Below are 57,561 nucleotides of genomic sequence, written 5' to 3' on the forward strand. Positions count from 1 at the left end.
ACACTGAGATACCATCTCACTCCTGAAAGAATGGCCAGGATCAAGAAAACCAACAACAAATGCTGGAGAGGCTGTGGGGGGAAAAGGAACTCTCCTGCACTGCTGGTGGGAGTGTAGACTGGTACAGCCTTTGTGGAGATCTGTCTGGAGATTTCTCAAAAAGTTGGGACTGGAAATCCCATTTATTCCAGCTATTCCACTTCTAGGCATATTCCCAGAAGAACTGAAAGCATCATACCACAGTAATATATGTGCACCTATGTTTATAGCAGCACAATTTGTAATCGCCAGATCTTGGAAACAACCCAAGTGTCCATCAACTGAGGAATGGATAAAAAAGTTGTGGTATTTCTATACAATGGAGTATTATTCAGCTATAAAGAAGGATCACATTGAGATATTTATCAATAAATGGGCGCAGCTTGAGACCATACTCATAAGTGAAATAAATCAATCTCACATGTGTGGATACCGAATAGTTTCCCTAATGTAAGTAATGATTCAAATATATAAAAATATGTGCTAATCATGATTCCCCATTAGGTGGCCTTGAAGCCTTATAAAGTTTTCACTCATTAATGAAAGGCTTTATTCTGTGCTTCTTGATATGGAAATATTTGAAGCTAGAGTATATGAAGTTTTATCCAAATATTTCAAGGAAAAAGACAGACACTATGGTAACTACTATTAAGTCAGGTTATATGGTGGTGAAGTACTAGGTTGCTGAAACAGTCATGCTTTGACCTCTATTGTTATATTGTTATGTCCTGTTTTATCTCAATCTCCCCCTTATTCTTTTAAAAAATTATTTAGTCATTTCTTATGTTTGTCTTAATTAAAGAAAAAATTTAAAAAATTAGGATATATAAATAGTAACTCTTTTTGATTTCCTATTAACTTGTTTTGAAGTCCTGTAATACTCCCACGATCTTGTTTTGACTGATTAGACTCTGTTCCATTCTATATGATAGTATCAAGTTTGAAGACATAGGCAACTAATTTGAAGGCAATAAGATTCACTAAGTTACCCATTCTGGTTTGACTATTGTCTTCTTTGGAAGTCCTGTAATGTTTATAATGCCTAAGTTTTATTGGTCTTGTTCTCTACTGTTTTGTCCAACTTTATAATATCTAATGAGATAGACAATTCTTTTTAAGGAAACAAGAGACAACGTTGATAACCATTGTTGATAACCTTGTACTCTGTTCTACATCATGTGCTATGTCTATCCTTGGTTTTGACTGACAGCTTTGTTTTGCCATATTTGACTGTATTCTCTCCCCCCCCCCCAAAAAAAGTAATAAGCACTAAGGAGTAATAAAATCCAAAATGTGTAAATTTTGTTGTAAAAAAGAGAGGGGAAAAAAAAGAAGAAAAAAAAGAAAAAGAGCTCTAACGGATATAACAGCAAGTGTGTTTAGGGGTGTTAAATAGCTGACTGTATCAATGTTTTTGGATCATTGAACACAGCTGTTTGCAGTCTCCCTGTTTGAATGTCCACCTTGTATTCTTTGATACTGTGATTTGAGCAACTATTTTCAAGATGATAATATGTAATCTACTAACAAGTGATTTCTTACTGTTATGTTTTTGTTTTGTTTTGTTTTGTTGTAGTTCTGTATTACATGTACCCTTACACCGCTTTGTTTTGTTTTGTGTTTTTCTCTTTTTCCTCTTAAATAAAAAAAAAAGAAGAACCTGGAGTGAAATATTCCAAGCCCTGAAGGAAAATAACCTCCATCCCAGATTGATATACCCTGAAAAACTGTCTCTAGAAATTAATGGAGAAACAAGATGCTTCCAAGACAAAGAGGAACTTGGGAAATTTGCAACCAGCAATCCAACTCTACAGAGAATCGTGCAGGGCATTCCAGAGAGAGAGAGAAAAGTACTAGGATTCCAGGAACAGCAGCAGAGAGGCCTCAATGAATGGAGCAGAAAACAGAATGAAGAAGACAAGCAGACAACTGATGGCAAAAAAAAAAAAAGAGCATAACAGAAATGAGGCAGAGAAGCTTGGTTATAATCTCTAATGTAGATGGCCTCGATACACTAAATTTAAAAAAAAAAAAAAAAAAGAACCGCATGTAGAATAGATCAGGAGGCAGGGTCCACTGAGATGCTATTTTTAGGAAATATAATTAACATGAAAAAGAGTACATGGACTGAAAATCAAATATGAGAAATCAGTGCTCTATGTGACCAGAGAACCAGAGAATAATAGGGGCAACTAGACCAGTATTTGTGGATAGGTTGGAAAGACAGGCTTTAATAGGTAAAGGAATACAATTAGAGATCAAGTCCAGGAGAGAGAAGGTTCGGAACCACTTAGGTAAATAGCAGGGTTGCCCCCCACCCTGATTTAAAACCAAGGGTCTTGGTGAGACCCAAAAATGCAGTGTACCCTGCGGAAGTAAAAGGGGAAGGAGAGTCTTAAAAAAAGATGGCAAAAGATATTGTTAATAGTGTATCAGGATTTAAAACCCACATTATTCGCACCACCCTGTCGGGGTCGCTCCCGGCCGGCAGGAAAGACACACGACAAAGTCTGGCGGTGTGCAACCTTGCCTTTATTTGTCTCCGCGTGGGCCCCGCCAGGCCTCCTCTCTGCCACCAGTCCTTTCTCGCCGGTGGACTTTCTCTATCTCTCTCGTGCTTCCTCTCGTGGCAGGAGAGGCATTCACTTTTATAGGGTAACAGTGGCCAATCAGTTTAAAGCGCGCGATGCGGGCTGACTGGCTAACATCAGTTGTTGCTAGGCAGACTATCTTACAGAGCGGGTTGTTTAAGTCGCCAGGGCAATCAGGGGGCAGGAAGCAGGCACCAACTTGGCTCACTCGATGGGAGGGGCAATCTAGCTCAGGCTCCGCTCCCACCCACAGGCCCTACGTCCGCCAAGTAAGGCGACCGGTGTCGGCCGCGGCTCCCAACACCACCCTGCTTAGATAGATTTTTTTCTGTCCCAGTTTGTCTACTTGCATTAGATTTGAGGGCACAGAGAGCTATCCCAAAAACATCAGGATATAGCACAGTAATCATCTTTAACTTCCTATTAACTTAATCTGGAGCCCTGTATGACTTATACTATTTTATCATGACTGATCTTAGTTAAATCTGATATGTTTGATTGCTGTTTGGTATCGACAGATTTTATTCAAAGCTGATACGATTGATAGTATCAAGTCTGAGAGTATAGACAACACCGAAGATGACAAGACTCACTATGATACACATTCTTGTTTGATTACTGCCTGTTTTTGAAGTTTATACTATATACAGAGTTGTGTTTTTATTAATACTGTTATGTATTGATATATTCAATTATACTATGATGATACAGCCAATTCTATTGAAGATAACAAGAGATAACACAGGAACTATGGTAAAACTCCTTGTACAATGGCCTTATATGTCTTTTTCATTTCATGTGTTTATAGGAATATTTTTTGTTTTGTTTGTTTCTCCCTCTAATATAGAAAGGATATAAGTACATGTTAAGACTCATAAATGTATAGAACCTATAAATAGTTTATGAGAACTAATATTATGACACATGATGAAATGAACAGATATTTTGAAAAAAAAGGGACACTAAAGTACCCAGTGCTGATCCTGGAGTGTCATAATGTGAAACCAAGCAATAGTATTTTTCTTTGTTCAGACTGATATTAGCCTGCTTGGATTTGTTCAATCTCAACATAACTGAAGATATGGATAACTGCGTGTATGTTTAAGTGTGTAGGATTGATAACCATACTTCTAAGTTTTTGTTGGATAGTTGAACAGAACTAGTTACGATCTCACTGTTTGAATTCCCACTTTATATGCTCCACTTTTGTGTTTTGAATAACTATTTGTAAGAGAACAATCTTGTAATTATCAATTAGTGATTTCTTACTGTTTATATTTTTTGTTTTAAAGTATGTATTATTTCTACCCATTTTCTGTTTTGTTTGGTCTTTCTTTAAATAAAATTTTTAAAAAGAGACAAAAGTCACTGCATCCTTGTAAAGGGAACAATCCAAGAGTAAGAGATAACAATCATAAATGCACATGCAACAAGCACCAGTGCACCCAACCATAGAAAACAAATATTAACAGACATGAAAAATCAAATAGGCACTAATACAATTGTATTAGATGATCTAATAGACAAATCAACTAGACAAAATATTAACAATGAAATAGTAGAACTTAACCAAACTTTTGAAGAAAAAAGTTCCTTTAGAGACACATGCAAAAGTATTGGGGGTAAAATGATGCAAAGCTGTAATATATTTAAAAATACTTCAAGAAAACTATTTTGAAGCAAATACAGGAAAACACCATGAAATACTAAATCTAGGTGACAGATCCTTTCTATTCTATTTGTCTATATATTTAAATTTTTTTGCAAATGATTTTTCTTTAATTATGTAAACACAATATCTGATGGTCTTAAATTTGAAAAAACTACAAGGAGAAATTGATAGATCCATTCCATGGTTTAAGTCCCCCAAAGCGTTAAGTGCTGGGATCTGGCCCATGTGGGGTGCTGAGGTGGGGGCACATTTCTGAGGTGGACCGTGATTAGGTCATTGCGAACACTCCTGGAAAGGCTTAACGGACTTCTTGAGAGACCATGGTTAATCCTCACAAGAGTGACTTCTTATAAAAAAAAGTATGGCCCCTGAATCTCTCTGATTTTCCAGAGGATAACTTCCTTCTCCACACAGCCAGTTCCATTCTATTTATCCAGCATGATGTGACACAGCCTGTGAGTTCTGGCCAGAACACCAGCGTCATGCCCTTTGGGTCCTCTAGGCAACAGGATCATGAGCCCAATAAATCTCCTTCTAAGCCTCTTTACTATTTGCTACAGTGGTATACAACAGACCAGCACATTCCCCATCATAGTGAAAGATTTTATCACATTTCTCTCAATTATTAATCGGTTGGATATATAAAATATTAGTAGAGAAGAAGAGTCAAGTTCCCCCCACCCTCCACATGCCTCGTATGTGACCAACTGATCTGGAGAAACACAGATTGAGATGATAGCTACTGAAGTAAAACAAATGTTTTCTGTGTTTAGTGTTTATTGACTTTGCAAGCTTATAAGCCAATAGTCTGATCATCTATTTAGAGGCTAACAATATTCAATATAGCATCTGTGGGGGATCTCCTTCTGAAGGTGATAGCTATTGTTAATTCCCTATTATCTTGTTTTAAAGTCCTGTATCATTTTCATTGTTTGATTTGGTTTGGTTTGGTTTGGTTTGATCCTTTTTTGTCTTGCTTGATTTTATTATATCTGATGGCATGGACAGCTATTTCAAAGATAATTAAATATATTATAGTAGCCATTTTGGATTTACTAGTATTTAATTTTGAACTCCTGTGTTGCATTTAGTGTTTTGTTTTTATTGGTTCTATTCTGTTCTATTTTGTTTGATTTTATTATGTCTGACAGTATAGGTAGCTATTTTGAAGGCAACAAGAGTTATTATGATAGCCACTGTTGATTTCCTGTTATCTTGTTTTGAAATCCTGTATCACTTACAGTCTTGTTTTGTTTTGTTTTGTTTTTTGTTTTTTATTATTTTGAAGGTAGTAAAATACAACAGAACAAAGCCAATTGAGACAATGCAGTGAAATTGGTATAAAATGTCACAGCAGGTTACCAGAATAACAGTATTACATACCATAGTGTATCTCATTATCTTCACAATAGTTGTCCTTTCAATCAGGTATAGCAAAATCAAACCAAATACAGAACATTATAGGACTTATCAAAACAGAATATTGAATAGAGCAAAACAATTAATCAGAACAAAGCAAAACAGTGATAACAATATTTGCCTTCAAAGAGATGGTAGAAGGAAATCCCCCATATTTGCTATATTGCATACGGTCATCCTCCCAAGAGGTGCTCAGACCTCTGGCTCCCATTTGCTAACGGGGGTGGGAGGGTGGGATGTTTGATTCTCAGCCTGTGCACCCATAGGCTCATGGCTGCCGACCAGGGAGGCGAGTGGGTTGCTTTGTTTCCCAGCACCCTAAGTTCCAACATGGCATGGATCTTAGGAAAAGTTGGCTGGCTCTCTCCCTGGGTCAGCCACCACTTTCCCGAGCCACAGCTACTTACCAGGGAGGCAGGCTACAGTCTTGTTTTAATTGACAAAAAAAAATATTAGTAGAGAGGATAAACAACACTTATAGAGAAGATCAAATACATGCTTGATTAATAGGCACATATACCAATAAACACTAAGTACCTAGCAAATAAATATACTTAAGCATTTTCATACTAGTCCATAGTAGACAAATTTTTAAATTAGCAAGGGCACCAGACCTAGTTTTGTTCTCCTGTCAGATTCCTTGAAGCCTTGCATTCATCCACCGTCCACCCACGTCTGGGTTTTAGTCACTTGCCTGGCTTCTTGCTTTGCATGGACTCACCTCTGGTACCTTCCATTCCTGTACTTGTAAAACTCTGCTCATTCCCGTTACCTCCTCTCCAATGCAACCACTGATCTCAACCTTTACAGAGGCCAGGGCCAAACTGTGGCTTGGCGATCTCCATCTCAGGCATCAGTGTGCAAATCAAAAGCACTCTGGCACCTAGAACCAGCTGACTACAACAGAGAGCTCTAGCCTTCCCGGGGCTCCCTGGAAAGCCTTAAACTGGAAATTGTTGTCTATGGGGTAAATGTTGAATAATGAAAGGTAGGAGTCAGGTAGGAGCCAGTTGATAAATTCCTCATCCTTCTTCCCCAGGATGGATCTGTTCAAAGAAGCAGTGATACTCAGGGACAGACCTTGTGATTCAGCCATGAACCCTGATGTGAGGCAGCTGAGATCAGATAAGTAACATGCTATAGTCAGGAATTGTACAGAGAACAATTAGAATCAGGATACGGAGTTATAATGTTATTTTTATAATGGTCACTGGGTGTTAACACAAGAAAATATAGGAAATCTATCCGCAACACCAAAGACATAGATTATTTAGTCAAGAGCCTAAATCCCATGGCAATGTCCCACATGAGTCCAGATAAAACCCAGAGCTCATGACAATGCCTCCCACGAGTCCAACTGGAGGTCCAGAGCCCACAAGGACTCATACCAGGCTCTTTTACGGATCTGTGCTGGGAAGGCCCCTTGGGTCAGCGGTGGAAGCCAGAAAGTCTATGCCAGCAGGGTGAAGGAGCTGTGCTGGTAGGTTGAGGGTTCTATGCTGGAGCCGAGAAGTCACACTCACAGCAAAGACCAGGGCTGTCCTGAAAGGCACCACGGCCATCCTCAGCGACACGGAGTCCCACAATGTCTTCTCGTGCTTCGTTGCCAATTTTCCCCTTCCTATAACCCTAAAAACCACCATTCTGTTTTCTGTTCCTATACTTTTATTTTTCCATCATGGTATACAAAGGGGGCCACGCAAGGCTTTATTTTTAGAGCGATTTTAGACTCACAGCAACATTGAGCACAAGGAATAGCAATTTCTCAGGCACCTCCCCAACACGAGCACAGCCAACTCCATTATCTACGTCCCCACCAGAGCAGTGCACCAGTCATAGATGATGAAGTAGGCACCTCTCTGAGTCTGAATTTTGTGAATTTAGCATAACACACCTTAACCTATGTTGGTATGTGGCAATTTTTAGTACTAGGGAGTACTCCATTGAGAGGGGTATGACAGTGTGCTCGTCCACAGCTGTAATCTGGGTACCATCTGTCCCCTTCAGATGTTGGAAACTTATTCCCCAGTGCCTGGGTATTGAGCTGTGGTGGAACCTTTAAGAGGCCATGCCTCGTGGGAGTTAATTAGGCCAGGAGGCTACTGCCCTCCTGAACGGACCAACGTCATCTCACACGAGTCCAGGTTGGTGCCTGGAGAGTGGGTTCTCCCCAGCAGGCCTGGCACCATCCCTGACTCATGTTCCTGTCTCTTCTGCACGCACTTTGGCAGAGATGCTTCCCACAGAAGGCCCTCGCCTGATGGCAGAGCCCAGCGGATGCCAGTGAGATGCTCTGGGACTCCAGAACGCTGAGCTAAATAAACACATCTCTGTCCAAAGTACCCAGCTTCAGATACTTTTATAACAACATGACACAGTCTATTGCATTCACATACCAGTCAAAGGATATTTAGGTTGTTTCTTGGTCATAGCAATGACACAATAAAACCTCTATAAATGTGTCTGTACAGGTTTTTGGATGAACATAAATGTTCATGGATATTTTCTCTGACAAGGATGGAGAAATAGGGAACAATTTACTTTCTCATCTGAAACAATGACAGCATGACTAGATAGTTGGGTTAAACATAGGGGGCCAAACAGCACAAATCAATGATCACAGAGAAGAGAATAAGCAAAGGGCGCCCTCTATAACTGCCACAGCCCGGGGAGAGGGTCTCAGGTACAGCTTTTCAGCTCCCTGAACAAGGGGATGAGGTTAGGGACACCAAAGGAGATAAGGCTCACCGGGAAAAGTGTAGAGCGCTTCCCAGAGATGGAAACCTTCAGAGATCTGCAAGGGTCCCCTTGAATCGTTGGCTACTGATCAAGGCTGATCAAGATGAGAACCACTAGAAAGGATTACAGGGAGTGATCCTTGGATCCCACACAGGGCAAGGAATAAATGTATTTGCCAACAAATAAAATCACAAAACTTCCTAACTCAAAGGAGATGGGTGAGCAAGGGTATTCAAAGGCTATTGCCTGAGTAATGGAGCCCGATCAGTCCAACATTAAAGGCTGTGCTGCGTGAGCCCCAGGACTGCTCGACTTAATCCTTGCTTGTAGTCCTTCTGCTGGCCTCATACATCTGCACTATCAGCTCAAGGTTTGTGGGGCCCTCTGTAGATCTTTGGTCCTTCCCCCAGTGCAGTGCCTCTCCTCAGCTCAGGAAGAGTGTTGGACTTAGCCTGGGGCACCTTCCTTGCAGGGCAGTCTGGAAATTGCCCCAAGATGGGGATCTGAAGAAATAGAAAAGCTCACTTCATTTGTTTCTCTCTGTTAAGAATCACAATTCTCCACCCCTCTGTTATCAAATGTCTAAAAATGGTTGCATTTTTTTTTTTTGTTTCAAAATTTTAGTTATTTAAAGTGAAAAGGTAAATGGCCCCTGTGATGCCATTTTGGCCAGAAGTAGAAATGTGTGACCTATGGTAATTCTGCTTCAGAGGGGTCACTCTGGATACTGGACTAAGGGTGGCCAAGGGCAAGAATAAGAAGATCAGCAAGGGCTATTGCAGTGATCCAAAATTAAAACCAAGGGTGGCCTGAACCAGGGCTGCAGGGCTGATGGGCTGAGTCCACAGTGAATAAAGCTGATGGAATTTGATGATGTAAAGATTTCAGATGCGAGAGAAAATGGAAGTCACAGTGGATTCTAATTTTTTTTTTTTTACTTGAAGGAATGGGTGAGGAACAGATTTGTAAGAATGAGGAGTCACAAGTCACTACTCTCCTCCTAGCCTGTCATACTCAGCTGACAAGCCCTGCCCATCAGGAGTGGCAGGGTGCGAGCTCAGAGATGGCCTCAGCGGGGCTTGGCGTCGTGAGAGCTTTTCCTTAGGCAGGGCCTTTCCAAGTACTGTAGAACAGTGACCTGGCTCAGAAACTTCATGTATTCATATATTTATATGATGAGCCCTTTGTAGTTTTTAAATCATTTCACATCTGGTGCCTTCTTTAATCTTCACAAGAGCAGCATGCATTGGGGATAACCCCCAGGGCACTACCATCACCCTCATGCCACCACCAGCACCCCTGCCATCATTTTTCAGGCTAGGAATCCAAGGTTCAGAGAAGAGAACTACTTTGCTCAAAGAGACGTCATTAGTAGCTGACAATGAAGTGAGAAGTTGAACTCAGATCCATGGATTCTGAGTCCATGTGTGCTGAGAGGCAGAGGGAGGGGACTCTGCATCTTACCTGCTAGCATTTTCAGTGATTTTAAGTGACAAACCACGAGAGAAGATCCTCCTGCTCCTGCTGCTCCTGCTGCATGCATATTTTTGCTGTTTCAAGGGTTATGGGTGCAACCAGAACCCCAGGGAAGGTGCTGCCCACATGCCTGGGGAAGTGGGAGATTTAGGGGCTCTGAACTGGAAGGGTCTTCAGTTTTCTCAGACTTCAACCTTAAATCTGCTGTGTAAATGAACCAGAGACAGCAGGGCAAAGCCTCTCCGTCTTGTGGCCAACGCCCTTTACAAATTTACCCACATTGATGGCCCCTTGGTTTCCTGCAGAGGTGTACCTGCAGGCCAGTTATTCCAACTGACCTCTGGATCCCATCCACTTGGGTCCACCCAAGTGACTCTTCTCTATCAGCAACCCCTGTCTTCCCCTCCACTGTCTTCCCCGTCCACATTTAACCTGCACCTTTTTTTTCGTTCTTTTAAAGAAAACCATTCTCTCCGTCATAACGTGGCCAGTGCCTTTCACAGCTAAGTTACTTGAAATTGTCCCTTTTGTGTGATGCCACTTTCCCCTCCCCCACTGACCTTTCTGAGTGCTGGGGTGAAGCTTCTGCCATCTCCTCCAGCTGGCCATTCCATTCTAAGTGCTGGGCTCACTGGGGTCACCAAGAACCTTGCTAATGACTGATCCTTCACTTAACAATGGCCACACTGTTCCTAACATTCCTGGCTACCTTAGCCTCGAAGATTTCTCTCTGCTTTTGCTTGAGCCCTTCTTCATTGGCCCTGTTGTGGCCTCCTCTTCCTCTAACCTAGAGCTGAATGTCAGAGCCCAGGGACCTGCCTTCCCCGGACCTGGATAAGCCCACCTGCCCATGGCTTCCTTCTAGCATCCGGACTTCTTATCGGCAACTGCCTGCCATTTGGGAGCAGCTGTGCCAGGACATTGCCTGTTGTGTTCAGCAGCCACATTTGCACAGATGCCCCCAGCCTCTTGGCAAGCCGATAGAGCAAAGTGCAAGGGCTGCTCCCCACTGGGAGTCAATTTTACCCACTCTGCGTGGGTGACTGAAGGAACCAGTTAGAGCCAGGATCCAGAGAGGGAAAAGGCAGCCCACAGGGCCTTTCAAAAGAAATCTTTCCTGTTCATTTGGAAGCAAATATTTCGGCCCTTTCGGGTCCAAAAAGACCGTATCTCTGTCATGGAAGCAGCAAAGGGAAGATGGCAGGCTTGCGAAGGGGAGAGAGGGACAACCGGCATCTTCCTGGGCACTGCTGCAGACACAGGGAGGGTAAGTCCCAGGTTTTGCAGAAAAGCCCTCCTGAAAGGTCCCCTAAGCACACACTTACACTTTTACACTCATTTTCAAGTTTACAGACCTACAAGATCCATCAGAGCTGTGTACTCACCACCAGCTCAGACGAAACCACTTAATTTATGTGTATTTTAGTCCTGTTTAGTTAGTATGGAGCTGGCAAGGGGCTTAACAGGGTGACCCCGTTTCCAGGTTTGCCCAGCATAGACCTAATTCAGTCTTAATGTTGTTATCAGATACTGGGTCATCGATCAGTTAGAACTATCAGCTGTAGAAAGGCGGTGGGCATGAAACAGAGCAAGGAGGGGGCCTCACCAGGCCTTCGATGACCCTTCTGGAGGAAAGAACAAGTTCAAGGCTTGGCATCGCAGGAGTGTCACAGACTCAGGCTCGGCCCAGGAAACCCTTGTGACCATCAGATATGTAGGAGGTAGGAAGGTGGCTGGCAGGGGTCCCAAACAACAAGCAATACCTAAAAACAGGGGGACTGGTCACTTTCTTGTCCCTGGGACAAAATATCTGACACCCACAATCTAAAGAAGGAGAGGTTTATTTCATCACACATTTTCTAGTGGATCCAGTCCCTGACTGACAAACACCATGATGGGACGAATGGCAGAAAAAGCATCATGGAGAAGCAGAGAGAGAAGGAAGGAGCCAGGGATGAGAACACACGGCCCTGGTGACCACCCCTTCCAACCAGACCCTCCTAACGTTAGACCTAAACCATAATGGCAGGAAGCATGCAGAATCCAAGCAATGGACCCATTCAGCGCCTGAGCTCAGGGCACAGGGACACAGTGAGGGCTGGAAAAATCAGTGCTAACTGGGACAGATGCTGGGATGCAGAGCCTTAGGGCCCTCTGGCTGCCTGCCTGAGTCCCTGATACACAAGGAAGAAGAGTCTTTTAACATTTGAGAACTTGGTGTCTGGACCCATTTGAAACACAGTCTGAGGTGAATCCATTGAAGAGAGGCCTACAGCATGGGGAGAAATTATGGTACTATTAAGCCCAAGGATGTAAACAACATACATGCACTGGTACAATCATCCCGCTCGTCGTGGTGTCGCAGTCCATGGTCTCAGTCACCCAAAATCAAAATATTAATATTTTCCTTGAGTCTGAAAATACTACTATTTGAGAAAGAGCGAGAAAGCAGTCTTGCATACACCTGCAATTCCAGCACTCAGGAGGCTGAAGCAGGAGATCACAGCGAATTCAAGGTCAGGTTGCGCTACATGGTGAATTCAAGCCAGCCTGAATTACCCAAGTCCCTCCAGCCCGGAATCCCCAGCAGCTGGAAACCCCTTTTGGAGTCAGGCAATCATTCGAAGCAGATTTTTTTCCTGGATATAAATGCTAATCTTGGAAGGAAGGAGGCGGGGAGAGCTTGGGGGAGGGGAAGGGATAGCATTTGGGGTACTGGAATCAGTACCAAGGGTCATGAATACATGGAAGACCCTGGCATTGATTCTAGTACTACAGAGCTACCTTTCCAACGTCGCCAGAGAAGGTACCAAACCTAAAACAATCTGAATGCCTGTAAGTACGCCAGAAACTTGTAGGCATTTTCCATGGGTATCTGGCCTAGGCAAGTAACGTGTTAGTCTGAGGGTCACAGAGCTAAATTTGTCACGATTGTCACTGGCAGGAACTCCCCACCAGCCATACAGCTACCAGCCAACTCCCACGTATCCAAAAGAAGAAACTCCAAACCCCATATTATTAAACATAATTTTTATTTCATCCAGAGCAAGCTAAGTACAATTCTACAATGCAAAACATGTTGTAGAGGCAAAAGAGTTTGATCACATCCACTGTCCGTCTGTACCTCCCAGAGGCACCCACAGACCTGAGGCCTCCTAAGGCCCATCACTGTATCATTCAATCTATAAAGTTATATAGGAAAATCGACTATGTGTATTGTCATCCAAGCCAGAGAAAGAAACCATATATAAGATAGTCAAAAGCATTGCATATCAGTGGGCGGTGAGAAGGCAGGGACTCCAACCTGGGACACATTAAGGTGCAGCAAGCTATGGGACTTTCCCCAGAAGTGCCCCCTCCTGGCACTTCCTTCCCCCAGCCCTCCCGTGGCAGCTGTCTGTCACTGTGAGATGGAGTCACAGAAAGATGAATCCTGCAGCATGGCCAGTCTTCCCCTCTGTCTCTTACCCTCTCTCAGCTCAAACCAGGGAAGACGGTTCCTGAAATGGACACTCTCCCCAATCACAAATCGTCCTTCCTTACACAGCCCCCTCATTCCACAGCCACACCTCTCCACCTGGCACGCACGTGCCTGTGCACAGACCACGTGCACTCCACGCAACACCACCTCACCTCCTCACACCTCGCACACTCCTGGATCCACAAGAACTGGCCATGTATGGAAAGTCTCCACCCCCTCGGTCCCTCTCCCAGGCTTCTCCAGCATTACAGGTTCATCCTGGCTGCCTTCCACTCAGTTCCTACACAAGGAAAAAACTCAGCCTCAAATGTAGATGTCCTATTTTGAGGTCAAAGATAAGGAGCTATGAACTTTGCCCTTAGTCTCACTGGTGTCATTGTCAGGGAAGCTGCATGTGCCCTGAGCTTCCTGAGATGAGATTAACTCTAGAAATGGCCTTAGCACAGCAACTCTGGAAACTCCCTCGCCAGGTCAGAGACCACCACCAGAGACTGGCATGCTCGAAGCATCTGCTTGGGGAAAATGGCTTTGTCAATTATACAGCCTGTTGCAAACCCATGCCAACAGTTTTGCATGGGCATGAGGCTGGCATCGGGACAAGACATTCTTTGTTGTGAGAACCAAGTTTAGTATTCTTGATTCTCACCCACTAAATGCTAAAGACATTGTAACAACCAAAAATACCCCCTCTACAGTCCCAGCCACCTCCTTTGAAAACCACCAAAAGAGCCATAAACAAGAAGCTTTAAGCATGAATTGGAGTCAAGGTTTTCAACGCTGTAAAGACTCAGGAATCCCAAAGGGGCAGGTGCGTGTGTGCATGCGTGTGTGCGTGCATGCATGTGTGTTTTTGTAAGAATGAGATACAGAGATGAGGCGGAGATCAACTTGGAACAACGTCTCCAATTAGAAATCCTGCTTCCCAGATGCTTTTCCAAGCCAAAATTAAAAACAAAACTTGCCAGGCCTCACAACAGTCCGGTGAGGTAGGTAAGTATTATCACACCCTTTGGAGAGATGGTAAAAGCCGAGCCCAGAAAAGCTGCCCACCTCTAAGTTATCAGTAAACTGGGAAAGAGAGGAGGGTGGCAGCCTTCCTCTCTTGTACATGTCTTGGGGACCTCTCAATAGAGCAAGAGGAGCCCTGCACACTCTGTCTCTCCAACTGTTGACACTGAGAAGGGGAAAGAAAGCAGTTTCGCATGAAGGCAGCTAAAAGTTTTCTGAATGGCTGCAGAATGGCTGAATGGCTCTGTTTTTCTGCTCCCAAAGCCAGGGAGATCTGAACCCCAGCCCAGAATGGGTTTGGGGTTGAGGGACAGGAAGGGAGGAGGCGGAGCGGAGTAGGGATGTGCAAGCCCACCAGCCTATGCAAGGAACATGTCCACAGCCAGGGGAACACGCATGCTGCCGTTCCTCAGACTTCCCCAAATTCTATCCTCAGAGAAGACGGTGCTGCCGCTGGGCAGGGAGGACAAGTGTCTCCGAGTCTTAGTCCCTGGCCAAGGGGCCGTCATGGCCTCCGAGACGACCTAGTGCAGTTAGGTCAGGGAAGACAGGCTGGAAAGAAGGAAGGGAAGGCAGGGCCGGGACTCGGGGAGCTAAGGCACAGTCTAGCCCCACACTCAAGGGGTGTGCAAACCGGTTCTGCAGCAAGCAGAGGAAAAGTGTGAGTCCCTTGTCCCTGCTCCTCCCAAAACCCAGAACAAGACAAGGGGAGCCTGCTGAGCAGAAAGCTGCTAGAAAACCCGAGGGCTCTCTCATCCAAGGAAGAGGGTCCCTGAGGCAAAGGCAAACCCAGGGCTGGGGGCTGCACAACCCCGGGCACAGGGGCAAAGGCGTGGCAGAGGGGCCCCAGAAGAGCAAGCCATGGGAGGGCGCGGGAGGAGGGAGAGAAGAGGCTGCAGTCTCTCCAGCAAGGGGACAGCCCCTGGTGTTCCAAGGGAAGAGAACACAAGGGAGTCAGGCTCGGAAGTGCCCTCTATGGCAATGGTCCTGCAGTGCCAAGAAGCTGGAGGCCTGGGGTGGGCACCCAATGACTGAAAGGCCCAGGATATGGGCTTACCCACCTCTACAGCCCCATTCCCCAAGACAAAATCCTAGGAAAGGCATAGGTAGCACCCCAGGACTCCAGAGAGCTTTGAGGGGCGTCTCAGCAACCTGGAGGGCACAAGGGTTGGCGAGGTGGGCCCGGACCAAGGCATCCAGGCCTACCTGGGAAGGAGGGGTTAGAAACTCGGAGCGGGGAGTGCAGGAAAGGGAGATGCACAAGGCAGAGGCACCCCAGCGTGGCAGAGAGGGAAACGCCCCACTTGAAGGACTGTGGGAGACCAGGTATCCTGTAAGGCCCAGCTCCCCTCTCACTGTGCCTCCAGCAGCTTCTGCCCCCCGGTCTTCTCCAGAATCCTGCAGGACACTTTCCACCACCAAGAGTTTCTTTCTCCACATAAGGCTCTCCCTTTGCCCCTCTACAGGGTCCCGCTTGTTGGGCAGTCCCCACTGATCCCCCATGTCCCTCTTACAGAGAAAACAGAAAGAAAACCAAGGGTGGGTGCCCTCAGGGTGGGGAGCCCGAGAAAACCCCATTCTCTAGGTGTTGGGGAACCAGCCCCTCAATATCATCTCAAACCCTCCTTTTCTTTTCTGATGCCCACAGGCCCCATCCCTGGTCAGCCCCCATCCCTGTGAAGCCCTGGCTGGGGAGGGGGTTGGGGCGGGCCGGACAGGACCCCAGTTTCTCCCTGCACAGAAAGACTACAGTTTGAGCCAAGCAGCAGATGACTCAGGCACAGGGGTTCTACAGACAGGGCTCAAGCATCAGTGTCGTCGTCAGAAAGCGAGGCTCCCCGTGCCGCCTGGCCCCAAGCAGGGCTCACACTTTCGTGGGCGGCTTCTCTTCTGCCTTGGAGCCCGGCAAGCCATTCTCCGTGTTGTCGTTTCCTGAGGAACTCACGAGACACTCTTTCCTGGAGTGGGAGACGGAAAGACATGGGTAAGGAAAGCAAGGGACGAATTGGGGAGGGAAATGTCACCCCAAGTTCAGCCCTGACCCCACTTCCTGGCCTTCTAAGAGCAAAGGTAGCAAAAGATCAAGTCATCTAATACGTCTGTACCACAGGTTCCTCAACTGGACAACAGACATAGCCAAGGCACGGTCTCCACGAGGCGTCAGGGCATGCAGAAGGGGGCAGACACGGAGAAGAGATTCACTGAGGCTGAGCGGCACCCAGTTGTTCCAACATGGCAGAGGCCAAGGGGCACTGGACACAGTTCCCAGAAGCCAGGTCCAGGCTGTGCCACCCAGCAGGAAAGGGTGCAGGCCCTCAAGGAGTGAGGTGACAGAGCTCCTCCCCGCAGGGCCTGGCAGACCAGATCGGAGAGTGAAGGTCACGCAGGGAGAGCAGACGGCAAATCTGGCATCGAGGTGCCACATCCGGGCAGAGGGTGGTGGGCCAGGACAGAGACAGAGGCACGAGAGACACAGAGGAAGGCACCTCGCAAGAGCTGTTTCACCTTGACTGCCCCAGCTGACGGGACTCCAGTTTACTTTTTTCCTCCCCACAGCAGGGCCCAGGCTGGGTCTCCTGCTTTTTGCTTTAATTCAGGCTTTCCACGATGCTCAAGGGACACTCTCTGGCTTCCTGGGCCTGTCCCCTGCACCTCACCTCTCCCCACCCAGCGCTGTGCCCCATGGCAGGCCTGCTGACCACACCAGGGACCTGCAAGTCCTCACCAGCTTCCTGCAGCCAGACAGAAAGCCACATGCAGCCTGGGCTCCCAGCTCCCCAAGGGTCTGTCCCCAGCCCCCTTGCAGGGTTTTTTCCTCCTGTCTCCGCACCTCTACTATTACAAAAAGGCCTTGCTCCCCACAGACCCCCCCCCGCCCAGACCCTCAGCCTCGCCCTCAGCTTCCTCCACCAGCAACACCTCCTTTTCACTCTCCTCAGTGATGAAATTACATCCACTATGATGAAATTGTATCCACCCAGCAGACCCCAATACCACTTCTGATCCCTGTAGCAGCATTTTATCGTTACACTTTGCAGGCACTGATCCCTTGTGCCACATAGATGAGGACTTACATTGTGTCTCCTTTACTGGAGGGCAGAATCTTACACCTTTCCAGACTGCCCCACAGCACCTAGCGTAGTGCTTTGCCACTGAGTGAATGAATGAATGAACTCTACTAGATATGTCCAGCGAGTCAACAGGATATGGTGGCAGTGGTTTTAGGGTTGAAGCCAAATCAGTCAGAGTTCAAATCCTGAACTGTATCATTTACTAGCCTTCAAGCACACTGAGTCTCACTGTAAAATAAAAATGGAAATATTGTATAAAATATTTCCGGAAGCACACTAAGCGTTCAGTAAATGACAGGAAGAGTTACTGGTAGGTCTCGAGGTCACCCCGTCGCCTCATGGGTCGAGGTTTTGGAGAATTTTGCGCGCTAGTGGGCAGAGGATCCGCTCAGTGAGGAGTTTATGCTAAATATGGGGTCAGAAGGTGAAGGCTGGTGGAGAAGGTGGGCGGTGGGGGTGTGGCCCGGAAGGACCGATCCCCCACCTCCTCCCTTGATCTCTTTGTTCTTCCTACCACCATGTTATAAGCTCTTTGTCCTCTGCCATGTCACCAGCCTATGGACCGAAGCCTCCAGAAACTGTACCAAAATAAACTTTTTCCTCCTTTAAGTTGTGGGTCTCAAGTGCTATATCTCAGCAAAGGGAAAGTAACTATGACAGTTCCTATCTGTAAGAGTCTGGCCTCTCAGTGTCCTAGCAAGGAAACATTGAGCAGGCCATTTTTTTCTTTTTCCATCTCCTTTGATTTGCATTTTTGTTTTGTGGTGCTGGGAACGGGACCCAGGGTGCATGTCAGACAACTCCTCTGCTAATGAACCTGACACCCCCAGTCCAGCACGCCCCATGGCCCCAAAGGCCATGTAAAACTGTATGTTGAAAGATATAGCCTCGGGCTTAGCTCACCATGGACAGTAGGACTGGTTATTAAAAGCAAAGCCTGGTCATCACCTGGCACAGTGCCTTGCGTACAGAACCTCAAAAACAGCTACCAAATGAATGAAGGAATGAACTGTAGATATGCTCAGTAAGTCAATAGGACGTGGTAACAATGGTTTTAGTGCTGAAGCCAAGTAAGTCAGAGCTTGAAGCCTAGCTCTATCACTTCTAGCTGTGTGGCAAGCTCTGTCCCTCTCAGCACTGCCAAAATGGTCATAGCCCCTGGCCACAGGGCAGGCAGACTTGCCCTCTGGAGTTCTTAGTCTCTGCCAAGGACCTGAGGCCCTCCTGCTCCCTGCCCTGGTCCCCTCCTTTGTCTTCAGCGTCCTTCCCTTCTCATGGGGGGGTCCTGCCCTTTCCATCTGACTCTGCAGAGCAGGAGCAGAGCAGACCTCTTGGCATCCCTGAGTCACCATGGCCCTGGCACTCCAAGGTCAGCCTCCTCACCTCTGGTCTTTTCCTGGCTTTGCAAGATTCACCACCTGCTGCTTTGAAGCCTGCCTGACACAGTTCTAGAAACTCTGGAGCTGGGCTTGAACTCTTCGTCCCCACCTCTCTCTCTTCTCCTTCCAATAAGGACATTTACCTTTACTGGTGCTGGGTTTGGAAGAGATCTTTGAGTCTACCAGGCAAGGCTTTCACCACTGAACTTATCCCAGGGTTCATGGGAGGCCAGGTCAGCCTGTGTTTCCCTTTATCTCCCTACTTGAGTTTTCAGAATTTCAGAGTAAGAGACTTCCATCTCCCTAGAAGGGTTCCCTTTTAGAGTTTCTGTACACAAATGCACATTTTCTCTGATTTAAGAAAAAAAAAAAAAAACAGCTTCCAGAGTACTTTGATAGGCCGCTGGGGCTGGTGGACAAATGGAAAGAGAGGCCAGCGGGGTGGGGTGGAAGTGACCTGTATTCAGGCTCCTAACCAAATCAGGGCACTCGGTGGCTGCACACTGGGAGGAGAGGAGAGGAGAGGGACTGAGAGACGGGGACACAGTTACAGGACAGCTCAGACAGCAGGAGGGTGAGGAGACAGGGTGGACAGAGCACAGAGGGGAAGCTGCAGGCCGATGGCAGGATGAGGGCACTGAAAGCCAGGAGGTTATTCCTGCTTTTCTTATCTTAAGAGAGACACAAGCTAGGATCAGCACCCAGGAGAGTGCCGGGCCCACGAGAGAACACAGGTGCTGCAGGGGGCAGGCTGAGCGGGTTCTCCCTCCTCATCCACAAGAACCTGACCCTCACTGCCCCTCGCAGGGCAACACAGGGGTGCGAGGGGGAGGTCAACTCACTTCTTCTCACGCGTCTTCTTGAGGACGAAGGCAATGAACTTCTTGAGCAGCAGGATGAAGACCAGGAGTCCGATGACCCCGCCCACCACGCCCAGGATGATCAGGGTCACCGTATTGTCCACTTTTTCCACTGCACAGCCAAAGAAGGGAGGAGAGAGTGGGGAAAGAAAAGAAGAGCAGAAGTCACCTGGAGCCAGCACCAGGGCGACACAAGGGCTGGCAGGCAGGGCACCCACCAACTAAGGCACGGGAAGTTCCCTCACCCGCACGGCACACAGGCTCCCCGCTCACCCTGAAATGCACGAGTTAATCAGAATTGGAGTTCATAGTTGGAGTTCACCTGTGACCAGGTTCGGGTCACAACTTGACCCTCAAATTGCCACATGAAACCTGCATTACCTTTCCCTATGTGAAAGGCATCTTCACAAAAGGAGCTCTGGTCTCACGTCCTGCAAACGTTCCGGGGAAGCCTTCCCCGGCCACCCTAAAAACTCCTTTCTTCCTTTGCTGCTTGATTTTTTTTCCACAACACTATCCAAGTTCCCTCACACACTATAATCTGACAACAGGCCTGGTTTTTGGTTTTTTGAGACAGGGGCTCATTAGGTAGCCCTGGCTTGCCTCAACTTCAAAACTCCTCCTTCCTCAGTCTCCCACGGGCTGGTATCACAGGTGTTTGCTCTTGAATGGTGTCGCTCACTGACTAGCAAGGCAGGAGAGCACTCTCCCCTGGCAGAAATAAGCCTGCCACCTTGCACCCTTGCACCCACAACAGTATCCACTGCTTGCAGGAGCTCAGTAAGTATTTGTTGATTAAATATGGAAAGAAGAAATTGAAGGGGCTTCATGGGGAGCAAAGGAATTAAGGTGAGTGAAAGCAGCTAACTCAGTCACCAGTACCCCAAAACACCCCGTATTCTCCCCTTCTCCTCCTTCTAAATGGCTGAGCACAAAAGACAAAGACCAGAACCAGCAGACAGCAAGAGGTGACACCCTACTCAGAGCTCACTTAGATGACATCAGGCTCAGAAAAACCTGCCTTCAAAAACACAACCAAAACTGAATTCCCAGGATCCTGCTCTCCAGGCACTCTGTGCCACCCACACGGAAGGCAGCAGGATCCAGACCCCTGAGCAGCGCCCCCTTCCTTCTCCTTGGTTCCGGTCTATCCCCTGCTTCTCTGGGGGTCATGTGACCTCCTGGATCTTTATCACAGGCACCCTAATTGGCCCACCTGTGTCAGACTGCAAACCCCCCCCCCCAAGTAGGAGACAAGCTCCCAGAAGGGAAGGACCGTCCTTTGCATTTGCCCCTGACACAGGTATATTTCAGGCAACTGTGCGGGTCTTCTGTGCTAACCAGAACTGCACATTCCTCAAACAAGAACACTGCATCACCACAGCATTTGTTTGTAACATTCAGACATAAACACAAACAGCAGCAATGACCAGTACATAAACAGAGGGCTTGGCTGGCTACTACCTGCTCCTAGCTCATTCCTCTAACTCTTAAAATGACCCTACATGAATGCAACCACGGTCCCATTTTACTGTCCTGCAAAACAAGGCTCAGAGAGGCTAAGCATATTTCACAGGCTACTCAGTAGCAGAAGAGTTCAAACTGAATTTTCTAACGCCCAGGTGAAATTATAATAACTCTGGAAAGTGCAAAGCAAAAGAAAAAGCCAGTGAGGTGGCTCCCCCAGCTCTGTCCCATCCCACTGCCCTGCTCCTGGTCCCCATGCATACATTTATCCACAACTTGAAGGATGATGGTGGCCTGGTGCTCGAGGTCCTTCTCCTTGGGGTTCCTCACATGACAGGTATATTTGCCTGAGTCACTGAACTCCAGGTCCCTCAGCAGAATGGATATGTTGTTCTTCTTCTCCTTAGTGGTGCCCACCAGAGTGATTCGGTCATCGTCTTTTAACTTCAACTTGGGATCAGACTTTTCATTCTTCACGGTCCCGTCTATAAGCTGGGAGGTAGGAGGAAAGGACGAGAGGGATCATGGCTACGCATCATTCCACCCCCCATGGGTGCCTGTCCTGTCTGGGTCCAGGAAGAGTCTGCAGGGCGGGGGGCCAATGTCAACAGCTGCACCTGTCAAATCTGAATTCTGCTGAGTTCCTGTCATTAAGGACCCCTGAAAGGCAGAATGCATCTTACTGTTCTATCCATAAAAGCCTTTTACACAATAACCTGCAGATACCACAAGGGTTCCCCTCTACACTTCCCACCCAGCATTTCCGACTCCATGTCCCCTTCCTGACTAAATTCTAGCCCTCCTAGACCCGGGTCAGTGCCACAGCTCCATCCAGTGGCATCCTTTTCTTTCTTTCTTTCTTTTTTTTTTTTTTTTAATCGGTACCAGGGATCAAACTCAGGACTGCCTGCTTGCAAGGCAGGCACTTATGCCGCTGAGCTAAATCCCCAGCCCCTTTATCCAGTGGCATCCTAAGAGCACTGTGCTTAAGTCCACTCCAAGGAGAGCTTGGGCTCTTATGGCTTCTCCGTGTTACCCAAGGGCAGACCCCTGTTGGGGTGCAGAGATCTCAGTACACAATTGCTGGCTGATTCACCCCAACCCTTCCCTACCCCAGGGCAGTGCTTGTAGCCACTCGGCTCCTCCCCCACTTCCTGTCTCCTCCCCTCCAGGTCCAATCCCCCTATCCTTCCCCCATTCAGAGCCGGCTCACTCTGTCTCCAACCCGCCCAGTGATCTCTTTCTTGTTTATTCCACTAAACTATTAATTTTCACATAATGCAAATTCCTGGTTGGTGGGTGGGTTGGTTGGTTGGATGGTTGGTTGGTGGAGACAGGGTCTGGCTCTCCAATCCAGTCTGGCCTCAGACTCATAGCGACGCTTCTCCCTCAGGCCCTCGAGTGCTAAGATTACAACGTTCCAGGGATTTCCTTAGGCCAGACAGAGGACTCCAGCCCGGTACTCCAACAGCCGCAAGTCCTGCAACACTGCCTAAGCAGCACTCCACCTCAGTCTGTCTGGAAGGAATACTTGGAAAGAGCTATCAAAAGCAGGGTTCTGGGGCCCATCATAAAGGGGCTGAGACTGAAGGGCCAGCACCTGGGGTGGGACGCATGCACGGGAAAGGGACAGAGAGAAGCCGTCTAGGCTGCCCCGACCGTCTTGCCACGACTTACAATTCTGGAAGTGTCACTGCTATTGTAGGACCACCAGAAGCGAAGGTCCTCGAAGCCAAAGCAGCTGGAGAAGGTGCAGGGCAGCAGGATCTCGGTGCCATTGACAGCGTAGATGGTGGTGGCCTTCCCCACAGACACCTCCAGCGACAAGGACACGGGAAGTAGCAGGAGACCTGTAGAAGGGGCACGGCCTTTCCTTAAAAAAGCTCCACGGAAATCTCCGGGCTGAGGAGTCTCTTGGCAGGCAGGGAGGCCTCTGTGAGCCTCGGTGTCCACTGCTGCAGGACAGTTCTTTTTATTCCACTTGCTATTCCCTGGGCCACCCCTATAACTCTCCTCCTCGCCCCAGGGATTGAATTCTGGACCCTTCATTTGCCCTTGTGACGCTCCGGATGACCACCAGGGGTCACTCCAACCGAAGAAAAGGAGGCTCCGCTCGCCTTGCGGAGACTCCAAGCCCCGCCCCGCCCCCTCCCTTGGAACGGGTCCCCGAGCGCACCCAGGAGCAGCGGGGAGGGCGCTCTTCCGCGTGCGTGGGAATTTCCCCTAAAGTGGGCAGCCTCTTCCTCCGGTCTGCCGCATTCGGGGCTGGGGGATGGGAGCGAGCGGCGTCCCCGGGGAGACGGAGGAAACTCGGCCGCCGCGCTCCGCGCACAGTCCCGGAGAAGGCAGAGGCACGCCGGGCAGCTGGACTCGCAACGAGCTGTGCACAACCGCTGCCCGCTCCTGATCCAGAGCAGCCCGGCCTCGGCCACACTCCGCCCGCTCAGCCCGGGAACCGCAGCGACGCCCCTGCGGCTCCCGCGCCGCTCCGCAGAGCACGCGTGGCGAGGCGCCCCCTGGCGCCCCCTTTGTCCTCCTCCCCCTGTCCCTCTCCCTTCCCCCTCCTCCTCCCCCTCCTCCTCCTCCTCCGTCCTCTGCACCACCCGGTCTCCCGGTCTACCCTGGTTTGCGCACTCTTCAAGGAAACTCGCCTCGCCTTGCCTCAAGGTCATTGGGGGGAGGAGGGACCCTAAAGGGCGTTTAGCTCTCGTTCCCCCCCCCCCAGGGGAAAAGAGCATCTTCTGCCATCCTCTCCGCGTCTAACTTAACTCCCTCGTGCTGCATCACACATCAGTCTCCTCTTGTGTTACCCACAGGAGATGAAGACACTTGGTGCTTCTGAGCAAAGCTTTCTGAAAGACAGGGAAGGAGCTCCACGGAGCACTGGCAGCCCGGCCCCTAGGCAGAGGTCTCCTGCCTTTTTGGAGTCTTCTTTGATTTTGGAGGTGAAATGCAGTGCTCCTTGCAGACCCTAACCCTAACCACCACCACCGCAGCTCAGAAATCAACCCCATGGTCCTGGAACTCGCTAATGATCCTTGTCACTGTCCATAATAGCCCCATAGCTGGTATTTATTGAGCAGTTTACTATAGGCCTGGCACGCATCATCCTCACATCCGTTTTAAATCCCTAATAGAGGTGAAGTTAGGTAACCGTCCTAAAGTCTGTGAGAGAGATATTTCCAGAATCCAATGGTACCAAAACAAGAAAATACCTCCTCATATCCCAAAATAGCTAGCTTTGTCCCTAGGGCTCCTGAAAAGGTAATCACTGAGTCCCCATTTAACTGTGTGCGGTGGCATGTGCCATTCCTGTGGTCTCAGCCGCTCAGAAAGCTAAGATGGGAGGATCACTTGAGTCCAAGGCTCTGAGACCAGCTTGGACAACAGAGCAAGACCTCAGTGTCAAAAAACAAAAAGTGTCACTATTGATCCTGGTTCTTTGGTCAGCTCCTGCATGCTTGGAATTGCTGCCGGGGTGAGTGGCTTTCAAACATGAAAGGCCATAAGATGGCCTGGAAGACAGGTGCAGGTAGCCAGGCCCAGCAGCTGCAGCCACTGATTCAGGAAGTCCACCTTGATGCCCCATAGGTGGCATCTCAGGAAAAGCTGTGGGCAGGGACCACATCTGGAGAACCACTGTACTAAAGGACTCAAACATGTTCATTCCAACTGTCAATAGGATGCCACAAGGTAGGTACAATTTTTTTTCTTTTTATAGATGATAAAATTGTAGCTCAGAGAGGTGAAGTGACTTGCCGAGGGGTCAGTGGGAAACGGTGTTTACCACATAAAGGACAGGCACTTTCATGTCTCATTTAGCCCTCATCATAATCCAATTAAGTAGTTATTGTTTATTTCCAATATACAAGTGAAGAAATGGCCTCAAAGAGATTAGCTTACTACAGCATACCTGAGAAATGTGTCCACAGCATTGGGAAGATGTGGCTTTTCACCTCTCCAGAATGGTTCGGGGCGGGGGGGTTAGTGCTCCTCGGAACTCCCCCCTTTCCTTTAGCTTGCCTGCCTTGGTTCTCACCTCTCCCAGGGGCCTGGCCGGAGGAGCCAGCCACAGGATTCCAGTCTCCTTGCAGGGGGCGTGGGGGGACGGCCCTAGAGGATGCCTTCCTGGTGAAAGACCCCAGTTCCAATCCTGACTCCTCCCAGAGCCCCCACAGACCACTGATCGACTGATCCATGGATTGGGGTTCAGGAGAAGGGAAGGGAAGCACTCAGGAAAAGAGGCTCCCTCAGGGATCTGGGGAGCACAGCAGCTGCCATTCCAATGTTCATTTCACCCTGGCCCTGGAGAGAACCAAGATCCTGGAGAAGAAAGATTTCAGGGGCCAAGTTTTCCTTCCCAACCCCAGTCAACTGCAGCCACATAAGTCATTCAAGAGAATAAAAGAATCACACCAAAGAGGAAAGACTTTAAATGGGGGGGGGGGGGGGACAGAGAATGGTATTTTTTAACGGTCGGCTCACGACACTGCATTTCTGCCTGATGTAGATGACTTAACTCTAATACACTCAGGACTTTCTAGCAAAACATTGTCATTTCCTCCACAGCCTGGAGGAGATAAAAGAAACCGTCAGAAATTATTTCCTCAGTGTCCAGGGCCCTGCCCAGGTTAAGGCATCAGAAAATATAGACAAGCCTGGTTTCTACAGCACACAACCCACCCCGCTGGGTGTTGGGCAGTCCAGGAAGGCCCAGTGCCTGCCTTCCACACCCCATCTCACCTGTGAGGCTGTGCCGCAAGAGTAGCTGATCCCCCTCCACGCACCCCTGAAGGCAGCTCGGCAGGATGGCCAGATCCAGAGAGGACTGGTCAGCTGCACAGGCAGGACCCACTCTACTCTGCTCCCGACCTTGAGCAAGTCAAAGACACTGCATCCCGCACACGTGGCCTAAACCAGCACAGGGGTGGCTGTAAACTTCCTACTCCTGAGCCCCTTGGGAAGCCAGAACAGAGACTGTAAAACACAACACAGGTGTCTGAGTGAGCACCTGCCACAGCAGAGAATGGAGTTCGAAAAGGGGGACAGGGCCGTGCCCATCACAGACTTGACTATAACCAGGGCGTCCCTCGCTTCCTTTAATGACCAGCACCAGTCAATATGTCTCCCGGCCACTCACACATTGATCTATACTTTGGCCCTGTACCACATCTTGGATTATTTCCACAGGGCTATTTCCCTGAAGTAAGGGACTTTGCTTGGTCCTAAACTCAGCTCTTTAGACAGCCAAGGCGCGCGCGCGCGTGTGTGTGTGTGTGTGTGTGTGTGTGTGTGTGTGTGTTTGGTGTAAGGCCAGCCAGCCTGTTTTGGCACTGTGAACGTGATGAAAAGACCTTGCCCACCACCACCACTACCCTCTCATGGGCTTCCGGAGCTGGATCGCAGGAGCCACAGCCTTGCCTTTCTGCACCACTTGGCCACTCAGCAGCCATGTCCGTGTCATCTTCTGAGGTCTCAGCCCCCTGACACTCTCATCTGGATTCTGGGGCTCATCTACACGTAGACTGAGGATTCTCATGTTTTGTCGAAGTATTCACCGGGCCTAGCGGTATACATCCTGTACCCTCTGCCCTCTGGGAGGCTGAGGCTGGAGGAACAAAAGTTGGACCTCAGCCTGGGCAATTTAGTGAGACCCTGTCTAAAAATAAAAATAAATAGGAATAAATTTAAAAAGCTAAGGCTGCAGCTTAGTGAAAAGGCCTCTAGTACCACCCAAAATCAGCACTTGCAAATGTTATTAAATATTCACACTAGCAGGGCTCTTAACAGCAACCATTTAGTCCGAGGCCAGCACCAGGCAGGCACCAACACCCCACCACCTTTTCCCACATCAGGGGATCCGCTGCACCCACCCTGAGGCGTGAGGAAGAAAGAGGGCAGGATGGCACCCACTCTAAGTTTAGCTCTGACAGCACTGGCTGCATGGCGGCCTGGTGAGCAGAAATTCGGCTGAGACACTTTGGCCTGGGGGAATTCGAATGCTCAGAGTTAGCGCTGGGAAGCAGAAAGTGGGCCGAGGCCAGCAGGAGGGGCCCCTTCCTGGGGTGAGGCCCTGGGAGCTATGGCAGGCTCAAGGCTGGGCTGGGCAAGGCCCCTGAGCCCAGAGACAAAGGAAAGATTTCAGCTCTCTCTCCCTAGGCAACCTGCCTGCTTCCTGCGCACCCCCAGGAGCTTTGCAGGGATGAAGCATGCCCCTGAGACAGTGCTCAGTGACACCGGCTTTGCAAACAAGTTCAGTGTTCCTGTCCCTCCTCTTACTGGCCACTGAGCCCAGGATCTGTGTTAGGTTGGCCCATCCATGGCTTATATGAGTATCCCCCATCCCAAAGCTAGCCACAGTGGGGGATAGGGAGGGGGACAGGTCATGAGACTAGTTACCTGTCATGCTGATCCCACCGGGAGCTGGCCAGGCCAGCTAGAAAAGCCACGGGACTCCTCAGCCTTCTCTTGGTCCCTGCAGGCCTCACTTCCAGATTTAGAACGAGAACCACCCTTTCCAGACCCAAACCCAAGACTCCACTGTACCCTCCACTTTTCCAGGAACTCCTGGCTTACGCTTGCCATGTTTTTTTTCTGAGTGGGACTGAGCATACTCTCCTTAATTGTGTTCTCATTAAACAAGCTCTTAATAAATACATACCAAGGGAAAGAGAGTTGTGCAACACAGCATCCTCACAAGTGGTAATTAAACACAGATCACAGCAATTAAGCAAATCAGGGAACAACGAAGGGGTGGGCACAACAGATACATTACATGCTTAGGAGGAGTCTGGAGCCCCACAAACCCCAGCTGCACCGGTATGGCCTTGGGAATTGCTTCTCGGTCTATGAAAATGGCATCGTGTCAGGTTATCAAAAATCACTGGAGTGTGCCAGGCTGAGTTTGATATGGCAGCAGAGGAAGAAGACTCCTGGGAATTCCTGCTCCCCAGCTGTGAAAATGGCAGCACTGGGCCTCTCCACAAAGACGGTTTCCTTCCCTCTCATGCCCCAGAGCCTCATCCTCCAGCCCTAAACATATTTCCCATTGACTTTCCCTCACCAGACTTCTGGAAACTGGGAGGCAGCTTGGGAGACAAAACCTAAGAGGCCTGGATTCCATCCCACTGGTCCATCAGTTAACCTTGTAGCCACGGACAAGCCACTGTCTCTGTCTGGACCACGGCTTCCTTGTTCTTAGGAGAGCTCTGTGGTTCTCATGGTTCTAAAGCCCTTGCCCACTCCAATGCTCCCAGGAACAGCTCTAGTCCTCTCTGCATCTCTGCTACTGGACCAAGCTCAGAGCGGGGCCTCTGTGAGGGCTCTCTGGGCAAAGCTCTAAGGGAAGCCGTGATTGTTGTCCTTCTGTCCTTGCCTGGGGGGCAAGGGCTGGGAATCAGGCCCAGTTCTGGGGACCACTGGCCTCCTACCTACTAATCACTGTGCTCTGTTCTAGGCTCCCAGAGGGAAATTTAGGTAGTAATCCAAACCTGCCTCAGTGGGACTGCCCCTACCCATCTACTCAGTAGGGCATCCCTGCAGGAAGTGGGGGCATGCGCCTGGACAAACATACCAAGTGTGCCCCACTCCCACACACACACACATGTAGTTCCCAAGCTTCCACAGAAGCCTAGTTCTATGAATATTCCACCAGCCCACAGCCTGGCACCCCAACAGCCAAGCCGGCACAGCAGGCAAGGCAGCCCACGGCATACAGTAGAGTAGTTTACCAACTGGATGAGTTTCAGTGCCCACGGAACCCTTACCTGGCTGGTCACAGCAGTGACCAGGGTGTATCTGAGAGGCGATAATGGGGAATTCACATGGATGGCACTGTGTCCATCCCGTGAAAAACAGCCTCATCTCTAAGAGGCCAACTTCATTAGGGTCACTGGGAAACTTGCAGGGCATCTATGCCCAAGGGACAGGAGAAACACAGTGTCTTCTATCTCGCGGCAGGGCTAAAAAGTGGCTCAGAAGTAAAGAAATGCTCCAGGCCCCTCCACCGGCAGGTACCTGCAGGACAGATCTGCGTATAGTCCACAGGTACAGACGCAGCAGTGGTTTCCCACAAAGGCCTCTGTGCACACCTTTCCATGTGCCCAGCGGGGGAAGCTGCCAAAGCCAAATCTAACAAACATAAACAGGAAGAGGCACAGGTGCCAGGGATGGAGTCGGCTTACCAAAGTCTGGCTATGATTTATGAGGTTACATTCTGGACCAATAAATATCCTTCCCTAATCTCCGAGTTTACCACTCAGAGCTATCATGTGCATATTAATAGATATTAATAATACTCTCTTTCCTCCTGTCCCTTGGACACATCTGCTTCGTCTTCATAGTCACCAAAATGAAGAGCAGGGGCTCTTTATTCCCGTAGGTTTTCCCTATGGATCTCTACAGGAAGACAGACAAGGTCCTTCCTAAAAGTTGGCTTTACAATGGTCCTCCACGTCTGTCCAATGTTTGGAGCGGAGCTGCAGGGACGGGGCAGCAGCCCTGAAGAAGGTTAAGAAGGCGAGCAGGAAAAGGGCCCAAGAGGACGATGAGCCCCTGTCCTCCCACCGGTTTATGTCTGATGCCTTTGCAAACAACTCTGGGCAGGGGTGGAATCCACCATCCTAACAGTCACGTGCAAGCCCCCGGTATCCCCTAAACCCGAGGCACAGCCCTCCTCCCCCAGCATGCCTGAGCCTCGCAACTAGCAACTGGGGAGACCTCCACTGCAGCTTCAAACGTCTGAAGCTCGAGGCGCCAGAGACTGCAAAAAAAGGAGAAAAAAAAACTCATCTCAAGACTGGCTGACGGTGTGAGGGGGCACGCATGGTCCCCGGGCAACACAGCCTTAGAGGAGCCCGGCGTCCGAAAGGAAGACAGTGGGCACCGTGCCCTCTCCGTGCAGTACTCCAACACCCACCCGGTCCGCGGCACCCCTCTTCGCAAGTGCCCCCCCTCTGGGGGAAGAAGGGGGAGGAAGAGGCGAGAGAAAGCACCAAGCTGGGGCCGTCTTACCCAAAAGCCCAGTGCCCAGCCATCTCGCCAGGGCTTTGCCTCGGTCCCTAGTCCTGGACATCGTCCTGTTCTCTGCAGAGCGCGGGGATGGGGTACTGGGCACCGCCGCTCTCCCCGCCAGAGGCCGGGAATCGGGCCCGCAGCTGCCGGGAGCTCTGCACCGCCGTTCGGGGCTCCGGAAAGTTAGCGCGGAGAGCGGGCGGAGGGCGAGGGGAGGGAGCGGGGCTGGAGGGGGGAGGGGGCGGAGCCGCGAGCCGGGAGCCGGGAGGAGGGGCGGGGCCGCGCCGGGAGGAGGGGCGGGGCCGCGCCGGGAGGAGGGGCGGGGCCTCCAGCCGGGCTGCGCCTCTGCCCTGGAAGCGCTGCAGCCGCCAGAGGGGCGACTGCCACCGCCTGGTCCCTGGGCTCCCTGCGCCGCGCGCCCCGCCTCGCGGTCCCGGAGCCCGGGGTTCGGCATGGGCACCTCGCTGCCTCTCCAGTCGGGCTGGGCTGCAGCGGTTCCGCACCGCGGGGCTGGCCCTCGGCCTCCTGCAGCAGCCCAGGCTCCGCCCAGCGGCCAATTAGGAGCGCAGTTAGCGCGGAGTAGAGGTGGGGCTTTTTTGGACGTGGGAAGACTTGTTTTGCTTGGGAAACACTGGCCGTCGCTACTCCGTCCTCAGGGACGAGTCCACAGCGGCTCCACCGCGGCCGGTGGGCGTGTGCCCGCCACCCGCGGGCGGGGCGCCTGCAGCCGGGGACCCGCGCCCCGCCTTTGGCCGCGCGGCTCATCAGCCCTGCAGGTTGCTTTGGGCACGGAGAATGGAGCTTCCCAAGACGTATTGCCGCTGCCCGTAGCCCACCAAGCTCCAGGACTGCTTCACCTACTCTCTTCTTGGTGTAAGAGCTGATTAAGTGCTAACCCATCTGCGTTTGGCGGTATGTGGCCTGCGCCCCATTTCACACACCCCCAAAGTTCTCCCCTCCTTCCTCCTCCCCACCTAAGCCATCCCCCACAGTCACGTACTCCACCCCCCCCCCCGCACAGAAACTTAGAACCCACTGGCAGAAATTCTTCTTTTAAAACATTATGAAGGAACCCAGAGTCATAACCAAGTCAGAGGGCTGAGGTGACACTTGGAACCAAGGAGTCTTTTCCCAGACAGCCCTGAGTTAGAAGGACCACCTCAGAGAACACCTTAAAAGGGGGTTTCAGTTAAAACCATGGGTGTCCTCCTCAGCACCCTTGCCCAGCATCCAGGCCTCCCTCCAGTACAGGTCCTCTTTGGTGTCCGGAGAACTGCCCCAGCTTAGAAATCGCCCCTGCTTCCTGGTCCAGCCCACTGGAGGCAGGCCACACACTGGCCACCCACCTTCTCAGCGTGGGTCCCTGGGGTTGAGCCCTCCAGGACCCTGGAGATGAAGGCTTTACCACCTTCTCCTGTATCCATGTTAGAGCTGTAGGGTGGCTCTGGTGACCCCGTTATTTGTAGTAAATGTAGAACCCTGGGCAGGTCACACAACCTTCTTGAGAAGTCTTTGCTTTTCACCCGCTAGGTGGTGGACAATTCAATATCCACCTTCTAGGACTGTCAAAAGCAATATAAGCGATGTATTAGTCAGTGCTCACCAAGGTAACAAACTAATGCAAGATATAACAAACATATAAAATTTATAAGATTGACTTTTAGCAGTCAGATGTGGAAGCACGAAAATAGTCTGTCTGCACATTGGAGACCCGAAATGTCCCATGTGAGTCTGTGCCAGGAAGCCAAAGGGTCTGTGCCAGAAGGCGAAGATGATGTCCAAGGTAAGGGTGAAGACAGGAGCTGCTCCAAAGAAGCAGAAAGAATCTTTCCTTCTTCAGATCTCCTTTATAGCATTCAGCAACAAGCAGCCATGGAGGGGGTCTTCTGTCTTCCGGAAATCTCACTCACACTCAGAACCATGCTGATCCTGTCTAGTTGGGTGTTTCTTACTCAAACTGACACAATCACTTAATTATCGTGAGGGATGATCAAAAAAATAGTATATGTTTAAATAAAAGTGTGTTACAGTAAAAGATGCATTGCCATTAATCACCTCAAGCAGTCCTCTCCACTTCAATACGTATCCCATTGCTTTTGCAACTTTCTGAAGCAGCTCTGCAAGTGCTTTTTCATGAGTGTCATTACTAAGTCTGATAAAATACTGTGAATATTGCTGCCAAGTCTCACCCAATGGAAAGGCAGCTACGAAAAAAAAAATTACAATATATCTTCATCCACTTTAGCAACTGAGTCTGGCATCATGAGACTTCTCTTTCTTCCTTAAGGTCAAAATGACTGAGAAAGGCAAGTGTTTTGAATTTGTTTGGGGCATTGAGACAGCCACTACAGCCAACTAAAGATGCTTACAAGATGCTTTCAGAACTGCTTCAGAAAGTGGCACAGAACAACTGGATAAGTGCATTTGAAGCAACAGGGATTTTTTTGTTTGTTTTGGGTTTTTTTGTATCAGGAATCAACTCAGGATCCCACATTTACCAGGCAGGTGCTGTGCCACTGAGCTATAATTTCAGCCCAAACGGGGATGTATTTCAAGAGCATCAATGGCAATGTCTCTTTTACTATACTTTAAAAATTTAAACATTCAACATAGGGGGTTTTTTTTTATCATATTGTGTGTATTACCCTCAGCTTTGACCTTTGGAGTTTAGAGGTTCTCTTGCTCACCCTCCTCTGGCCATGCTCCTCCTCCTTGGACAATAAATCCAAAGGACCAGGTAGGGTGTGCAACTCCTCCCCCTGTAGACTGTACCCGAGACCTGGGACCCTGGAATTCCCTGTTCTGTTCCCAAAACCCTGCGCCAGCCTTTTTCCAGATCCACCCTGTGAACGCTGACCACATCAGGCATGCACCAAGGCCCAGCTGCATGCAGGTGATGGGGAAAGGACAGAACTTGCCGTGCAGATGGAGCATTCCCAGATTGCATGAGAGCCCTGTTGCTGCAGGACCAAAGAGAACAGACCAAGGAGTAGTCTAAAAAGTCCTAATTTAGATCTTGTCTTCCAGGTCATCACAAAGGAAAATATGAACGAAAGGTGAGGATGGAAGGTCTCCTAAACAATCATCCCAGTTTATAACATATTTAGACTACTGGCCATTTTCATGTATACTGCTTCCCCCGACTTCACAAACATCAGAGACAGAGCTGGCTGTGAAGGCTGGATGAGATGCTGTTGCAAGGAGAAGTGCTTAGCAAAGTGAAGGCACAGGATGAGCACAGTATATTTGAGCACAAAGAAGTCTGTGGCCTCCCAAGTCCTGACCCTGTGTCCAGCGCTGCAGGCTCGCCCTCTCCTTCCCCCAGGAGGTCCCTGCACTACACTATCCGGGCTGGCTTCCTGAGCGCCTGCTTTATTTTTACAACAGGGTCATGTTTCTCAGAGGAGTAGGCTGACAGCGGTGAGCAAGGAGGTGAGCCAAAGGTAAGGAAAGTGACCCCTACCAGAAAGGGGAGAAGCAGGGAACAGAGCTCGGGATATCTTTAGAGCTGGGTACAGGAAAGGGGGGGCGTTTCCTCTGGTGCCCTCTCCCCTCCGGTCTCACTGCTCCAAGGCTCCTCAGAGCTGGAAGTGTCCCTAGGAACGTCCTTAGTGTCCACATGTCTCAGAAGAAGAGATGGGCCCAGAGGGGTAGAATCAGTATGTGGCCCAAGGTCACCTAGAAAGTCACCAGTAAAGGCCGAGGTGGAATCTTTCCCATATTTGGCTTTCCCATCCCACACATTCGGTTTTCCTCTAAAGAGCACCAGGAGGACTCTGCCACCACTAGACAGAAAAAGCGCTTGGGAAATGCATTAGTGGCTAGAGGATTTTTACATTTATGGAGCACTTTTCTCAAAAATTCTCGGAAACCTGGCCCATTGATCTAGCTGAGAGGCTCCTCCAGAGGACACCAGGAAAGAGGGTGACAAAAATCAGAGTCCCTTCTCTCTCACCTTAGGGAAACCCTCGTGGATTCAGTCCCTTCTGCCCAGCTCAGGAGCCCTAGCCAGTGGGGGATATGAAAGGGTCCCCCTAGCTTGGCTCTTTTTCCCTATGTCTGCTGAAAATCCCTCCAGGAAGGGTGGTTGTGCGATCTGGGGACGAGTCTGCCTGCTGTGGCCTGGCAGGTCAGATTCCTAAGGATACAGTCATGCACTCAGATCTGGGTGCCCTGACTCAGAAACACCCCAAAAGCAAGCTTTCAGGATGCAGAAATAGACTGAGCCCATGCCGAGGAGCACCAGAAAACTGTCGGTTCTCAGGCAGGCAGAGACAGGATTGGATTTCAGAGGGAAGAGAAGGCTTTCATGGAGATCCAATGCTTTCATGGGGTTCTTTGAAGCAGTTACCACAACTACTCCTAAGCTGGCAACCCTCTCAGCAGGTCGCCTCCCGCCTTGGGCTGCTCCAAGGGGCTGGACTGGATTGAGGAAGGAAAGCAGGTCTCTTTGCAGGCGGGGCTGCCGGGGCTGCCGAGGGAAGGACCGGTGGAAGGGGGAGGTTTGCTGGCAGTCACGGGCCGAACCCGGCAGCCTCACAGAGCGCAGGGCAGGGTCACCTTCTTCAGGTGACCAGGGCGAGGGGATGGGCGACAGCTTCCCGGGCAGTGCCCAGCGCGCACCCAAGACCCGGTGCAGCGAGGAAGGGAAACGGAGATGCCAGATGGACAGGTCTCTGAGCTATTTTGAGAAGAGTTCTTCCTAAGTAGCAGGAGCCTGGCAGGGAGCCTCTGCCCCCTTTGACTCCCCTGCCACCCTTGCCTGCCGCCTCACTCCCCGCCTCCTCCCCCAGAAACCCTCGCGCTGCGATGGGGGCATTGCAGGTAACCAGGCAGCTCGGAGCAGAGCGCTGACTTGGTTCCTGGAGCCAGAATATGTAGGCTTTGCAGGGAGCGCACCCCATACCCTCATCTCTCAGCTCCTCTCTGGCCCCAGATCAACACCAAGAGCCGCCTCTGCGCCTCACCTACCCTGCTACCCTGGGCTTGCAGGACGGAGCTGCAGGCACATTCTCCGCGCTGAATGCCCACAAATCATTCTGCCACTTGGGTCAGGGCTGCACAGATATTACCTGGACCAATGTTTGGGGGCCTCAAGCTAGCGCACCGAGGTCTGTCCTCTGGCCCTCCTGGTCCCCTCCTCCATCTCAGAGTGTCCTCTGGCCCGAGCCAAAGTCTCCACATCCACTGAAGTTTGGCAGGTGCGGAGGGGGTTAACAGAACAGCATGCACCAAACCACCCCGCAGCCACGTGGCTCAGCGGGCGGCCAGGAACTCTGCTGCAGGGCTCCTTCAGCCTGCGCTGGCTCCCAGCGTCCCTCTGGCACTGCCCAGTTAGAGTACAGATAAACTCTCTCTGAATCCACCTCCCGGGAATGTCTTCATTTCTTCCCACTCATGTCCACTCCCTAAGGGCTCTGGTCACAGACAGGTAGGCAGCCACCTTCTGCATCCTTCCCTTCTGCTTTTCCTGCTTCCTGCCAGGTTCTATCCAAACAACCTCTCAGGCCAGGGGGGATGGGGAGTCCCAGACAGATGAGCTCATTGGAAGAAAGAGAGCTGAGGGAGGAGGGAGCTAAACATCCGACCAGAGAGATGCTCCCTGGACAGTCCCAAGCTGGAGAGGGGCGTGTGCCCACTTCCAGGAGCAGGCATGTGATTTGCTTGTGCATCTCAGAGACAGGGTGAGTCCTGGGCATCTCTTTATTTTGGGACACGTTGGGGTGGGGTTTGAAGCCCCTTGGGGTAGAGTCTCAGCCACCTTACCTGGCACCCCAAAGCTTTATTCACCTCTCTGCTTCGTGGGTCCTTGTCCCTCTACTCCTTATCAGTAGAGAAGTGGGGCTCAGGAGGTGGAGGCTGGAGGCACTGGGGAGGTTTCCATTCATTGTAGCTACTGCCCATGGGACCAGCACATCCACCGATGGCCAGAAGCACGGAGTGGTGTGAGCGGCAGGCAGGACTCCCTAACCGTTCGGGTCCCAGTTGTCCCCTGTGAATATTTTAGTGCAGGAGGAGTGAGCTTTTAAAAGTTAGGAAGGGGAGATTGTGGGTTAGGAGAGGAGAGGAAGGGAAAGGCCTGGGAGCAGGGAAGAAACTTCTGGGAAGAAGTCAGAGTGTGGCTCAGGCCCAGGGGAAGAGGTGGGGACAAAAGAGAACCAGCCAGAGGTGAAGAAGATTCCCGGGCTTTCTGTAAGAAAAGAAAGAAACCACAAGCCAAGTGGAAAGAGCGGCTGCAGAGACCCAGCTATCTGCACGGAGTCTAGTCAAAGGACAGGTCAGGAAGGGGTGGGAAGCTTGGCCCCTGCTCCCAGACACGGTCTTGTTGGATGAAGGTGGCTTAAGCTGCCTTTGCTCCCCGCCGCCCCTCAGTCTCTGGATGCCGAGCCAGGCCACAGTCCCTGCTCCTGGTAGGGTGTGATGCCTGGATTCATGCACCCCTGCATGTGGGTTGACCTTGGCAATTTCTCGGCCACGCTGCCTGATTGGTATGTGTATTTAGTACAGCAGAACCTCAGTTTGCTCCTGTTAGAAAGAGAAAGGAAGGCACATTTCAGGCTTGTCTGAAATGTCAGGTCGGCTGATGGACATAAAATACCTAACTTAGTGCCAGGCACAGGATAGGTCCCCAATTTTAAAAAGGTTATTACTGTTGGTCTAGCCAACTATCATGCTCCAGCCCTTTAAGGAGGGACGTGAAAACCACCAACAGGATTGGCCCAGTGGGAGACCACACAGTGTGTCTGCTGGGTGGGGAGGCAGAGAAGCCTTTTCTCTTCTCCAGAGACTCAGCCCTCCACCCTGCTCGGCTCTGGCTTACACTGGATCGATAGCTGCCTCAGCCAGACAGTCTTTGGAGTAGAACAGAACAGGTCTGGTCCTTGTCCCCTTTGACACAGCCCAGGCCAACGCCGTGACCTCCACTTCCCCTTCCACTGAACATGCTCTCTTTCCCTTCCTTTTGCCCTCAGGAAGGACTCTCGACCTGTGAGGCAAGCAGAATCTGGTCCCCTCGGTCCTAATCCCTTGGCCGTCTGTTTCCCAGGACACGTCCCAGCTGAGCAGCAGAGGCAGCTGTGGCTGGGATAAAGGTGACCCTGCCTGTGCTGTAAGGGAGAGCCCGTCCTGTGGAATCCCAAGCAGCCTGGCTGAGTGTCCAGGGTCCCTTCCCCTTTCCCTCCTGTACACCAATGTTCCTATTATCAGAGAAAAGGCCACCCAGTCCCCCACTTCAAGCGCCTCTACTGTCCTGCTTCAGCTCATCTGTCCACCACCTCCACCCTTTCTCCCCTTTTTTGCCAGAGGTACCCCCCGTCCTCCAGGGGAATGGAGTTCTAGGCGAGACCCCATGGGGACCTTCTCCACCAAATCTATGTGCTTGTCAGGTGAACGATATGAATCTCAGTTGGGCATCCCTAGGCCAGGCCCCCGGGACTCTCATCCCCTGGCAGCTGGATCCTCTCCTGGGAGGCTTTTAGTACCCTGGCACTAGGACGGTAGCAGGAATCCAAGGATGACTGGAACCTGGCGAGCATCAGAGGATGACTCTGTAGAGTGGAGGCAGGCTCCCAGGGCTCTCTACAGAGCTTGCCAGCAGGTACCAACTGAGAAGGCCAGGAGACCTGGTGGGCTTGTCCTCCTGTCCTGACAAAGCTGCATCCCAGCAGACGCTGCCTGCTTCTCTCATCTGAACTATTTGGACAGCACCTCCACCCCTGAAAGATGAGAGGGAGAGGCATGGGTGGGGACCTGTATGCAAATCAACATGCGGAAGTCATATTAACACTGTACCCGTGCAACCACAAAGTGGGGCTAAAGACGCGTGTCTTTCTCCCCATGGACAGCAGGAGGGCCAAGGGAGGTCTTCATCCAGGGAAGAGACTTGGTTCCGGTTGTTAGCCAGCTGTGGGACTTTAGGCAAATTGCTTTCCCTCTCTGAAAAAGCAGAGCCCTTAAGGAAAGGTGAGGGAAGGCCTCTGTTAGCTCAGCTCAGGACAGCAGGGAAGGGGAAGGCAGGAGCCCGGGCTGGGCTGTACCGCTGTGCTCCGCTGTGCTGTGTGCTAGACCAGCACTAGGTGTGGACTGTTGGAAAAGCAACAGACGTGATGGTGATGCGAGATCCTGCCTTTCTGTGTCACGCAGCATGTGGCAAGTTCTAGTCCTCAGTTTCTCCTTCAGGACAGTGATGGGATCAGGTATTCCGTGGAGCTCTTCCCAACTCCTTCCAGCCCAGATCCCTATCTCACTGTGGCTATGCCATCGGTTAGTGAAGAGGCAGTGGAGATTGTTCCCGCCTTAGCTGAGGCACACTGAAGCCAGGGGCCAATTCTGAGTACCAGGGAAAGAGTTGTCTGTCCTCCAAAGTCAGCATACGATGCGATCAAAACTAACCCTGACCCAGAGCCCAAGCCGACCAAAGCAAATTAGTTTAGGGAAGTACTTGAACCAAGCCCAGCTTCCCAGAAGCCAGACCCTGCCTCTCTACGGCCCCCTCAAATCCTTGGGGGAAAGCCAGGTGAGGGAGATGCTGCTGCCTGGCTGAATTTTAGAGTCCTGTGTTCACCCTGGAAGGAACCAAACAGACTCCCCAGAGCTTGGCCCATGTCCCTTGCCTCCCTCACTCTTGGTATCTGTTGGATACCGAAACACCCTCCCGGACATCCCATCCTTGGAACTGCTCTGGGCTCCAGGGACCAGACATCTTTCTACACCGAGGTCCATTGGTCCTGCTAAGTTCCAGCTGCTTTTGCTTAATGCTGCTGCCACTTTTCTGGCATCTGCTCGGGAAGCAACCGTAGTAGCTTTAGGTTTTAGTTCTGCGGTCCTCTTGGATTCCTGGTGTTCCTGATCACGGGCCACAGGTAAGGGCCTCTGGGTCATCAGGGAGCAGGCAGAGAGGAGAGAAACAGCCCAGTATTTCCTTACCATTCAGCCATTTGAAGTCTTCCTTATCCGTCCAGCCTCCTAAGCAAAGGTGTGTGTGCATACGTGTGTATGTATATGTGTGTGTGCATGCGTGCGTGTGCATGTGTGAGCGTGTTCTGGGATGGGGAGCCTCTAGCCAGTGGGTTGGCTTTCATCTTGGTCTTCTCAAAGCTGACCCAGCACTATGTAAATAGGGTACAGAAGCACATATGTGGATGTCACCTGACTCCCCCCGCCCCAGCCACTTTCCCCCGTGGAGCTGTTCGAGGGCAGACCGAGCAGCTGTTACCTGTTTTTCTGGAGCCCAGAGCCCGCACAAGCCTGACTGCCTAGTCAGACGCTAGTCAGAAGAACAGCCCATCTGTCCATGGAAAGAGGAGGCAACATCTCCCAAACAGTCAGGCTTGGGCACTTAAGGGGTGTCTTCATCCCAGAAATAATTGAGAGTCCTCCCAGAAGTGGGACTTAGGCCACCCTGTTCTGGGGGCTTCCCGTGGCAGGTAGAGTCCACCAAGGTGCTGGGAAGGTGATGGATGGAACATGTGTAACTGAGTAGGTTACCCTTTGAAGTCTTTAGATGAGGGATCTCTGTATCTGGAAAAGGAGCCCCACGGATCTCTGTCGGGCTCCTGGCAAAGCTTCAACATACCCTCCTCTGCATTCCTGAAAAAAAGCCACACTCCAGAGATGTTCGGGGGAGACAGTGTGTTTATTGTAGTCAACAGACACAAGCAATCACGCAAACTACGGAAGAAACTCAGTCCACTCTGAGAAGCAGATACATCCCAGCCAGCAGCTGGGTCACAAAGGACCCTGTGAGCTTCTCCCCTCTCCAGACACCCCTCCCAACCACTACACAGATGTAAAACCTAGATGTGCATAAATTTTTCTTATACAGCTGGATTTTCCCCTCCAAGTGCACAAAAAGCAACACAAACATTCCACAATTCGCCTTTGGTGAATCAACTCAAAGCATTGAGAAGTGATTGCCCCTCCCCACACAGTGTAACTTCAGGGCGGGCGCAGTGAGATGTTTTCTATTTGCGTATATAATATATCTATACCTATCCAGAGAGGCTAGTGCAAATGCATCAGCAAGCTTCGGTAGAGGAAGACACCAGCAGGAGGTACAGCAGGGGACACAGGCTGTCTATCCTTAAGACATGAGTACAAGGAAAAGTTCCTCAATTTATCATCCCTTCCTGTGGCCTGGGACCACCTTTTTGAACATGGCCAGGATTTCCACTTGTCTACCTGCTTATGCTTAACCTAGCCTTGTAAATAGTTACCAGCCTGACGTCTCCAAGGAGGCTCATGAAGAGAAATATGAATCCAATCAGCTTTCCCTTTTTATAAAGTGGGGAAAACTGTGATGGGTCCATAGCTAAGGGGCAGGTAGCTATTTCCAAAGCCAGTTCCAAGGCACCCAAGGCATTTCAGTCCTGAAAAATTGTGCTTTGTTCTTGTAAGCTAAACCCCAAGAGTAAGCCAGTCCATCTCTCTTTGCAGTGGCCCTTAATTAGGAGAAAGAGACAGATGGGGAAGAGAAGGGTCTAAGGGAGGAGAGGCGCAGGTGGTGGAGGAAGCCAGCGGACTGAAACCAGCAGAGCGCAGGGATGGCCGCAGGCAGCTGGAAGTGGGCTTGAACCCCACCCTGCAGGGCACCCTTATGCCACCCATGCTGGCATAAGCTCAAAGCGGGCAAAGCTGTGCAAACATCTCACCGGCTTCCCACCTCAGCTCACAGACGCCCCATTTTGCTCCCAACCTCGGTTCCCTGGGGGACACAGCTCTGAGACTTCCAGGGAAGGGCCTAAGGGACTTAGGAAGAAACCACATGTGAGGCCACGTGCCTGGAACAAGAACAGCTCGGGCCCCTGGGGACCACACACGGGCGGCATGGCCTTTCTGGGCCCCACCTGCTCGGGGCAGGAAGAGAAGGCCACGACTCAGCAGTCTTGAAAGAGAGTTAGAACTTTTTAGAATGAACCTAGGGAATCTCATAAATACTACCTCTAAATCTTACAATCTTAGAAAAAGAAAACTCCCCAACAGCAGTGCAGATCTGCGGTTACCTAGGAAAGGAGGACACGTCCAAGGTGCCTAAATAATAAAATCCGGCAGCTGCAGCAGCATATGCCACCATCCTGGCTCTCAGCTGGCTCCAGGTGCCTGCCACCCACCTCTCTGGTCCCGGCTGGTTGGCTTGAAGGACAGGCAGCACCCGCCTGCTCCAGGCATCTGTGGCTCAGCCCACCCCCATTGGCAGTGTGTTGATTGGCAGTTAGGTACTGAACTGATGAGCTGAGGGTTCCCTGGGGCCCAACTCGCCTCACCCCGGATGTCTCTGTCAGGTCGCCTGTCCCTGACTCCATGCCCACTCTGCCTGGCGTCTGCAGCCCTGTTTGCGCTTGTACCTGGCCCCCTCTTTCCAAGGCCCTCATTCTAGAGTCTCTTCCTCTCACCTTTCATCCTAGAAGCAATGGTTATAAAGGCAAAAGTAAATGCACCCAAAAAAAAAAAAATTAATGTTGATCCTACAGTGCTGACCTGGGAGTCTCCAATTCTGTTATGGCTTTTTGTGTCCCTGGCACCCAGCACAGTGCCTGACACAGAGAAGGTGCTCAATAAATGGTTGTTGAACTGAAATGAATTAAGCCGAATCCTTCGTACAATAATATTGCCCTCACCCCAAATTGGCCATCTGATAGGCAGAGGCAGGACTGTCCCTGAGACTGTCACCATCCCTTGCTGTCTCCATCCTCTGTTCCCAGACTCTGGACACCTAACTCCCTGAGCTGACAGGGGCTGGGCTCCTGGGAGAGGGGCAGGGCTAGGGGAGCACCCACACCCCACCTCCCTCATCTACCAGACCCTAGAGGCCGCCCACCAGGAAAATTATGGCTCTATTGATTCAGAATGGAGGTCCAGGTGCTGGAGAAGGAGGCCAGACCCTCGGTCTCCATCACAGGGGACATCCATGTCGTAGGAGACTTGACCAGCCTGTGAAGGTTCTCACAGTACCTGACCCAATCTCTCGCCCTCTGTCCAGGCTTGAACAATTCCATTTTAACGTGAGCAAAATGGCAGTCAAAGTCGACTCCCACAAGGGCTACCTTCTTCCCACACAGACAGCTGCCAGAACAGAGAGGCAATGAAGCGAGTGACAGGCTCCAGGGGGCCACAGCTGGCCCAGGGCTCGGGACCCCCTGGCCCCTCTCACACTTCCCTCCAGCCTTCTCATCCTCCCTCTTGCCGAAGCCAGATGCAAGCCCTCCTGAGAGCCACTGGAAAAGCCTGAACCCAAGGCCCGAATCTGGGCTTCTCTTGGCCCAGGCAAGGGCGGTGGCCCTGGCAGAGAAGGCAGCCTGAAGCCAACCCTCTTAGTGACAGAGCCCCACTCCCCAGGCCCTCAGCCAGCTCTGACTCGGGTCTCTGGGTCCGTGGGCCCCACCTGGAGCTGCTTCTCTAGAACCGTCCTCAGCAACAGCCCCAAGAGGTCAGCAGCCGACAGCAAACAGAGCCTCCAGCAGAGCAGCTAACAGTGGAAATGAGGGTCCAAGCAGAGCTCCCGGGCCAAGGTTTGTGCAGCCTTAGCTTTTCTGTAACATCATAGCATTGCACATCCTCCCTTTAACATGCACCCCACTGTGGAAGCCCTGAAAGGCTGCTCTGGCTGGGAGGAGCCCAAGGGGCACAGCAGGGCCACAGCCAAGGTCTTCTCCAGGGAGCCTGGGCCGGCACAGCAGAGCCCTCCCTCCACACACCAGGTCCTCCCTGAAGCCACTGCCGGGCCCGTGCGTAAGTGTGGGACAGCTGACTTCCTCTACCACTGCCCACCCTCGCCACCCTCTTTCGGGGACCCCCAGACATGCCTCCTGCCTCCTCTCAGGGCCTGGCAGGGTGGAGCCCCTTTTCTCCTCTCCCCAGGGCCTACACATCCTGGACGCCGTGGTAGGACGCCGGGGGAGAAGTGTGTCGCTCTCGGTGCAGGGCGTGGGGTAGGGAGTGAGGGGTGCAGGAGGGCCGGGTGCCCTGGGGTCCTGCTCAGGAGAAGCACACCAAGAGAGGGCAGGCAGGGTCACACGCATAGGGCAGAGAGGGAGGAGGCAGGACACGGGGGCTGCAGGTGGCCCCGTTACTTGGCACTGTCGTCCACATTGCCCTCGCCATCTGTCTTGCCCTCCTCCTCGGTCTTCAGGTCATCCGTGCTCAGCTTCTGCTCCTTTTTCCTCCTCACGCACTTGACCACCATCAACACCAAGATGACCACAGCTAGGAAACCCCCCACGGAGGCACCCACAATGACCGCCACCGTGGAGTCCCGCTCGGGGGGTTCTGGAGAGGCAAAGAAAGCAGACTCACTGAGCAGAGGCTCAAAGAAGGGTCCCCTTCACAACCCCTGCTCCCCTATAGAACGTGAGTGTAGGAGGGAGACTTTAGCCAAAGCTTAATACCAACTCGAGCAACTGACCACTAAGTATGCCCATGGCCAAATTCCAGGGCACCACAAAGTCTTCAGAGGAGTCACTAGAATGAAGTATTTAAGAGCTGTACTTTAAGATTAGTGAGACCTAAGTTTGACTCCAGATTGTATGATTTATGAACTGCGTGACCCTGGGTAACTTTCTAACCTCAGTTTCCCCATCTGTGAAATGGAGATACTTGACATCAGAGCACAAGATAAAAAAAAAAAAAAAAAAAAAAAAGAAGAAATGGGGATACTAATTGTTCCTCCTTGTGAGGTTGTTAGGAGGATGAGATGAAATACAGCCGAGAGTTTAGTTTAGACTGAGACATCGTAAGTGTCCAATAAACGACAGCTACTATTACTTTTCAAGTTGTGATCGAGATCAGTATCATTCTAAGGGCTCTGTGACCTGTTTCCTCCAGGTCCAGCAGGAAGAAAGTGGGTGCCTTCCACTCAGCACAAGCTGTGCCTCTGTCCTCGGGGGTGGGCAGCCTCCCACGCACCCCGAGCTGACTCTGGAGAGGATCAGAGCCCACCCCTTCCTCACCTTCCAGGAGGACCTGCAGGTAGATCTTGCCATGGCCCCGGTGGCGGTCGGGCGGGTTGGTGACATAGCAGTTGTAGATCCCCTCATCCTCCAGCTGCACGCTCCTCAGTGTTACTGACACGTCGTACTTGCTTGGGTTCCCAGAGAACTCCACACGGTCTCGGAACCGGTCCAGCTTCAAGTTGATGATCTTCATGCGGAACTGGAGGAACTGGAGGACGGAGCGGGGCACGGGGTGGGTAGCTGGACGTGTAAGGAACTAAGGGAGCTAAGCTAGGGAGGGGAAACCACCTCCTCCCGTGTAACCCTTTACCTGGGAGGACAGGATGTTACCCCAGAAGGGCCACCGAGACACGGTGCATGCTTGGTGTCAAAGCCCGCTGCAACAGACAACCCGCCCAAGTCCTCTGGAGCCCTGCTCCGGGTAGGAGCAGAGATGGAGAGGGTGGCCTCAGCGATGGAGAGGGTGGCCTCAGAGATGGAGAGGGTGGCCTCACGCCTCGGGGCCCCGCCTCCCCGGCCCCTGGCACTCACCATCTCCTCAGAGCAGTTACTGCATTCCTGGTACGTCCAGTTCAGGGAAAACTGCTTGTGGTTCACGGTGTAGCAGGAGTTGAAGGTGCAGGACAGGCGGGCATCGGAGCCGTTGAGGATCCTGAGGGTGGTAGGGACTGTGACCTCCATGCCCCGCCCTGATGGCACTGCAGACAAAGCCAGGAGCTGGTGAGGATTCTGGGCCAGGGTCGGGGAAGGGCAAGCCTCGGGGTGAGGCAGATAGCCGCCAGCCAGGCCCTTTCTGCTGCCTTTAGGCAGGAGGTGAGGTTAGAAAGGCAAAGCCACCAGAGTGCCCCGCGCGGTCCCTGGGGTCAGGGGCACAGAGCACTCATGAGTGAAGAGTGGCCAAATGGCCTCTCAGGCCAGGGACAGACAGGTGGCCCCCAGCCTTTTCCAAGACCACTTCTGGGCACTCTCTACCTGACCCAGTTCATTTGCCAGCAGAACAGGAAATCGCACCACACTTGCCTCAGTTTCCCCCTTTGTTTCCTTTTCTTCCTAACCATCACTGTTAGGCCACGGTGAGGCTCAGGTGCCCCTGAGGAACAGGGGCCCTGCACGTGGCACAGGCAGCTGGGGAAGCCGGGACTCAGGATTCACTTTCTACGCCCAGAGATGGAGTAAGTGTTCCCTAGCACAGCACAGCCCCTCAAGGTCCCCAGACTCTAACAGGCAAAAAAGAGGGCAGAGGTGCCTGGGGACGAGAGAGGTGTCCCGGAAGAGGCACTGTTCTAAGGACCAGCTGAGGGGCCCTTAGAACAGGAGTCCATTGTGGAGGTGACAGTCGTGGAAATGCCACAGCAAGGATGGCAGGTAACCACAGAGTCCAGGGAGAGGCACCAAGTCACTCTGGCATCAAGCAGTACAGGGCCTACGGGAGGCAAGTGATGTTCATGGGACCTAACAGTCAAGGAGGCGTCCACTTTCAGGGTCAGAAAAATACCTCCTGCACACACTCAGGCAACCCACTCACTCCTCCTACCCTGATCCTGGTTCCAGGATTCTCTGCTGATGTTATCAAAGCCTCATCCCACAAGACTGACTTAGCTGTAGCAAGGCTCAGTGGTAAAGTGTTTACCTAGCATGCACACGGCAGGGGATTCGAAAGGCCATGGGATTACTATGAAGCAGACACTACTTGTATTTTGGTGAGGGGACAAACAGTAACAAGGAAAAGATAATGTGATTTAGGAGTGATCCATGGCATGGGCTCTGAGGACCAAGACGGGCAGGCAGGAATGGTTTTATTCAAGGTGATCTGGGAAGGCTAGTGGGAGAGGGTGATGTCCAGCAGTGTCCACCTGCAGTAAGGGAAGGAACCGTTTCAAGTCCTGAGGGAATCGAGGACCACAGCAAGGAACGCACTGAGGGCAAAGTTCCAGCGGCTGGAGCTACCTTCATGCATCTGAGGCAGAGCAGAGGGATGGAGGGGCCGATGGAGAGACCCAAAGTCAGAGCACGAGGCCAGGACTGGGCCACAAAAGGGATGCAGGCTTCTCAGTGTAACAGGAAGCCGCTAGTGGGCTCAAGGGTGGGTTGGGGGCAGGGTGCCCGGCTGGAATTACAGCCCTTGGATATGCGGACAACATAGACAGGGATCGATCGGATTTGGATTCTAGCCCAGCTCTGCCGCCATCTGCTGGCAGAAACGTGCATGCGCTCCTCCAGCTCTGTGCCTCAGCTCCTCTCCATAAAACGCACCAGTGATGCCCTTCTTGGGGTCGTTATGATAACTAAAGCAACAGGAATTGCCCCAAAAAGGATGGCTGGTATTACCTTGTATCCTCCTCAAGTTCTACCTCATGCACAGAAAGGGCTTTGGAGGGGTGTGGAGTCGGGGCCCCAGGACACATTGGAGACAATCCCTAAAGCTAGCCCCTTGTGATTCCCCCAGCTCTGACAAAGGGGCCGGGCTGTAGGGCCCCCAGTCTTCTAACTGGCTGCATGAACCTTCTGCACCCTTCCGCCCAAGTGGCAGCCCTGCAGCCTGGGAGCTGGGAAATCAAAGCTGGTCCAGGGCATCCTTCTGCTCAGCCTGTCTCCGGGGGCAAGGGCCCAGTTGCAGATTCAAGGGCAGGAGATGCTCTGAGCCGCTCGCCCCTCCACCAAGCCTCGGATGAAGAACAGGCAGCAGAAGTGGTCCTCACTCAGAGCAAGGACAGCAGGTACTCACTAAGTGCTCATTAGGGGAGCAGCAACTAGGGAGGCTGAGTGGGCCCCACGGGAGAAACAAAGCCCAGTTTCCATCCCTGCACTTTCAGATCCACCGGAAAGTGTCTGGCCCGGTACCAGGCAAGGAGGAGGTGCACAGAAAATACCAACACCGCCCCCGCTCTGCAGAGGCTGAGAAATCCGCAGAAGATGGAGGCTTGTCCTGAGTTTACCTTCTGTCCCAGGAATGCCCTGCCTCTTTAGCCCCTTCCCTCGGAAGGACCGCCGCCTTCCCGGGGCTCCCACCCCCCAACGAAAAGGAAGTCCTCTGAACGTCTGGCTGGCTGACCTTTTGGGTTCCACCCTTCTCCCACTAGGTCCAACTGCAGCAACCCCAGGCAGCACTCTAGATTCAAACTTGAACCCTGCTCAACGGCTGCCTCCATTTGTAAGGGACCAGCACCCCACCGCTGCAGAAGAGGGCAGAGCCCCCGGAGGCCTTTCCTAGCTGGCTGTGGGGCAGAGAGAGGTGCAATGCGGGGTCCTGCTCGTCCTCCGCGCCAGAGACGCCAGGCTGGAAACGTGTGCCCTCTAGCGGTCACAGAGGTCAAGCATCGAGTCCCATCCGCAGAAAGGAAGGAGTCGCCAAACCAGAGGATGCCAGAGCTGGGCGAACCCTCGCGTTTGTAGATCTGATGCTGTGATTTTAGCTCAGAAGAAAGAGGGGCCAAGGAAGAGACGCAGGGAATAGGAACAGGCCGAGGCCTGAATCAGGGTTCCTGCTAGTCCAAGACGCAGATGGGCTCTCATCAGAATTCCAGAGGTATGGGATGAGGGGCCTCAGGTCTTCCACCAGCCTAAGACTACACGAAAGACCAGGAAACCCCTGCTCAGGGTCAGGGCTGTGAACAGCACCCCGGTCTCTGGATTAATTCTGCTGCCTCAGGAAGGCAGCAGATCCAGACGCACAGAGAGGCCTTAATGAAAACCTGGATGCTTCAGCACGCAGTGTATACTACCCTGTCTATACCCACAGACACCCTATTGTTTCCCCCACTTTCCAGGTAACAAAACAGAGCATAGAGCTGTTAAATGAATAACCCAGATTCACAGCTTGCACATGACAGAGCTAAAATGTGAATCCATGCTGCCTGGCTCTACACACGGAAGAGGGGTTGACTCTGCATGGGGATGTGACTGTCATTCCAAAGCATCCTGGGGGACAAGTCTCCTGCAATCTATAGGACGAGCCCAAACTTATAAATTCCTGTCCCCGGCTCCTGGCAGGTCGACCAGCAGGGAACGTTTCTACCCACACGAAACTCCCCAAAAAGGAGTCAGCATTTTCCTGCAATCCCTTGGGGTCAAGGCCTAGGGCCTGAGTCTCCTGATTCCTTGCTCACCAAAAGGAAATCAAACAACAGGGATGCAGTATGAATGTGACTTCTGGTCTTAGCTCCAAGACATCACCAGTACTGGGTACCCTCTCCGAGGTACATCTGGCAGGGTACACATGTCACCCATTGTTCTGCCTGAGATCATGCAAATCTGCTTGTCTGCCACTGTTTCAGAGGCTGACAGTTCCCTCTACCCCTCTTTCCAACCTCCAGCAATTGATGAGGTAGGTTTATTTTATTCTTGTTTTAAAAAAATATATCCAAGCAGAGAAATTGTCTCCTGGGGCCGCCCTCACCTCCCAGGCAAGTATGACATCCAGGCCATTCCTCATCTGCTTGGCCTTAGCATCTGGACCCTCCCTCCCCCGGGTCTCCCCATCCCCACCCCCCACATAACCAGGAGCAGCTGGGCCTCAGCCCTTCCCCTCCAAAGGAGCCTCACTGCTTTCAGGAGCAAGTCGAGACTTTGGCACAGAGCTGGCACAGCTCCCAAGCCCTTTGCCACCTGAAACCGACCTGTGCCCACTCTCACCTTCTGCCAGCTCCCATCCCTCCATCCTTCCCCTTCAGAGACCCAGCGCTCTGACTCTGTCTGCAAACACTGCCCTGTTGGCCCCTCCTGGTCTCTGCATGTGATTTTGTTTCAGGATGGGAGCTCGTTCACCCTCTGCCTGGGGTTTCCTCCCTCATATCCGTTAGGTGCCAGCTTATGAAGCCAGCCTGGGTGTCAGCTTCCCCGAGTCCTGCTCCCTCTGCAGCCTGTTCCTCACTTGGAGGCAGAACGGTGTACTGGCCAGGTCAGGGGCTCCATCTGACCTTGGGCAACGTAGCTAATTTTCCAACAAGTCCTTTCCTCATCTGTCATGTAACAGATACAGGACCTACCTCCAGGGGACGTTGTCAAGATTTAACAATCCTAAAGGACCTAACATAGCCTTTGACAAAAGGTAGTTGCTCTTATTAACCTTGTTGCTAATATTGTTATCTTGCTTGAAATGTTGTTTCTATGACTCCTTCTTGTGCTTAGGTCCCTTAAGAGGCTTTGAAGACATCACTGAGTGTTCTCCTGGCCCCCTGACTTACAGTAAGTACTCCATAAAATTTTGTTGAAAGCCAGGCATGGTGGCACAACACTCAGGAGGCTGAGGCAAGAGGATCCCTGCAAGTTCAAGGCCAGCCTGGGCTATACAGTGAGTTACGGCCACCCTGAACTACGTAAGGAGACTATCTCTAAAAAATTTTTTGTTGTTGTTGACAAAAAAGAAAACATCTTCCCCCCTATGCCAAGCTGTCTCTCCCTATGAGCAGGCATGTGCAGTGGGCTTAAATGAGGACCAGACTCCGCTTTGCAAGCCTCCCCTCCCATAGCCTGGACCTTGAAAGCCAGAACCATAGCTGCAGAATTGATGGTCTTGAGAAAAACTCCAGGGAACCCAACCATTGAGAAAGGTTCTCACTACGATTAGACTCCTGCGCTTGTGCCATGGCTACAGCCAGCCGCCCAGTCCGCTCCTTCTCTTCCACAGCTCTACACCTATCGCCACAAGCCTGACCCCTGCCGTCCCCTCCCTCAACAGCCATGGTGTCCCCCGTCCCAGTGACCAATGATGCTACAACCACCAAGGCTCCATGGTCCATGCTGCCCAAGCCTTGGAGCGCAAGAGGCCGTGGAGTTCACGTTCAAGGTCTCCCATTTCCGCCTTCTCCAGGTCGGGTGAGGGTTCAGCTCCCTCTCCCCTCTTCACAGTCTCTGCATCCAAATCTCTACCCCGGGCTCCATCTCCTCCTCAGTTCAGAGTTCCCGGGCCTGGCTTTCTTCACTTAGAAATGGCCATCAAGTCCTTTGCTTTCTTCACTCAGATATGACTGTGACCAGTCATCTGCCTTCTCACAGAAAGCTCTTCTGACCTCCTGGAAGAAGGTGCCTATCCTTCAGCTCCAGGCCTGTCCTTCAACTGCTCCTGGCCTGCCCCAAGTGGGATTCTCCGGTCCATTACTGTAAACATGGCAGTACCACTTCTTGACTATTGGGGGCAGTAGAGCCCAGCATTTGCTAAAGCCAGACACACAGGAGTTCAAATCTCAGGTCCACTTTATGCTGGTCATGTGACCTTACAGACAAGTAATTGTCTGTGCCTCTTTTTCTCCTTGAGGTATGCATATAATAACAGTATCTTTGTCCAACAATTTCTGTGAGCACTAAATATCGGCCCTGTGCCTGGCTTATGAAAAGCCCGCCCACCTGCTTTGGAAATTCACCAACCCTAGCATCCCTGCAGCAAGGTTAACCACAGCTGGCCCTGCGATGTGCAGGTCACAAACACTCCAGCAGCAGGCACTGTCCAGCTTACCCATGAGGGACCTGAGGCTCACAGGAGCTGAGTAACTCGCCTGTGGTTATTAAGCAATAGTAAAGGTGGTTTTAAACCCCGGTTAAATGCCGGACTTGTACAACCTTTCTGCAGTGTTGTGAATATGCCGACTAACTCAGCAAAGCTAAGTTGACAGAAATGGAGCAGGGGCCTCTGCGTGACTCTGGTTAGTCCTCCTGCCCGGTGCCCAGCACATCATGCCACAGATTAAGAGACGCTTTGTGACAGGGAACATTCCCACTGGCAATCCTTGGATTTGACCCTCGGCAAGCAATGAGTAAGGTGCTTAGGAGCATCTATAAAAGAACGAAGCCATCTATAAAACAGCTTCCAAATACCAGCCTGTCAGGAAGTCTATGAATGGTCACCCACGAAATTGGATTTTGGGGCCCTTGACAGGACCGCAGGCACAGGGAGCTGGACAGCTGTGAGATTGCTTTGACGCTGGCCTCACACAGCCCCTGGGTCCCCTTCTTCCCCCGAATCTCTGAGTCTCTTCACCTGTCCCTCTTGCCTTCCATCTGGCCCCAGCCAGAGGTGCCTCTGGCTTCCGTGCTGGCTCACCCACCCTCCTCCCACTCAGGGATTGCGCCTCGAGCCTGCTTCCCGGCCCTCCTCACAGGGTCCCCCAAATCAGGGGAACACTTCCAGCACGCCAGACCCAGACTCAACTTTCTGCCCCCAACTCTCCCACTTTTTTTCAGTACCCTAAAATCCACTAGATTTCAAGGATCCGGATTCACAACAGAAATCCTGCAAAGCACCGGGAAGTCCCAGGACCCTCCCTCCATCCGCAGCAGCAAAACAATTAAAATTTAAAACATCCACAAGGACTCTGCATATCAACCTACTCCTGCCCCGCCCCCCACAGGGTCCACTTAGGAAAACCCAACCAAAAATCACCTCCCTGGCCAGTTTTCACCCTCGGCCACACTCAGACCCCCGACCCAAGCACGCCCAGCAGTCTGCAGCCTGGGCGATATGGCTCCAGCCCCTCCGCCTCCTCCCAAGGACACGGGGGAAGCCCTAACCCTGTCCCTCCTCCTTCTGCCCCCTGCCCCCTCCTCGTCCAGGTGTTGCGCCTGGAACCCTCGGAGCATGCAGATGTGGGTCTAACTTACCCAAAGTGAAAAAGAGACTGAGCCCCGTGAGACTGAAGGCTGGGCGAGGCATTTTCCCGGACTGAGATGTCAGGCGGGTGGGCTGGGGGGAGAGGGTGCTTTGAGGGGCCGAGGGCTGCAGGAGAGGAATGGTTAAATGCTAAAAAAGAAAATGCACGGATGTACTTCAAAGACTTGTACAACATCAAGGAAGCTTTATTTCCATCGCTCTAATATGGCCGACCTGTATGTGGCTGCTGAAAAGAGGGGGAGTGTGTAAAGCAGAGCGAGAGAGAAAAAGGGGGATAGAGTAAATACTATGGTTGGTGGATTTGCAAAAGCAGGTGGGAGGGCAGAGAAAGTCTTTCTGCAAAGCACAAAGTTGCCAGGCTTTTTTGCCCTCTGAAGCAAGAACCTAAGCACACGCTGCAAACACTGCTTCACTGGGAACGATTTTTGGATTTTGAAAGCTTTTAGAGGAATTCATTTATTTCAAAGCTGCGATAAGGGGAGAGGCTTTTTTTCAATTTAAAAACATCCCCCCAAAAACCCCCAAAAGACAGTATTTGTTTTTGTGTTATTTGGAAAGGGTTCAGGCAAGTGAGTCAGAATTTCAGGAAGTGATGACTTCCTGCTTATTCTAGTGTTTCCATGGACAACAGAGTGTGCAAAGAAGCTTGTGCAAACACACAGTCAAATGTAATAAACACACCAGCAAGAAAAGCACTTTTTAGGCAATGGGGGGGGGGCAGTAAATATGGCCTGGGTATTAGATTATATTAGTGCATAATTCTTAATTTTGTGCAATGCGATTAAAAATATATTGTAATGTTCCTCAGTGTCTTTATTGGTTAAATATATGCACTGGAGCACGCATAGGTGAAATGATACAATGATAAGAATTAGCTTTAAAAATATACCAGGAAAAAAAATATAAAAAAGAGGTAGGAGAACTGGGTGTCATGAGAGCAAACGGCTCGACGGTCCAGACCCACTGGTGATGGTACAGTGCTCAGCACCCAGTTCCCTCTTCTTTTTGTGTATGTTCAAAACATTTCTTTTGAAAAGGGAAGGAAATAATAAACTTCATGTCATAAGTGGGAGCATAGCACGGTGGAAGGCCAGTGGAATACAGGTTCTCTTGTAGGATTCCCGTGCTTTCCTGAAGGGCCATCCATGTGTCACAGAGGGAGAAATGCATGTTTTGGGGGGGGGGGTTTGCCAACTGTGCCTAGTACTTGATACATAGTATCTCATTTAATCTTAACCCTGCGTATGGCCTTCTTTCTTTTTTCTTTCTGGTACTGCCCCTTTAGTTGTAAATGAGAAAGAAGTGGCCCCTAGGACTTAACTCACCCATTTACACTTGGCATTTAGGGGCCAGGATTTAAACCAAAGCTTGTGGGAAGCACTGGGTATTTCCACTACTCCGTGTTGCTTATTACCCAGGACTGGACCCAGGGTACCAGTCCTGAGGTTGTTTAGAAGGAAGAAAAAAGTAGGAGGAGGGATGAAGCTGTTAGCATCTGTGGATGTCTTCTGAAGATGCAGAGGCAGAATGTGGAGGAGCAGAACAGGAGTCCAGCACGGTGCCTGGCAGAGCAGACAATAACAGGTGGCCACCGACTGCACCAGGCTGCCCAGGATGCTGAATTTGGAGAGAAATCAGCTGTGGGGAGGAAGTGAAATCTAGCCAGGATCCCTAGAGAAGGGGAAAGGGAGCCAGGGCTCAGAGGCAGTTGCTAAAGGCAGAGGAGCAGATGGCTCGATGCCCTCTGTGCGCCTGCCAGGATCACACACGACTGTCCCCGGGATCCTCAGTCACTTCGTGGGTCTGGTCCAGAGGGGTGGTCCAGGAGAAGGAATCTCAGGGAAGAAAAGGTTAGCCTGGGGAAGAAAGCATCTCTGGTGCTGCCCCGAGGCCCTAACCCTACCGCCCTCTGACCTCAGGGCTCCTGCACGGTCCGCAGGTCACAGGTGTGCCAGGATGGATGGGCTCGCACACACAGGACCCCGCTCCAGCTCAGTCCCTTCCCACTGAGTCCCAGTCCGCAGCACCAGCCTCTGAGCTGCTACAGACACTTTTCAGCCCAGCCCTGCAGCCAGAGATTTTTGGTTTGATGTAGCCGGCCTCCTTCTTTTTCTTCTCGCAGCCAAGAGTGCCTGGAAGGCCCAGAAACTGAAGGAAGCAGCTTCTCTGCTTCACTTGATGGCAGCACTAGGTCCAGAACCTTCCATTCTGGGGGCAACTGAGGCAAAAAATGAGTTTGGCTGGGTGTAGCGCCCGGGGCTGTAATTCTAACACTTAGGAGGTGGAGGCAGCAGCAGAGTCAAGTGTGCAAAGCCACCTGAGCTACACAGGAAACTAAAGCTGGCCTGTACTACAGAACAAGACCCTGCCTCCAAAAATATAAAAGAACTTCAAAGTTCATATGCTTTTTTGCAGAATTTGGCTGAGAGATTAAATATCAAGACTTAGAATAACTTTGGTCCAACTCAGTCCAGCAGAACCAAGGTCAGGTAGAGCCGGAGCAGAGCTGAGGGAACTGGTATGTTGGGGCCAGCAGAGGTGCTACAGAAGCCCCCGGCCCCCTGCGCCTTTGGTACCCCTGTGCTGCAAAGGGGTAAATCTTCCCTGGGATCCAATAAAAAGCCTGGGCAGCAGAAACTCAGAGAGCTGTTTTGTAGAATGAAAACACCCATATCGAAGGTAGGCTTTTTTAGGAGCGAAGCCCCATGGTTTTGGCATTTCTGCCCAGTGCTATTGATCACTACCATTTTGTTGGACAATGGGAAAAGCAGTGTTGTAAATAACCCAAAAGAAGCAGTCTCCTTTTGCCTTTAGTATGCGTTGTGAAGGCTACGAGAGCTTTCAAGTTAACAATGGCTCTTGAGCTCCACACTCATCCACCCACTCCCACCCCCCACCCTGCAATTTCTGAAAGTGTGATTCCCAGACCAGCATCAGCAGTATTACCTGGGAATTTGTTAGAAATCCAGCTGGGCGTGGTGGCACATGTCTGTAATCCCAGCACTTAGGAGGCTGAGGCAGGAGGATCACCATGAGTTCAAGGCCAGCCTGAGCTACATGGCAGACCTTGTCTCAAAAAAACAAGAACAAGCTGGGCGTGGTGGCTCATGCCTGTAATCCCAGCACTCGGGAGGCTGAGGCAGGAGGATCGTTGTGAGTTCAAGATCAACCTGGGCTCCAAAGTGAGCTTAAGGCCAGCCTGAACTGCATAGCGAGACCCTGTCTCAAAAAAACAAAAACAAAAGAAGAAGAAGAAGAAGGAAAGAATGAAATCCAGAGTCACAGGCTCTTCCCCAGACCCAAAGAATCAGAATCTGCATTTTAACGAGACCTGCAAAGTGATCCTTGAGCATATTAAAGTTTGATAAGCACTGTCTTCCATCAATGTTTAAAACTTTGCAAGGGACATTGGGAAGCCAGGTAATGGGGTTTGGAGAGAGAGGAATGTTTAGCAGGAAGAACCCTCATCTGCACCATCGCCCCTGAGCCTGGAATGTGACTCAGTAATGGAGTATTTGCTTATGCCAGCGCTGGCCAATCTGCAGAGTACATGGCAGCCTGCTGGTGGGTTACAAGGTGGGGTTCCTTTTGCTCTTCTGTCTTCTCCATCTTTTCCACCCTCACTGAGCTACCCCAGGATAAACGAGGTTTCTCTTAACTCTCTCGCTTTGTGGTTTCCTTTTCTGGGAAGGCCCTGCCTTTCTTGTAGACTTCGCAAGTCTCAGTTCTTTGCAAAGCTCTGCTGGAGTCATCCACTCTTGGGGCTCCCTGGACAGGCCGCTCTGCCCCGCCCCACAAGGGACTGTCTCAGCTGGGTCAGAGGCTGCAAGGGTCACAGAAAAGCACTGAAGTGCTAAACGAAGAGACCATGTCTCCCCATGAGCAATCAGGACAACAGAAGATAAAAACTCTGGTCAAGTCTAGGAAGACGGCGGACCTAGTTCACTCAGATGAGTAGTCCGCCCATGTATCAATCTTTTGTCCTGCTTTGGAGTCTCTCTCTTGGTGCGTTTTTTATCTGGGATGCCTCTCCCTTCTCATCTACACAAAACAGCCTTCCTTTAACACCCAGTTTAAATCCCATCGAGTGAACCAGCTCTCCCGTCTTCCCGTGTCTCTAGGCTTGGTCTCCCGTGGGCAGATGGCTCCTGTTATAAAAACAACAGGAGATACAGATGGGCACCAAGGCAGCACCAGAACACATCAGCACCAGAGCACATCATGCAGGGCAGCCTCTGACAGTTCCAGGATGGGTAGATCCCCAGGACCTTCCCCCAGGTGAAATGAACCTCTTCAGTTTATGGGTTCGACTCTTTGGTAAAGGGATGTGAGAGTTGGATTTTAATGAAATGATCGTGGATTGCCTGGCCTCCCTCAAAGAAGCCTAGACCACATCTGCAAACCAGTTTGTCGGATGAAACCTTCATTATGCTTAGTAATTCAGTGCCATAGTGACCACCCAGCTACCTCCAACCACCCAGAAAGAGCAAGGTAGCATTTTATCAAAGAAAATTTTCAGTGTAGACCTATAAGGACTCTGAAGTGTGTGTGTGTGTGTGTATGTGTGTGTGTGTGTGTGTGTGTGTGTGTGTGTGTGTGTGTGTGTGGAGTTGCAAAGACCAGCAAAAGACCAAAGGGCTGAAAGTGTTTAAGGAAGGCTTATCTATTGCCCCCAGTAGACAGGATGGCCATTTCCAATTCCAGAGGTCAAATTCTGAGGTGTCACACCCTCCATTATTCATGGGTGGCCCAGTCCCTCCCTTCTCTTGGAAAACCTGCATGCTTATGGACATAGGGGCCTCTGGGGTTCTAGAAATCAAAACACTGCAAATTCAAGTAAGAAAACTGCTTGCTAAAGAATCTCAACAAGAGATTCAGGTTGCTCTGTCTCCAGCAGACTTCCTGCCCTTCCGAAGGTCACCCCTCAGAGGGTCCTGGCCCAAGCTGTTTCCTCTCTCTTTATTTGGATGGGCAGAGAGATTTAAATCCTTTCTTTAAAGGGTTTTCTGCCTATAGAAATCAAAGTTAAGGTCAGGTCTGGTGGTGTATGCCTGTAGTTCCAGCACTTGGGAGACTGAGCCAGGAGGATTGCTGGTCACTAGGAGTTGGATGCCAGCCTGGGTACAAGTGAGTTCAAGGCCAGGCCCAGATACATAGCAGAAAGAAAGAAAGAAAGAAAGAAAGAAAGAAAGAAAGAAAGAAAGAAAGAAAGAAAGAAAGAAAGAAAGAAAGAAAGAAAGAAAAAAGGAATCAAACTCAGTAAGAGATGGTGAGGAGCCAACAGAAGATACTGTCATCCATACTGAATGGCACAGACGCACTATCACATCAAAGATAAAAGCCCATTTTCTAAATGGCAAGAGCTGAGAAGCCAATGGCACTAGGAAAACACACCCCAAGGCATTAGAGGCTCAGTCTAGGTCCGATGCCTAAGCTGGCTTTTAGTCACGTATTTATTTATTTACTTGAGACAGATCTTGCTATGTAGCTCAGGTTGGCCTTGAACTTGCAGTGGTCCTCCTGCCTCAGCCTCGCGTGCTAAAATCACAGGCACACACCATCCCTGGATTCTTTTTTTTCTTTTTCTTTGCCACATACAAGAGAGTAGCCCCAAGCTTCTTTTATACTTTTTTTTTTTTTTTTTGGTAGTACTGGGGATCGAGCTCATGACCTCATGCTTGCCAAGCAGGTGCTTGTGCTGCTGAGCTAAACTCCCAGCCCCCGAGCTTCTTTTAGTCATTGCAAAAGAAAACCTTATGAATTTTTATTTTATGTAGACACAGTCCCTGATTTCAGAT

The 57,561-nt window shown here is 50.9% G+C and overlaps 2 protein-coding genes across 5 annotated transcripts; both read right to left on the bottom strand.

Moving 5' to 3' along the window:
* Positions 1 to 12,949: 12,949 nt before the first annotated feature.
* Scn4b (sodium voltage-gated channel beta subunit 4) lies at positions 12,950 to 35,413 on the bottom strand. Of its 3 annotated transcripts, none has more exons than XM_063255858.1 (5): positions 35,287 to 35,413; positions 22,880 to 23,052; positions 21,466 to 21,694; positions 19,718 to 19,847; positions 12,950 to 16,383 (listed from the first exon to the last, which is right to left on the bottom strand). In XM_063255858.1, exons 1-5 carry the CDS (start codon positions 35,396 to 35,398, stop codon positions 16,290 to 16,292), a joined length of 738 nt encoding a protein of 245 aa, XP_063111928.1. In that variant the 5' UTR covers positions 35,399 to 35,413; the 3' UTR covers positions 12,950 to 16,289. The 3 variants fall into 3 exon arrangements, with proteins under 3 accessions (XP_063111928.1, XP_063111926.1, XP_063111927.1); XM_063255856.1 differs by lacking the exon at positions 35,287 to 35,413 and adding an exon at positions 30,215 to 30,441; XM_063255857.1 differs by lacking the exon at positions 35,287 to 35,413 and adding an exon at positions 28,969 to 29,128.
* A 4,416-nt stretch (positions 35,414 to 39,829) lies between these two features.
* Scn2b (sodium voltage-gated channel beta subunit 2) lies at positions 39,830 to 52,015 on the bottom strand. 2 transcript variants are annotated; one of them, XM_013155546.3, is made up of 4 exons: positions 51,754 to 52,015; positions 44,692 to 44,812; positions 44,158 to 44,368; positions 39,830 to 43,477 (listed from the first exon to the last, which is right to left on the bottom strand). In XM_013155546.3, exons 1-4 carry the CDS (start codon positions 51,936 to 51,938, stop codon positions 43,278 to 43,280), a joined length of 717 nt encoding a protein of 238 aa, XP_013011000.1. In that variant the 5' UTR covers positions 51,939 to 52,015; the 3' UTR covers positions 39,830 to 43,277. The 2 variants fall into 2 exon arrangements, with proteins under 2 accessions (XP_013011000.1, XP_003472850.1); XM_003472802.5 differs by having other exon boundaries at positions 44,692 to 44,858; positions 51,754 to 52,003.
* Between the last annotated feature and the right edge of the window lie 5,546 nt (positions 52,016 to 57,561).

The sequence above is a fragment of the Cavia porcellus genome, unplaced genomic scaffold (assembly GCF_034190915.1).
Source record: "Cavia porcellus strain 051 isolate PalLab524CR breed Dunkin Hartley unplaced genomic scaffold, mCavPor4.1 scaffold_9, whole genome shotgun sequence".
Taxonomy (NCBI): Eukaryota; Metazoa; Chordata; class Mammalia; order Rodentia; family Caviidae; genus Cavia; species Cavia porcellus.

Excerpts from the sequence above, each read along its gene's own strand:
- Scn4b (XM_063255857.1), bottom strand. The coding sequence starts at position 29,113 with ATGCCCTGCAAGTTTCCCAGTGACCCTAATGAAGTTGGCCTCTTAGAG. Across the intron at positions 23,053-28,968 it reads TCACTGCTGTGACCAGCCAG|GTCTCCTGCTACTTCCCGTG; the intron begins GTAAGGGTTCCG and ends CCCCTTCTACAG. Across the intron at positions 21,695-22,879 it reads GCAGTGACACTTCCAGAATT|CTTATAGACGGGACCGTGAA; the intron begins GTAAGTCGTGGC and ends CCTACCTCCCAG.
- Scn2b (XM_013155546.3), bottom strand. The coding sequence starts at position 51,938 with ATGTTGTACAAGTCTTTGAAGTACATCCGTGCATTTTCTTTTTTAGCA. Across the intron at positions 44,813-51,753 it reads CAGTCTCTTTTTCACTTTGG|GATCCTCAACGGCTCCGATG; the intron begins GTAAGTTAGACC and ends TACCACCCTCAG. Across the intron at positions 44,369-44,691 it reads GTAACTGCTCTGAGGAGATG|TTCCTCCAGTTCCGCATGAA; the intron begins GTGAGTGCCAGG and ends TCCGTCCTCCAG.